The sequence below is a fragment of the Chelonia mydas genome, chromosome 5 (assembly GCF_015237465.2).
Source record: "Chelonia mydas isolate rCheMyd1 chromosome 5, rCheMyd1.pri.v2, whole genome shotgun sequence".
NCBI classification, from domain to species: domain Eukaryota; kingdom Metazoa; phylum Chordata; order Testudines; family Cheloniidae; genus Chelonia; species Chelonia mydas.
Genome location: NC_051245.2, coordinates 98,338,341 through 98,410,429, shown reverse-complemented (window position 1 = coordinate 98,410,429; position 72,089 = coordinate 98,338,341). Strand labels below are relative to the sequence as shown.

Here is a 72,089-nt window from a genome sequence, read left to right as displayed (position 1 = left end):
AAAGACCTTTTCCACTGAAAAATGTTTTGATGGACATTTTTCAAACAGCTCTTTTCAGGAGTATTGGGTTGCTGGAATTGATTGGTTGTTTTCATTTATTTATTCAGAAAAAGAGCACTGACCTTTTTTTTAAAGAATACACGTGGATTTTTCAGTTATAAACAAGGAAAACTAGATGACATTTGAGCCTACCAAATGTTTCTTTAACTCTAGAACTGCAGTTATTATACCATCATGTGATCCAAAAATGTACTGGAAGAGAAGTCTCAGACTGAGAAATAGTATGAGTCAATTTGAAACTCAAAACTTTAAGTAAAAAAAATAGGTCAGAGGACAAAATTACCTCTTAATATGTCTTCACTATTTCAACACCATAGATTTTGCACTCTAAGAACTAGTTCTGTTACACTTCCAAGCACTCCTCTGAGCAACTGGGGAGTGACCACAGTGAGACAAATTAAGCAGTATAGCCCAAATCCACTGCCACACAAGGGCTCTCTAGTTTCTTGGTTCCCATAAACTGTGGAGGAGAGTATGAAAAATATTGATTCTCTTAAAAAATAAAATTCTTTCCATGGAGTAGTTCTGTGATTTATTCTTTTCAAATACAACCGAGAGTAGAATTATGCTGAGCTGAGATTTTAGTGGTGTTTGCTTTTTCAGTACAGGTGAAATTGGTCATACTTATCCTCAGATGTTGCTCCATGTGGTTTTTCACCCAAGGCAGTAAATTTCAATTATTGCTAAGCAAGCCTAAGTCAATACCCTAAATGTTAGTTACAGTATCAGTAACTTTTTGCACATGAAAAACTATGGTAGCTTTTTGTAACCAAAAAAATGGGTCATGACAAGCAGAGGAATATGATGTGGTTTCAGAATAACTAAGTGCAATACATCTTTCAAATGAGACAAAACACATCCTTGCATTACATTATACTTTAATAATTCTGCAGGGTTTTCGTTTTTGGAATTTTTTAAAAAAGAATCACCGGCCTCCAGCATCTTTACTATTTTAGACTAATAGACAAAATATTAGCTTACCCAATCCAAACATGGCTTAGGAAAACCCTTGATCATATAAATGTCTGGGAAAATAAGGGAGAGGGTTTGTTTAATTTCTACCATCCAAAATATTTATCCTTGGAAAATGAAGATCATATTCTCCCATTTGACTAGTTTACAATGAACAAAGTGTACACAACACATTGAACTGTTTCCAGTGAAGGCCTTTGACTATGAAAATGAATAGAAAAGCTCCCTGAACTTGTGACATCTCCGTTTGTTTGATTGGATCAGAAATGACATTAAGGACTTCATGGACAGGGTAACTCCACTGTGCAATGATGTGATGCTCCTTGTTGTTCCTCAGAACCATACAGGCACTCAGTGGCTTGAGTATCAAGGAGCCACAACACTGGCAATAAGCCACCTTTGCAAGCTTCTGCTTCTCTAGAACTGTACTGCATGCCAAACAGCCAGTTCTAGAGATCTGGCCCATTGTTTCTGTTTGCTTCCCTTGCTGGATGAGGGATCAAGCTCCTCCACCCCCAGGGCTGGATTACCCAATAGGCAGACTAATCACATGCTTAGGGCACCAGCAAAGCAAGGGGCACCAAAAAAAATGAGATTTTTTTTTAGCAGGCCATATCTCAAAATATGGGAATGCTGGCAAAGGTAACCCATCATACTTATCCAAGACAATATGTGATTCACTTATTGGTCTAATGAGTGACAAAGTTCGTTCAGCTATTGTGGATGAAATAAGTACTGCTGGGTACTTCAGTTTATCTGTCGACTCTACACCTGATCTTTCACATCTTGATCAATTGAGTATTTTCTTGGAGAGCTTGACTTGTGTGGTAAAAGTGTTGTAAAATTTCATTCCACATGGTCAACATGAATACAAACTCTAGTTCTCGCATCTTGTTTGCAATGTTTTCTGCTTCTCGTATAGTTTCTCCCTTTTGTGATTGGTCTTCAGCTATACTTTCTAATGCATCCACAATCTTTGAGTAGGACTCCAGAATTGCACTTGTTGCCACTGCATGTGTCTCCCACAGCTGGAAAACCAGTTGAACGATTTATAATATTCCTCAATTTGAAAAGCCACACTGGTGAAGAAATGGCAAATCAAGTACTGCATTATCTGTGCCAAGTTTGCAAAATAGGTTTCTCAAAGTGCAGAGGTCAATCTTATGACAACGCTGCCAACATGTCAGGGCGTTATCAAGGAATGAAGAAGAAGCTTTTAGAACAGAACAAATATGCCATGTTCTTACCATGTGCTGTACACTCTCTCAATCTTGTTGGCCGCAGTGCTGTTGATTGTTGTCCAGTAGCAGTAAGTTTTTTCTCAATAGTCCAGTTACTTTATATATTTTTCTCTGCCTCAACACACCGATGGGCAGTTCTTAAAACATATTTGGGCAATGATCGTGTGTTGAAATCTCTTTCTAATACTCGCTGGGAGGCACATGCAGTGGCAACAAATGCAATTCTGGAGTCCTACTCAAAGATTGTGGATGCATTAGAAAGTATAGCTGAAGACCAATCACAAAAGGGAGAAACTATATGAGAGGCAGAAAACATTGCAAACAAGATGCAAGAACTAGAGTTTGTATTCATGTTGACCATGTGGAATGAAATTTTACAACACTTTTACCACACAAGTCAAGCTCTCCATGAAAAAGAATTGGATTTGAAAACACATGCAGACCTCTGTCAATCATTAGCAGACAACTTACACACTTTGAGGAATGATTTCAAAAGATTTGAAGACATATCAAAAGATATCTTGCCTGATACTACAAAGAAGCCCAGTCCCACAAGCGAATCAGGAAAAAACAAGCAAATGTTAGCAGTGCAACAGAAACAGCATTGAATCCTAGAGACAAATTTTGCGTATCTACTAACTACACTATAATTGATACACTTGAAGCTCATATGAAGAGGAGAGGTGAACTGTACAAAGAAGTATCAAGTAGATTTTCTTTTCTAAAGGATATGGACTTCTCTGACGAACAATATTCACAAGGTTCCCAAAAGCTAGTTGACTCATACCCTGTTGACTTGAACATGAATCTCTGTGGAGAAGTACGGCAGTTCCACTGTTATATGCGTGCAAAGTTTAATGAAACAGGAAAAATGAGATTCAGTCACATTGATCTTCATGACACAATACTGAAAGACGGAATGCAATGTGTATTTCCAAATGTAGAGATCGCGCTACGTATTTTTCTAACATTGATGATTACTAACTGCTCCGCAGAATGCTCTGTATCTCAGCTGAAAAGAATAAAAAACCCTCAGACAACAACATGGCAGACAGACTTGATACACTTTCCCTATGGTATATGGAAGCAGACATGCTTCGTCGAGTCAGCTTCAATGAACTTATCCAGAATTTTGCAACCAGAAAATCTAGAAAGAAGCTATTTTAATTTCAGCATACATGTAAGTTTTGTGTCATTTCGAAAAATAAAATTTTATTTTACAGTATAGTATTGTTTTTATTTTGAATTACATATGGGGGGGCACCATAATCTTTTCAGTGCTTAGGGCCTCTAAAGGTCTTAATCCGACCCTGTCCACCCCAAATATACCTGTACAGTGAAACTTCAGTTTCTCCAAATACTCATATATGCAGCTTGCTTTACACAAACGTTGGCGCCAGTAGTTCTACACTGCGGCTGGGAGACAGGTGTGCACTCTGCTAGCTCTGTTTTAGCTAGGGTGCTCAAACTAGCAACATAGCCATCGCAGCCTAGGCAGCAGCTCAGGCTAGCCACCTGCATTTGAACTCAATGGACCCTCTGGGTACATATCAGGTGGCTAGCCCAAGCTGCTGCCCATGCAGCAACAGTACTAGCTCAAGCAGAGTTTATCTGTCTACCAGTGCTGTGAAGCATCCTTCCAGCTGCTGTGTAGACACACCCTAAAAAATTCAATAACAGGAATGTTCCTGGGAAACACAAAGGGACAAGCATGGTGAAAGCCAATTCATTTTAACTTTAGCACATCATTGTGGAAGGGTTATTTATTTACTCACCTACCTATTTTTATTAATTGCCCAGCTACAATGAAAAGAAACACAGAATTCCAAAATGTAACACCTAATTGCACATAGTTACCAATCTGCATGTGCAATACTTGCTTATGCTTGCACAATACCTGTTTAACAGGTTCATCTTAGTAGCTGATGTTTGAAAATTTAGCCATTTGTCCCTAATGGGGAAAAGAAACAAAACAAAGAGAATTGTCAGTGCTAACCATCTTGCTTGCAGCTTGCCCAGAAAATACTGGTTGTGTTGTTCCGCTATCCCAGACCAGGTTATCAGCTCAAAGGATCTAGGCTGGATGATGTTCAGGCATGTCAACATGCCATGGACTAGTAAGTACAGACAGAGCAAAAACAAGGGCACTGCTTAAGGATCGGCTGCTGGCATGACTGAGTACTAATATTCATGGCTGAGAAGAACCAAGGCTTCTGGATCATATCCTCCGCGGGTAGAAATTGACATCTCTTCAACTGAGCGAAGTGGATTTGCACAAGCTGAGGACCCAGCCTTTTGAGTGGGACTGAATGTCAGAGTGAAGAATACGGAGCCCCCAAACTGTCTTGTTATGAAAGTAAGATTACTTTGTACTCAAGGATATAGTACTAATAGTGGAAAGGTCATTCATTGCCTTTTACCAAAATTGCTTATTTGTTTTTCCCACAAATGTCCTCAAAGGCAAGTTGGACAAGTGCAAATCTCATACTGTCAAGTAGCAGCTGCATCCATATACACTGCACCATCACGTTCTGAGTACATTTTGACCTGAATGGAAAAATGTTAGACACAATCGCCAACCAGCCGATTGTGTATGAAAATAAACACGTAGTTTCTGCAGTGAAGAATTTGCCAACTCTCTTTTTGTTTGCATTCCTATTTCAACAAAGCGTGTAACTCACCGACCCCCTTCCCAATATAACAGTCCTTTCTTGTGTTTCTGGAAACTGAACACCAGTGCTAATGATGTAAACTCATTTGCTGACAAGGTTCTGCTTCAGTGCAAATCTGAAGGAAAAAATCTCAATATAAGGTGAATAGCTTTTTATGGTATCATATCCAAAGCAAAGACCACGAAATCTTATTGATGTTGATGGAATGTTTTAATCACTCATCAGCAGAAAAGTTTTGCTTTACATGGGCTTTAATCATCATCTTCTTTTCTTCCACAGAGACTGTATGGTGCAACACATTTGTTTATTAACCTGCAAATAATTTAGGAAAACTGTTTAAATAGCATCGCTATCTCCTTCTGGCCATTTCTTTAGGGGACAAGACAAAGTATTAATGAACTTTGACCTATGGATTTTTTTAATACCATAATCTCAGCCATTAGGATATATAGCCTGAAAGGGACAATTGTTTGAGAAAAAAACACGCACACAAAGTATATATATGAAATCTTTCCCCACTCCCACAATGCATCACCTTAGGTCATCAAGCCATCACATGGAACCAGGGATAGGTTTTTCTTCCAAATCAGAAATATTTTGTTCTAAAGCACATCAAGTATGGTCACTACACATCAAAAGTTTAAAATATTGGGAAAAGTTCAGAAGAGTGTGGATGGTTTGTGTTTTATTGTCATAACAGCAAAGATCTGAGAATGTTTTGATTCTGCGCCTTATTGCTCTGTTTTGCTAAGATGTCCAGTACACACACATCAGAAGCACATTAGCAATACAAATCTTTCAACAACAACAAAAAACAAGTTCCACTGTCATTTATTACTAAACAAATTCTTCATATAATTATCTGTTCAAAAAGGCGTCAGTTTCACCACACCAGGCTTCCTTAAACAGGGAGGCTGCTCCCAGGGATCACTGTTGCTCTGTGCACATTGCCCACAATGGCAGCTCCTCTGTTAGAGGTGTAAGTGGTGACCAGGCTCTCTGTTAGCCTGGAAAGAGCCCAAGAGAGCTGAGCCAGCCCTAGGGGAGGCTGGCTCAACTGAGTTCTCTATTGAGGAAAAAGATCTTTGGGCAGAAAAAAATGTAGCCAAGTACTAAGTACAGCAATTCAGGAGGCTTCAAGTAAAGATGAGCTATAAGAAAATAGCTTAAAGGTGACTGAAGTATTATCTATCTGTCTAGGGTTTTATACTGCTGCCCAACTCCAGAGTCTCTGAGCACCTTCCACATGCAATCAATAACAATAGCACAATCCTTACTGAACTTCTGGAATCACTGGCAATTCTCCATTTTTGGGATAAAAACTCTTTCTGGGGTCAGGTTTTTGGGTTTCAGTTTTTAGATTTTCTTAAATTTACACTCCCCCCCCCTTTGTTTTTATTGTTGGTTGAGGGTTGTTTGGGGGTGGGGGTTGGATAGAAGGGGTCTCAAGTTGTGAGTGCCTTTCTGACACAGCTACTGCAACCTGCAAACACCTCTGGCAAATGGTCCAGGGAGAGCTGTGTCTCCTGATCGGAGCTACTCTACATCTCAGGCTTTCATTTAATTTCTTGAGGGCAGATTCTGCCTCAGTTCTATTTTTGGAGAGGATGGGAGAATTCAAAATTGAGTCGGGTGGAGGGAGTCACATTTTATGTATTACAGTATTACACACTCACCATTTCTCCTCCCCTCCCTCCCATGCTAGGTCCCATCTCTTCCCAATCAGTTTCACCTCAGCATCTTCTTCTCCTCAGTCCAGTTCAGCCCTATCATCCTCTCCCACTTTTTCTTCCCCAGGTCTCCCTCTCTACAAACTTTCACTCTTCTCACCTTCTGTTTCCCATATATCCAAGCTTCTTTTCTCTTTTCCCAATCTCCAGGCTCCCTTCTCTGGTACTTTCAGGAACCAAGCTCTCTTTCCCACCCTTCAATGCCTCATGCTGTCTTTTTGTGCGCTAATACATTATTATCTGTTTATACATATTGGGCAGGGAGATCAGGATAGCCCTTAAAAAGAAGAAATGTAAAAGGCTGCAAGAAGTCATCAGGATTGCTGTAGAGCTGAAGTTAGCCAGAGAGGTTACAGAAAATGCGGGCCCAGCCTCATGGGCATAGGTGCATGAGACCAGGCTGGGGGTAAGGAAGAACATTGAATTTAGACCTCTGAGAACTGATAGAGGTAATAAAAGTGATGAATTGTGGTATTAACCACCTTACAGCAGAGGAGAACCAAAGTAGTAAGCCCTGCAACCTGCCAAGGACAGATGGAGGTAAAAGGAGATATGCACACCTACCCCAACTGTTAGCCTCCAGAACTTCTACCAGAAGAATTTCTATTCCAGCAGCTGGCCTCTTTACATGCATATGGGACAAACGATAGTGCATGGGGCTATAGGTTGCATATTCTGAGAGAAAGCTATACATCCTGTGAACACCAATCCAGCAAAGCGTGTTAAAACTAAGAACCCCAGAAGACACGCAGGTGGAGCTCATTACTTAAGGGAGGCCTAAAAAGCGCTGATCACATTTAATACAAGCCTTCTTCATTATGCCCGTGAAGCTTATGACTTCTGTGATGCCTCAGATATGCTTCCGTTCATGCCAGATACAGATTGGTAGTTCAGGCAACCACTTCTGTCTGTTTTTTAATACTTCATGGGAATGTCTGCATCCAATTGCATGAGAAGATCCTGCAGTACTTGACAAGCAAGTGTATCCAGAATTCTTTGGATCTGATGGTTTTCTAGTATTATGAACAAAAGGAGAAATAATTCCATTGTGCTGGAGATTAGCTGCCCACAAAGAACACCATTTTCATTCTCAGTTGTCAATGCTATAGCAGAAGCATTAGCTGATGTAGAATGATAATAATGTAGTCATAGTAGCTGCCTTGAATACTATGTTTAGTTTACCTTTTTGCTTCAGTTTGCGATTCTGGTTCCTTGTTCTTTCCCAAGTAACATTAAGGACATTTAGAATAATTAAATGATTAATTGCATACATCGTTGAAACTGTGAGGGTTTTTTCTGCAATACAAATGGAATTGCTGTAGTTTGCATTAGCAAACTTCAAATAAAAATTATATCAATTGACTTGATCATCCTGACATCTAATACAGGGAATGTGGAGTAAGTGACTTCACACAGGTTCTCATTTCCCCTTGTCTAGCTGGTGCATTAGAACACTGAAACATTAGGAGATCCACATGGAAGTTATACACTCAACAGGCACACAGTATACAGAGATTGCAATTCTCATGAACACCACTGACCTGTATGTGGTGGGTGGGTGGTTCACCTGTCAGTATAAAGCACGTGGGTGAGCTAAGTAGCGGTCTGCAAAACATACTGGAAATGTAGATGCAGCAAGGTGGGCAGGAGGACAAGGCCAACCTCTGGCTAATAGATGTGGAGTGGGCTGGGGATACAAGAGCAAATAAAGCTGGTATTAGAACATTAACTGCAAATTGCCTGAGTTCATAGATTCATAGATTCATAGATATTTAGGTCAGAAGGGACCATTATGATCATCTAGTCTGACCTCCTGCACAACGCAGGCCACAGAATTTCACCCACCACTCCCACAAAAAAACCTCACACCTATATCTGTGCTATTGAAGTCCTCAAATTGTAGTTTAAAGACCTCAAGGAGCAGAGAATCCTCCAGCAAGTGATCCGTGCCCCATGCTACAGAGGAAGGCGAAAAACCTCCAGGGCCTTCCAATCTGCCCTGGAGGAAAATTCCTTCCCGACCCCAAATATGGCGATCAGCTAAACCCTGAGCATATGGGCAAGATTCATCAGCCAGATACTACAGAAAATTCTTTCCCGGGTAACTTGGATCTTACCCCATCTAAAACCCATCACAGGCCATTGGGCCTATTTACCATGAATATTTAATTACCAAAGCCATGTTATCCCATCATACCATCTCCTCCATAAACTTATCGAGTTTAATCTTAAAGCAAGATAGATCTTTTGCCCCCACTACTTCCCTCGGAAGGCTATTCCAAAACTTCACTCCTCTGATGGTTAGAAACCTTCGTCTAATTTCTAATCTAAATTTCCTAGTGGCCAGTTTATATCCATTTGTTCTTGTGTCCACATTGGTACTGAGTTTAAATAATTCCTCTCCCTCTCTGGTATTTATCCCTCTGATATATTTATAGAGAGCAATCATATCTCCCCTCAACCTTCTTTTAGTTAGGCTAAACAAGCCAAGCTCCCTGAGTCTCCTTTCATAAGACAAGTTTTCCATTCCTCGGATCATCCTAGTAGCCCTTCTCTGTACCTGTTCCAGTTTGAATTCATCCTTCTTAAACATGGGAGACCTTGCACTAGAAGTCAGCCAGGCCACCAGGTTGAGAGGTGGGCTGAGACCAGGTGCCTGGTAGTTGTGGAGCAACCAAGTCTTGCTGAGAGATGGGTGAGAGGTTGTTGTCTGAAGGGCAAAGCAGGTTGTATGGTCTAGGGTGTAGCCCAGTGTCAGTCTGGGGGGAAGGCAGTAGATGAATAGGCAAGGCGCAGGGACAGGGATAGTCTAGGTTTATTTAGTCCTGCCTTGAGCACAGGGGACTGGACTAGATGACCTATTGAGGCCCCTTCCAGCCCTACACTTCTATAACAGGCTGGTCAATGTATGAAGCAGGCAGACACAGGGACAAGCCTGGGAGGACAGGGTCTGGGCAGGTTAGAAGACTGGCTTGAGTGAGCAGGAATTTGGTCATGGGGCAAGAAGTCTGGATGGCAACAGGCCTGAGAGACTAGTTGCTCAAACGAGTGGTGTGGCAGGAAGTATTATACTAAGAATTGACCAATTATCAGTATGCTGCTAGTCAGCTGATCCTGCTGAGTCAACAGGTATAGCCCCTGTTTGCAGTGGCAGTTAGTTTAACTGACTTTGCAACGTAGTGTTGCAGCAGGTAAGGCTTTTGCTCAGCAACCCTGCAGGCCTGGGTTCAAGGTCCACAGCACTTGATGTGTAGGGAGTTTAAAAAACCTATCACCGTCTATTAACATTGTTTAAAGGGCAATATATTTTCCACCTTAACTGTCTTAAGAGATTTTGGTCTTGGGTATCACCAAATGTTGTCTTAGCTCAGAAAAAGCACTAGAGAAGCCTGAAACACATGCAGCTAAGGCATTGGTGGAGCAGATGCAAAATTTCCTGTACCATCTGAGAATAGCGAGAACAAGCAATGAAGTCTTTCATGTGCAAGACATTGGAACAGTTTGTATTTCACGGTGTCCCGCTGATCTGGCGAATTTGTTTCTAGTTTTCATCTTGAACAAACCCGCCACCAGCGGGCTCTTTTGCAATATCCACTGGAGTCGTGTAATCGCCTTCACTCAAAACAATCTTTTCATCCCTTTTGAAACAAGGAATGAGAAACATTTCATAACAAGTCAAAGCTCCCATTGAAATGGCAGCCATGCTGCTGGAAACAGTTCAAGATTCCCTGCTGCACAGGGTTTTAGCTGGGTGGCCTCTTCAGTTGCTGTTAATTTGAAGGCCAGTGCAGCACAAACAGTTGTAAAAAGGGAATGGAAAGTCTAGAATGGCTACCAAGGCTAGTTACCTAAAAGACCCTTGCCCCAGCTAAGTGTGCTTTCACTGCCATTGTTTGCACTATCCACAGAAACTAAACAGTCATTCAAATGCTGTTGACTATACGCATTATTTTGTAAGCGTTCAGTATGCTGGCAACATTTAGCTATTGTGAAGGTGAACTTATACTTACTCAGCAGAGATCAAAAGAATAAAGTGTGCTTGAATAAACACGTTTAACAAGCCATGGCAGTGAGAGTTTACTGCTGGAAGAGAAGAATAAGAATGATACATTTTTCATCTCAAGCTAATCCGCTGCTGTAATGAATGGCCTGTTAATCACCTTCAAGGCCTGAAGAGCAAGGAAAGCCGAGGCTGTTCAAGCCAGCCTTGCATCAATGAGCATCGCTAAGGTCAATAGGAGTTGACCACAGAGGTTTTTAAATACAGCTGCAGAGAGCCGTTCACCAGCTAATTAAACTTATGCTGAGCCAAATGAATGTCTGATATGTCCTCTATTACAGCACTGAATTTGCAAGGGAATGGTCTCAGTGTTCAAAGAGGTCTTTTTGATCACTAAGGATGATTCTGGCATGTCACTGCTTGCCCTGTTCTATTCCATAGGATTTAGATGCTTGATCCACATTAATTAATCTCTGCTCTCTTTGTACTTCCCCTTTGTGCCTTTTTCTTCTGTTTGATTACACACAACACTTCCTGCTTTCTTTTGATACATTTTCTGTGATAATTCAACATCCTTTTTTTTTTCCACCCTACCTGGGCTTTATTTCTTTCTGAAATACCAACCCAGTTATTATAGTTCATGTTCACTTGTGTAACTGACCCTGCTTGGGTCATCAGCAGCCTTTGAATCGAGGAGCCTCTTGAACTAAAAGCAAGTGTCGCTATGCCTTGAGTGGAAGGTGTAAGTCCTCTAGCAGGACCCAACTCAACCTCTGATGTGGACCAACTACTAGAGGGGGACAAAGACCCACACTCACCCAGTGTGGGTTATAGTTAGATATTACTTCATGTCTATGGCCCTGTCCACAGCAATGGTGTATAGCTACTCTTCACAACCGTTTTCCAATATGATTGTGCCTAACATGGTTTTGACTCCTAGCATGAACAGGGATTGGTTGGTTTGTTTTGGTACTAGCCCCCATAGCACAGACTATCCCATTTGCAGCTGGTAGCATCTGAAAGTGGATAGGCAAAAATGACATGTAAAATTATTCTCAGAGAAGATTTACATCAGTGAGTAAAGGTCATATTGTATTTGACTCAGAACCTGATGAAACTCCTCTGACTACACCTGTAGGTAGTCTATAATACAGAAACCTACCTGAATAGATATGTTTTAGCTATATATCTCTTTTTTAGCCCCCTTTCCTTATATTTTTCCCCTGAACATTTTCCCTTGTTTGCCTCTGGAGCTAGCCATATGTTAGCTATATCACTGACTCCATCCAACTCGGTATGTATATTAGAGACTTTTTCCTTCCTAACCATGTGACTCTGAATGTGCCATTTCTGGAAAAACAGCTTTTGCAATCATGATCTTTAGCTGACTTTCTGATTCTTCAAATCTAGGGCCATCCTGTAGCCAGCTGCTATTTGTTTGCACAGTGCGGGGAAGGCACAAAGAGCCTTCCCTCTCCTTGCATGTTTCATGTAAATTGCAGTCCCTGTGCTATAGGGAGTGTGGGCACTGCTTACTCCCTACGCCACAGGAGTTCATGACAGGGTAAAGTCAGGGGGTCTCCTTCTGCACTGGCCTGCAGCGTGGGACTGGCCCAGCAGGGGAGTAAGCTGCACCCAATAAAGTGGTGTACTAGCATGTATATTCCTTCTGCACACCCAGCAGCTCTGGGAGACATTCAGACAAGTCAGTGATGAAGCAAATAGAAGGGAGCTGAGGCAGGTTATCATCTAACAAATTAGGAACCAATGACAGCTATGTGAAAATTCAAAGGTTGCTTTTACAGAATTTCAAATGAAATTTTCCATTTTTTGCACCATTGTACCTCCCCCCAAACAATGTTTTTGTTCTATCTGAATTGCAATTACCACACTGGAGCACTCTGAAAGATGCAAATTTCCACACAGTTTGTTTTAAAATAGCATTTTCTAAAAAATGAGCCCATTTTTTGAGTTTGTAACAAAATTAGATTTTTTTTATTTTCAAGAGGCCCGATTCTGCCACTGTTACTTACATTGAGTAAACCACTGATTTCTTTGGGGCTACTCACAGACTAAGAAAATATTCACTGTGCAGAAGAGTAATAAATCAGGCCCAAAGAGTTCTGCATTTCATGGGGAATAGTTTTCCCATGTCTAGAAATCAACTATTTCTGTACACATTTACAGAGAATAGTTACAAGCTGTTACACCCAGTACCTAAGAACACTCAGTTTGAAACAGAGCCTCAAATTTCATCTTCTGTAAACTAAAAGTAAAATATGTATCATAATGCCAGGTGATGGATTAACATATTCCAACACGGTTTTAAATTGTCATGCCATGCCAATACACCATCAGTCAAAACAGATTAGTCTGGCAGTGTAAAGATTCTTGTCCAACAAAAGTAGTTAGAAGTTAAAAGTATGCTGTCTAGTTTTATATCAACACACTGTAGGGTAATATTAAGCAAATATGGAGAAAATTGTATAAAGAGTATAACTGTTGACAAGCAAGTTTAGCTACAACAAAGAGAGCCTTTTAAGATGTCAGTTCATTCAGATAAGACAACATGTCTTTTATCACTTAAGCAGAAAGAAAAAACTCAAATTATAGCTTCCAATAAAAATATGACTAACTCATGAGGAAGAGAAATTTCACCTTTTCACCAGCTTAATCCACACACGTTTTAAGGATATTTGATACTTTTATTCATGTGTTTCATATCCTATTCCTTCCCAGACTTTGTTACCTTTATGGGCACAGCTGCTTAGTTATCAGAGTTGGCATGATGAAGCTCGCAATTCTAGCTAGCTTAAAAACAAATAGCTGGTGTATGTTGCAAACGCCACAAAGGAAAATGTTAAAAGAATTCCTCAGCGAGCTTGCAACTTGGAATGTTCCTGTTTATTCAGCTGACAACCTTGGATCGCAGTGTTTGCCTCACCTCGCCTCCCACTCGCACAAGAGAGGAAATCAGATTGTTAATCAGCCAAATCCACCCATTACACTGGTGGAGCTTGACTTGCAGGTACCCAGTCGTGGAAGGTCCACCTGGAAGACATACAATGATGCAAGCAACTGTAACCCCCCTTCACCAGGGGGCAGAAGCCAGACAATACAGCCCCAATGCTGTACTGGCTCAGGAGGGTGCCAGGGCAAGCTGGCTAGGAGCAGCATTATTTTCTGAGAGCCCCGGCTGGAACCCAAAGCTGCTTCCCTTGGTGAAACCTCTTGGCATAGTCCCACCATGCCCTCCCTTAGGTATGAATGTCTCCTCCAGTGCAACTGACCCCACAAATGCAGGGTGTTGCTGTTTGCACCCTCTGCACCCCCTGTTGTGAATCTGGGCCTTAGCTTGTGCACAATGTAAATTAGCTTTCTTTTAAAAAATATTAGAAGTGACTTGAATGAATCAAAGCAAGGAAAATAGACAGAGAGTGAAGGTTGCGTGGTGGCGTTCAGAGCACAGGACGGAGAGCATTCTACATTCTAATCCTGACTCTGATTACCTCTGTGGCTTTGGGCAAAACACCTGACCTCCTGGTCTCAGTTTGCCCATCTGTACAATGGGGATAATAGTTCATTAGAGATGTGTAACAATTTGTAATAAATATTAAATCCAAGGCAAAGCAGCAGCTGGTGACTCAGTGCATGGTTGATCGCTGCTGGCATGGGCTGGGCTACTGCACTTGGGAGGAAGATCAAGGATTCAGGAACAAAAAAATACATGTCTATAAAGAGGGCAGAAAGGAAACGCATATATCTCCGGAGCCCATCCAAGTTTTGGTGGATCTGAGCCAGTTGAGCCTTAATCCACACATGGCAATGATTGATGTTTCATTATAACTGCTCAGCTCTTGGGGAAAAAACCCTTGTGTTAAGTCTGAGGAGGGATTGCAGACAAAAGCATGTGTTGTTGAATGTGCTGTTATCAGGGCTGATCCTGCCCAGTGCAGGAGTGGAGCTGGGCACACAAAGCTCATGTTAAAAAGTGATGAGCAGGAGAGTGAACACAGGGGAAGCCAATTCTGTATTAATGAACGTGCTACTGCACACCAAGCTCCCCCTACCCAATAGCAGGATTAAGGCCTAAATGGGGAGCATGTAGCTAAGTGCTGCATTTCCACAGTGCACATCCCATTCAACCCATGTCTCCTGGGACATGTCCGTTCTCTAATCACAACCCTGTCTAGCCTGTGCTGTTATGAGTAAAGCAGTAGGCCAACAAAGCCTTGAGACTGACTTCTGCTCTGTGCTGAGGACTGCTGAGGAATCTTACTTGTGCCTACATGTAACCTCTGATCACGCTTGAGCTGGGGTGCAGCTACCAAGTGCTCCCATCTGTGTACTGAACAAAGATTGGTGGAATCAAGGCCACAGTGCATAACCTTGCTTGTAGCCTCCACTCACACTACAGCCAGGGTGCAATGACTTAGTTCTCCCTACTGTGTCCAGGGTCAGGATTTGCAGGATCCAGGATGTGATTAATCCATAATTTGACAGTTCTTCTTTTGTCACCTATGGCTGCTCTACTTAGACATACACTGCAAAGGGGTTCCAGAAAGAGGCAGCCTCTCCCACAAGTATTAGTTCCTAACAGGAGGTGGGAACCCTTCTTATCTAAGTCACTGATCTGAATTCCTCCAGAATATTATTACTGTCCAACAGCTGTTTAGCCCACCTCATAACCAGCAGTCTCAGCCTCTTGGTCAAGAAAAGTGAAGTAACCTGTCACCCTCCAGGTCAGAACTAAAGCGTGTTGACTGGAGCCGGAGTGGGGAGGTTTGAACTGCCACTGTCTGTAGTGTACCTGCTCTACGTGCGGAGGCTTTCAGTCTCCCAGGCCGTCATTCCAGCATTATATTTACCTTTCACTAATGCTCCATTCAATTCCCTACATTAAAAAATGTGCATACTGAATAGTTCAGCCCTGAAAACAGGGTTGCTGCCTTAGTCTCATGTCTGTATTTTGCACAGCTGTCTACATTCTTCTCACTCCCCTCCCCACCTAACCCACCTGTGTAAACACCACGGAACATCTTTCTTTGTGAAACACAGGTAGATTCTTGCAGTTTGCTTTGTGCATAAGGAGGAAGAAACACTGTACTACAACCCTGGAAGTGGAAGAGATCTGTCAAGTCCTGGCAGGGCAGCAGTTACTGTACAAAATAGGATGTGCCAATATCATTTTCTTAACCTCCTTCTCAGGAATAGTATCAGTTTTGAACATCGTTGAGCTATCCTAATAAGGTACAGCTCCGGTTTCCAGGAAAATTAACTTTTAGAAAACATCTTTAAGTAATTTGTGGCTGAAAGTTGGAGATTTTGTACATCAAAATGGAGATGATATGCAACCAATGTCATCCTTCGTGTTATTTACCAAGGGCCAGATTCCATAATCCTAACACATGTTGAATAGCACATACCCATACAATTACTCCCACTGATTTCAATAGGATGACTCATGTAAGAAAGTACTACTCAGCATGAGCAAGGCTGGCAAATCTGGTTCTTAATTTTCTTTTTCAGTTTGGTGATAAGCTAGAAAGTTATTGTCCTGAAATTGGAAACAGAATGCAACATCAAAGTTCTTGCGGATGAGATTTTATGGGCATTATCTAAAAGAGGGGATGTAAAATGTCCATAATAATGGGCACAGAATCAGTGTTTCCAATATAGCCTCTCAAGCACACCAAGTGGTGAAATGAATTTGGGATTTAGAAGGCTTATGAGTTATGAACAGGTCGAGCTAAGAGGAAGAGCATGTTTTTTATGGAAGCCAAGCTCTCAAGAGCAACAGCAAAAAATGTGGAAAAAATCTCAGAGCTGGAATGAGATAAGGAAGAGGTAACTTCCATGCCATGGTCACAGGACATTTTCTCCCTAACCGTTCATCACACAGGAGAATTCATCACCATTTCATCTGGGTCCTGATTCTCAGCTCACACTGGATTCACACCATGGAAGTCCATTGACTTCAGTGGTGTTACTCCTGATTCATGCCAAAGCCCAATAAAACCTTGACTATTATTTACACACCAGCTCTGGCCAGTACACGTTTTATTTCCTGTGCATGCTCGATGAACTGAGTTTGTGACCCACACATGCTCTTACTTTTCAATGGGAAAGACAAGCTAACAACTCAATAGAGGGCTCATATTCAGCTGTTGCTTCCCTGCTATAGTCCCCACGCCACAAACCCTTCAAGTTCATCGTAGCACTGCAGCAGGAAGATGGTGTCTACATGTTGTCACTTGCTCCCTATAGGCCATACACTTGCTTCCTGTATAGGCCATATACAGGAAGCACAAGCACAGCAAGAAAATCCATCTTGTTTCCTGTGTTGCTGTGGCTCTGAACTTGGCTTTTAAAACAAGCATGTTCTTAATTGGACTGAATTTTAGTGCCAGCTTTAGAGCCCTAGAAACTGAAGCTCTATTTATCCATAGAACAGGTACAGCACAGGACAGAGGGGGAAATATATCATTACCTGCACAATGTATATTAATACAATTTTGAGATAGAGAAGTAGTAGTAAACTTGCTTAGAGGCCTTGTCTAGCATGGGGAAATGCACCATGTTAAAAAGTGCTTGCTAATACATTTTCTAATGTTAACCATTAGTTTGCCTTTGGCATTCACAAGGGCAGTCTGTGCGGAGAGGGGTCAGGAGTCTGCATGGCCCATTGCCATTCCTATCTCAGATCCTACAGAAAATCCTCTGCAGAGTCAGGGATTCAGGTCTGGGCCTGCTCCTGCATGATCCTTCCTGCCCCATCACAGATCCCTGATCCCACAGAGGACTGTCAGGGTCTGAGACAAGGACAGAAATGTGCCAAGGGCATTGCTGGTTGCACTTTAAACAGAACAGAGGAGGCTTGTATGTAGGATCTTCTCCAGAGTACTAATAGTGGGGTCATGACTAATTTAAGGTTCTCATAATACATGGAGAGATGTGGTGACCTGAGCACCTTGGATACATTACTTAAAGGTGAACTGGAACAGTGAAACATTGGCATTGTACCGATCTTTGCTTTTTGCTGACACACAAAGAAGGCCTGAGTACTTTTGTCTTTTAAAGAGGTCAGGAAATCCAGGTTTTGCATGCTTTAGAAGATTCTATGAACAACTGGAGAACTAGTTGGATCATGGTATCACAGATAATAAAGAAGGTGAAAACCTGATTAATTGAGACTAGTTAAAAGTCTTTGGATTTTGTGTGGTTTACATACTACTGGGAGAAAAGATGTTTTTTAAAGAATGAATATACCCAGCCCTTCAATAAACAGTTGGGAAAGCTCTCTATCCGCATCTTTAAATTATCCAAGAAAGATCTCCAGTAAAACCAAAGAAGGCCAAACTTGACAATCCAAATATTTCCAGTGTAAAAATGCAAGCAGAAATTTAATTTAAAAAACCCTTTCAGGCCTTCTTAATCAACCAGAAAGGGCAAAAAAGAGGGTTTCATTTTCTTAATTGTACAGATGATCTTTAAAAAGATATCATCTAGATGATTGGCCAAACTTTCCAGCTGTTTAGGATCATGGATTCCAGCCAAAATCCTTAATGCTTTCTAAATCTAAACCCCACCTTGTGTACCTATCTGCTCCTCCCTTATGAGTATACTGCAATTGACCATTTTACTACAGGACTCCAGGCCAAGGGTCATTGTACATTTCAATACATTATTTGAAATAATAGAACGGAGAGGATAAGCCCAGCACTGAGCTGAGCTCTGTGTGTGTTCACAGTAGTAAATGGTGCCTGATTTGCTATTGCAGCAATGCATTGCAACCAGCACACATTTTGTTTTTCAACTGAATGGGGTTTGCAGCTTCAGTTTTTGATTAATTAAAACTAATAATAATTTGTCATCGGGATATGCATCATATTTAACTTTCACCCGACCAACATTGGAAGTGTGGCTTTAAATATTTAAGCAACCAAATAAAGCAGGAACACCTGCTGTATACAGAGGAAATTTACTTGCCTTTTACAAAACAATGACGATAATTTAAATAAATGAACTTTATGTATCTTGGCACAAATGGCTATGTAACTGAGATTTATGGTCTTTATTTACCATTAGTCTTGCCTAGTACTGTGTACTTCTAAAATAAAAACATGCCCTGATTTTATAGACCCAAATATGCCATCTAAATAAAAGTGGATAAGAGAAATGAAGTGTCTGTTGTTATTCTATACCTGAGACATCTTCTAAGCTCTGGTTTGTATGTACCATAGAGCAGATCATCAGCTAGAAGGTTCTACTGAAAGAAAACTTCACTTGTCCAATTATTGAGGGGTGCATATGCAAGACATGTAACCATTAAAACTTGGGCTATTAGTAATGTAGCTGCTTTTCAATAATATTTACTCTGTTTAATGCTCCTCATCCTACCTAACTTCCTCCTGAGGTCATGGTACTGATCTTAGAATTATGTGTGTCAACAATCACATCCAAATGCATTTGTATTTGTTGTGTCAAAATGTTTTCTTATGCAGAAGAAACAGAGATAATTATTTATACAGCTCAACAAACTGGCATTCATATAGTTATATGAACTATGCAAGTACAGGAGATTTTGCTTTATTCTTATCAACATTATAGATACAGTTGGTTATAGCAATATTTCAGTCACTCTTTCAACTACACATTTATCCATATGTGTACACATACATATAAACTTAGAAATTAAGAATGAACCTCTGAAATCTTCAAGTTTAATGAGAATAAGATCCTGTTGAAATCACAGGCGTCACCTAGTGGGCACTGGGTGAAATATGGAACAACATCCACATTGCTGAAAGTCTGACAAGAGCTAAGCAAGAGCTCTTGACACAGATGCAAACAATTCCACTTTGCAACAAACTGAGGAGAGCAGAGAGTACAAGCCAGTCTCACAGCTGCATTGCAGCTCAAGCACATTCCACAAAGACATGCTGGAAGTTTTAGCCAAACTGGTGTTACATTTTTTCTAATTTAATCCGCACGGATCAGACCAAGGCAGTTTTATCCAGTGCTTGCTCTAAAACCGAGAATATTTTAGCTTTGGTAAAAAAAAATGCCATGTTTAAAAACATACAGTATAGCTTTATTTTGTTAATTTTGGTCTTAAAGCCCAACCCTTGAATTAGCCCCATTGTATGGATATTATTATGGCCCAGATCCTACAAGCCCTTTGTGTGCAGAACTCCCATTGCCCTGCAAGTGAGATCTGTGTAGGGAGTAGGGATGTAAAATGTTAAATGGTTAACTGGTAAGTATTAGTCTTACTGGTTAATCCGCCTTAACTGTTAACTCCTGGGCTGGCCAGCCGGCCGACCTGCTGACCCCAGCGGCCCCACGCTCGCCAGTTGGCCAGCCCACTGATCCCACCGGTGGCCAGAGCCTACCGGCCGGAGCAGCCCCAGCTGAATTGACCACAGTCCCGCCAGCCCTTTAATCAGTTAACCGTTTAAACAAAATATTTTTTATCATTTAAATGGTTAACTTTTTAAACGGTATTTACATCCCTAGTAGGGAGGGCTTGCTGGATCAGATACTACCTAAAGAAGGGTAGTATGCCCTGAAATAAGTTCACAGAGAACCAAAGCAACAGAAATATCCCATACAGTACTTGTGCTCGCCTACTTTCCACACAAACAGACCACACTTTGCTCTCAGCTACTCCAGTGCACTGCTGGTGAAGTCCATGGAGTTGCACAGACCTAACTCAAAGTAGAATTTTACTTCAGCTGTTGTGTCCAGTGCATCACCTTTTCCATTTTCTTCTTCAGGTTTTACTTCATTTTTACTGTTGTCTCTTGTCCTATTCTTGGAGTGGAAGCTCCACTTTTTGTTCTGGGTTTGTACAACACCTAGCACAAGGGGATCCTGGTCTATGACTGTGGCTTGTAGGCACTACTGTAATAGAATAATGATAATAATTTTATTTCTGATGGTACTTTATTATTGACTGCCTAAAAAGTAAAGAATACAGTAGCAAGTGGGCAAAATATCTCCCAGACCCGGGAATTAGTTTTTGAGGGCTGTTGCTTGTGTTTTCTGTTTACCTCAAATTTTCAGTCACAGTTGGGTGAAAGCCAGACTTGTAGCATTTCTGATTTTTTAACTATGGGTTAGTCTCATTCAACAAGCTCCAGCTCAACTCCATTCAACTCTCTGCTTCTTCCTCTAATTTGTTTCTCATCTCCATGTCTCCTGTGGTTAATCTTCCTCCATGAGCTGTCTTCAGGCTATCAAAGTGAGCATAGGAACTCATTACCCAAATCTCAGTCTCTTGCAGACTGCCAGCAGGGATTTGTTTTCTGCTTCTTGTCAGGCAAACATTTGTGGGGACCTATTGTGCGAGGCACAGTACACTCACATTGTGAGAGATGCTCCCTGCCATAAAGAGCTTACAGCTTAAGGCTGCAATTGAGCTAAGCAGTTAAGCACATGCTTATGTCCCATTAAAGTAAACTGAACTTTAGTAGGAGCTTCAAGTTAAGTACATGTTTACATGCTTTGCTGAACCAGGGCCTAAATCAACAAATCAGATAAAGGGTTGGGGAAAGGAAGTATTATTATCCCCACTTTACAGGTGAAAAAGAGGCTCAGAATGATTAAGGGCCTGACCCAAAACCCACTAAAGTCAATGGAAAGCCCAGGATATCACAGGAATGGGATGCTGATCTCCTGAGTGCTGGTCTAGATCTTTACCTACAAGAACATCCTTCCTCTCAGAGGAACCGGCTTCTTATAAGAAATTTATGTACTGCTATTTTAGACAGCATTCCCTTTGGATTACATCAAACTCATGGGAATGGCTAAGCCAGTCATTCATAAGTACTAAACATGTACTGTGTTGCTTACAATTGGCCCAGTCCAGTTCTCCTGGAAGTAAATGGCTAAGATCCCATTGACTTCAACGGGAGCAGGATTTGGCTCAATAAACCTAGCAAATTAAGTTTCTTAACGTATAGATTCTTGAAAAATGGTCTTAAATACACTTCCAATAGTAAATTTTCCTGTTTCTAAGACTAAGAAGAACTTCAGCATATCTCTTAACTCATTGGGTTGTGCTTGTCCCGGGCTGCAGAGCTCACTGACATGTGCTATTGACAGTGTAAATATTCCCCAGCTTCCATTGTCTCTAAACCTATGGTACGATTTTAAAATATGCTTTTACCTCAAAAGCCCAATCCTGCTTCCACAGAAATCATTGGCAAAATTAGCATTGACTTGAATGGATGCATAAACAGGCCCAAATTACCAATACTCAGTTGTCTATTCTGACTAGGATGATACTATTCTATCTCCAATTATAACAGATTCACTATTCAGTATCAGTTATTATTAGCCTATAAATAGCAAATGAATACACAGAAGACAATGCTGTGAATAAAATCATTGGGAAAACTACATATAATGAAGCTATGTCTCCTTTTGAAAAATAGTTTTTCAGTGTTCATTTTTATGCAAAAAAGGATAAATTAGTTTGCAATTCACAAATTATTAATCGTTTAGATCACTGAATATTGTACTTCCAATGTTGCTTAATTAGGGCACATTCACCATTTTGGTAGTGCTTTTCAAAGCAGTGACATGGTTTTATAGGATGGATGAGAATAGCAGCATAACTCTTTACGTAAATGGTAACCTTAATCATAAGGCCCCAGGAGCTACACCTTCAAATCTCATTGTTAATTCAACATTACTGTATTGTGAATTATTGTTAATTGGAGTTCTACCTATAGGCCCAGCAAATCCCACCGAAAGCAGCAATACATGACACAGATTACATTTCTGCTGTGTGATTAAGGCTAGATTCTAATCTCAGGTGCATAGTAATTATCCCTGAATATGACTGCATCATATAGATACTGAGATCAACTATGTTGAGTGCAGCATTGCAAAATTTAGATTGTAAATGCATTGGTGCAGGGAGCATCTTTTTGTTCTGTGTTTGTACAGTGCCTGGCACAACGGGGCCACAGTGACTTGGACTCCTAGGTGCTATGCAAACCATCTTAATAATCTAACAACCTTTGGCTCAAAAAACCCATCTCTCCACTCTGTGAATTTAAGATAGCTGTACTGGCTTTGCCTACAAAGGGAACCTGCTGTCTTTACAGATACACAGATCTGATATTCACTCTAGCACTGACAAAGGGGACCATAGCATTAATACAAACATTTGCAGTGCTTGAAAGAAGAGGGTTGTGTTGTTTGTGATGCATATTGATGCCAACCACACGACTGGGATTAGGACCTCCTATTCTGATTATGAAGAAAAGTTATATGATCTCATATAATCATTTTAGCACTATTACATGAGAGAGACTTGTGTGATTAAACCTGAGCCATATTACCAAATTGTAGCATGTGTGGCCCTCCCTTGCTGTCTATCACTGAGGAAGACCACGCCTCTTTGCTATCATGCCCCTGGAACAACAGTCTAAGACAAGGGGGAAGTTAGCAGTCTCAGGGCTCGATATCTCCAGCAGGGTAGAGCAGTGCGTGGTTCAAGGGCCCAAGCCCTCAGGCAGGGCAGGGTACCAAATGGTCTAAAGCTTAGGGGCTCAGGCAGTGTGGGACACCAAACAGTCTAGGGGGCTCGCTCAGCAGACTGTAGACTCCCACAGGCCTCTTGGCAAATGGTGGGAAGGCTGCCACACCAGGAGTGGGGCAGGGTTTAGGGTTGCCAACTTTCTACTCACACACCCTAGCCCCGCCCCCTTCCATGAGGCCATGCTCTCGCTCACTACATTCCCCCACCCTCACTCACTTTCACTAGGCTGGGACAGGGACTTGGGGTGCAGGAGGGGGTGAGGGCTCTAACTGGGGGTGTAGGCTCCAGGCTGGGGCCAGAAATGTGGGGTTCAGGGTGCAGGAGAGGGCTCTGGGCTGGGACAGGGGATTGGGGTGCAGGAATGGGTGTGGGCTCCAACTGGGGGTGCAGGCTCTGGGGTGGGGCCAGGGATGAGGGGGTTCAGGGTGCAGGATGGGGCTCCATGCTTGAGGTGGGGCCTAGGGATTCTGCATGCAGGAGGGGACAGTGGGTTAAGGCAGGTGGCTGGGGTGTGGGAGGGTGTATGGGCTCTGGACTGGGGGTGCAGGCTCTGCGTTGAGAATGGAGATGAGGAGTTTGGGGTGCAGGAGGGGGCTCAGGACTGGGGCGGGGGTTGGGCACAGGCTTACCTCAGGCAGCTCCTGGTCAGCAGCTCAACAGGGCTAAAGAAGGCTCGTCCCTGCCTATCCTGGCTCTGCGCTGTGCCCCAGAAGTAGCCAGTAGGTCTGGCTCCTAGGTGTGGGGAGGGGCAGGAGGTTCTGCTTACTGCTCTTGCCAGCAGACACCGCCCCCCACAGCTCCCATTAGCCGTGATTCCCGGCCAATGGGAGTGCAGAGCCAGTGCTCAGGGCGGGGACAGTGCATCGAGACCCCTGGTTCCCCCGCCTAGGAGCCAGACCTGCTGGCTGCTTCCAGGGCACAGTGCGGAGCCAGGACAGGTAGGGACTAGCCTGCCTTAGGTCCGCAGCACCACCAACCGGCCTTGGAACGGTCCAGTCGGCAGTGCTGACCGGAGCCACCAGGGTCCCTTTTCAACTGGGCATTCTGGTCAAAAACCAGACACCTGGCAACCCTGGGGGTGGGGAGTAACACCTAACTCCACCGCATCCTAGCCTAGGGCCCTAACAGTGGCAGAGTGGTCTGTCACTGGGGATCCAGCCGCAACACACTGACTGAACCAGACTCAGGCAGCAACCCAGCCGGACCATGGTCAGCTGACTCTGGGCCACTTCCTACCCTCTCCTCAGGGTGTACCTGGATCTCAGGGCTGTCCTTTATCTCCCCTGTGTACACTGCAAGCTGTAATCCCAGCTGCTCCTCTGCATCGGGTGTGTCTGGTAGCTCCGGCAGTTCAGACAAGTCCTCAGGACAGCAGACAGCCTCAGCAAGGTGGAAACATCTGCCTCCCTCAGTGGCTTCAGCCTAGGGTGACCAGATAGCAAGTGTGAATAATCAGGACAGGGATTGGGGAGTAATAGACGCCTATATAAGACAAAACCCCAAATATCCAGACTGTCCCTATAAAATCGGGACATCTGGTCACCTACTTCAGCCCAACTGAGCTTCAGGGTCTGCCTTTTATACTTACTGTTCCTGTCCCGCTCCTCTGCTTCCAGCGGGTGTGGTGGGCGTGGCTTTCCTGGTTCACCCACCAGGGGGTGTCTGGCCCTACCTCACTGTCAATCTCTGAAGGAAACCACATTTCTTTGCTACACAAATGGAAAAAAATGCACAATAATGTAGAGTGGGTGTCACATGGCAAATTGGCCTTTTAATGAGGTTTAAGGCTCAGCCATACCTCTGATAAGCATAGCTTGCCTCCCCAGGTGAAGGGAATTAAGGTTAGTCATGTGACTAAACCAGGCCTGCTGGGAGATAAGAGCAGGCTCAACAAAGGGGGGCAGAGATGAGCGTTTGAGTGCTTTCAAGAGTTGATGGTATTCATTGATACTAGATCTAGGAGTAAGTGCACCATTAAGAATGGGAGGCCTAGTGAGGAGACTAGGCTGGAAAGGTATAGGACGAGTCTTGGGAAGGAGTAGGTGGGGCAATACTGGATTATGAATAGACAACCCAGTTGTTTAGGGTTTCCAGGGCGGGTGCGGTTTCTCCAGTACTCCCACCCTGTGTGAGTGTGCAGCAATTCCTTCAGGCAAGGGGTTGGAGGCACAGATTAGAGCCCAGGAGGTGGGCTAAAGACAAGGTGAAAGAGATCAGACCTTCAGAGGGAGGGCTGCCCCCACTGGAAGAATCTGGGGCAGAAGATGTGGCATTAGGTTTATGCTGGACTTTGAGTTATATCCCCAGAAGAAATGGACCTGTGGACTCAACTGGAGTACTAAGTCACTGCACTGATCTGACTGTGCTGGGAACTGGTGAAGGACTGATATTAAGTGGAAACAGAGGCAGGGGCAGGGACTAGTGCTGGGTTTGGAGAGATGTTGCTACAGAGAGATTGTGGCCTGTGGGGGCATGGGAAAGTACAGAAAGAGATGCCACCTGGTCAGCCATGCTCACCAGGCAGGTACATTTACAGTCCTTGAACTCCCTTCATGTATTCCCTGATATTCAAGACACCCCAAAGTGGGCAGCAAGGAGACAGCTGTGGTCCTGCTTCTCCCTGCCAATCACTGACCAGCCCAGTTGGCTGGGTGCACAGGAGAAGCCTAGCATACCCTTGAAAGGGTGTACAGCAAGCTCACTCCCCTGCATGCAGGACTGGACCCTAAATTTCTAGCCCACGTGGTTGTAAAGACATCCTTCTAAATGTGAAGTTAGGAGAGAGATGAATGAAGGGCCAAATCTGGAGAGGTGCTGAGTACCTACAAAGTACAGTGAGAGTCACGGGTGCTCTGAGAATGTGAACACCAAGTGAGTTATGAACTGCCTGGTTCATGTTGACTGCTGTTAACTTTAGAACCAAATGATTATGGGTTATATGTCAGCACTATTACCTGTTTCACTGCTGATCACCTTAGGAGAAAGACTCACCAGACACTACACTTAGCCACAATGGATGGATTTATTAGAAAAGTTGAAAGATTTTAAGAAGAAATAATTGAATAGGGGACTCTGTGAGGGCGGGAAAGAGAAGAAAAGGATCTGAAGGCTCCTACTTCAGCCTCTCTAAATAACATAGAGGGAGACATTCTTTGTTACTCCCTCAGAGGCAGTCAGTTCACATTCAAAAGCATGAGAGATGATGCTCTGCAAAACTTTTCAGTCCAACTGGTGTATTTTTACATGTGATTAACATTCATGTGAAGATTAAATTACTAACTTCCATCATTTCCTGCAGCAGTGAACTCCACAGGTTGACTACAATAAATGAGAAGAAGTGTGTCTAGTGCTTACTAGATGTACTAGTAAAATTCTTGATTCTAGTCCCAAGTTGGCCACTAACTTGCTGTGTGACGTTAGACAAATTATTTATCCACTCTGTGTTTCAGTTCACCCCTTTCTGAGTTGGATTCTGTATAGTGTTAAAGTGTCAGGATGCAGAGTTCCCACCTGAACTCCAACCGGCAGGGAGTTAACTCCCTGTTAGATCTACCACAGGTGTAAACAATGAAGTAACAAAGCAAGACTGGACACTGAAGGCCCAGCCAGATATTCAGGACAGCTAGGAAACTATAGAGGAGCAACTTTCTGGGAATCAGAAGGAAAAAGAGATTGGTTATGAGGAGGGATTGGGGTTTATTTTTGTAAGGAGGGTGAGGGAAGTTAGTTATTTTGTAGCCTGAGTTGTGCCTTTTGTTTGTGCAAAATCCTTTCATTGTAACCTGTGTGCTGTTCCAAATCTCAAGAATAAACTGTAGAGTACAAAATGTGCTTGGTGTGAGACTTTGTCTCTGCCTGGGCCAGATGGCCCACTCCACCAGCTTACAAGTAGTTCCTCTGCCTAACTCACAGGGGTACTGGGAGACTTAATATTTGTAAAGAATGGAGGATGCTATCTAAATGCTAAGCAATCATGTAGGCTGCATGCAAAGCAACACTGCTTTAACGGTAACCTATATTATACTTACTGTTGTTGTTGTAGGCATTTATTTTATGCCCATCAGCATGCTCTCTGGGCATCTTATAAGGCTTTTGTTGAGACATTCAAGGTCTCAGAAAAAGAAACCAAACGCCATGCTCCCCTGCTGCTTGCAGATTTTCCATTTGGCTAGGAAACCCAGGGATCATAAAAGTACTTGGGCCATAAAAGTCATTCAAGGTTAGCTCATTCCTCAGGTCCTTCCAAATGACAGCTGACAATACGGTGCTACTTAGGTGTGGATGTTTGGTATGTATAATGTGAATAATTTTTGAGTGGGGATTTACATAGGACCTCCCATCCCCTGGCCCCCATCTCATATCATTTAAAACCTCAGGTCAGACAGGGATGACACAACCAAAAGTGAAATGACCATGGTTTTCACTACAAAGAGAGACAGTTTCCCATAAACCTGTTCTTACATCAGTTTAATGATGCAGCATCAACTTTTAAAAAAAATTGTAATCACTTTTTATGAAAAGTGTATTTTTAATCACTTTTAATGAAAATATTTGTAAACAACTTTTTTCCCAACCCCATCTTCACCACCTTTCAAGATTAACTCGTTTCTTAATGAAATAACCTAGTAAACAAAAGGTAAAATAAGCTGGATGTAAAGTATTGTGTGGGACGTATGGAGGAAGACATCTGAATGTACTTAGTGCAAAGGAAACTTTTTTTGAAACTTTCATTTCTTGCTTCTTTTATCCTTAAGCTCAGCAATAAACTAGCACTCCATGGTTAAAAAGTCAGGGGAACAGATGTATGTACTAGTACTTCAGAATCTATATTTCAAATGAAGCATGTAAATTATAAAGAATCCCTTCCCAACAACTCTTGAGAGTATCTATCAAGCTTTTGTTGCAATGATCCTGTGACAGATATTTTTATTCCAGTCACTTGATTACACTGAAGTAAACACTCGTAAAAGTTCAATCAGGGTTCACAGGTCAACACAATTTTTTAATGCAGAACACTGAAGATCTTGATGTGAACTATTCAAGTTTTGCACCATGTTTCAATTGGCTTGGGCTGGCTATCATACCAGCTTCATGCAGGGGGCCTGCTTTGTCCTCTTTTTGCCTCTGCAAACAACTTGATGTCCAAACTCCATGACCAAACATTGTGCAGTTAATGATTCTGGTGGTAGTGTCCACATGCTAAAATGACTTTGTCTGGCTCCTTTCTTATCCTGGACTTGTCCTTCACTCTCTTGTATATACCTCTCATTTGCAATGAGAGTATGTCTAGTGATTAGAGTATTTGGAGATTGGTTTTTACTACATTTGATTAAAGCTATATTACCACAGATAAAGAAAATATGGGTTGGTGGTTGGAGATGATAGTCAAAGTTTCTGTGTTCGATTTCTGCTTTTGCTTCTAGTTTACTGCGTGACCTTGGGCAAATCTCTTCTCCTGCAGGTGAATAGTTACCTGCATGAGTAGTCCTATTAAAGTCAATTATAATCATCACGTAACATTGAGATCCATGATAACGCCCAACAAAACTGGTGAGCTCTCCCTCCACTTGTGATCTATTCTAGTCCACCTGATTTCAAGAAATTATTCACACAAGTAACTGCTCACAAGTGTTAACAGGCTTACTCTGTGATCCTTAACTTCACCATGCCTCACTTTACCCACCTGTGAAACTGGTATAATAATAGTTACCAGCACTATATGAGGATATTGTGATGATCAGTACATCGTTGAAAAGTGCTTTGAGATCCACAAATGAAATTTGCTAAGTGCAAAATATCACTATTATTAAATCCTCGTGGCTGTAAAATGGAGTGAGCCTGGAACAGGGGCTGAATTTATAAATTTATAAATGAGAACTCCACTTCCTTCCTGCCTTCTCACAATATTTATTAAAGTGATGACTAGTTTAACAGGAAATAATGTTTACCTTGCTTCCCTCCCAGTCTGAGCCCTGAATGGCAGTTTTCATGCCAGTGTAAACTGAAACATACACCAGTTAAATTCTGATGATCAGCTGACCTGTACTGTGCAATAATTACACCTGGGTAATAATTACATTCTCTTTTTATCAAGTATTGGCCAATAAATTATTCAGCTTTTATTTTCAAAGCAATATATAAGACCAAAATATTGTGATGATAATTGTTCCACCACTAGTCTATGTGTTATTTTGGGGAAGTTCTATGGCCTGTGTTATACAGGAGGTCAGGCTAGATGATCACAATGGTCCTTTCTGTCCTTGGAATTTACGCATCTAGGAAACTTGCTTTTAGGACTAAACCTTGTTTTCAGTGCACTGTTCTTATTATTTAATATTGTTTGAATCATTGTAGCACAGCGGTGGGCAACCTGCAGCCTGTGGGCCTCATGCAGCCCATCAGGGTAAGCTGATTGCGGGCCGTGAGACATTTTGCGGACGTTGACCATCCACAGGCATGGCCCGCCGCACTCCCAGTGGCTGCGGTTTGCCGTTCCCAGCCAATGGGTGCTGCGGGAAGCGGCAGGCTGCAGGGACATGCTGGCCGCCACTTCCCGCAGCTCCTATTGTCTGGGAACAGTGAACCGCGGCCACGGGGGGCGTGCCTGCACACAGTCAATGTCCACAAAATGTCTCATGACCCGCAATCAGCTTACCCTGATGGGCCGCATGCAGCCCATGGGCCACAGGTTGCCTACCACTGATGTGTAGGGATGAAAACCCTCAGTACTGGGTCTTCACATGTTGCCTTCCACTCTGTTTTGAAACTGTACTGAACCACATATGTAGGCTTGAAGGATTAGCTTTTCATCAGCAAATGTCAGTAAATGCTGATTTCACTGTACACAGACAAACCAACGAAAAAATATTTCCATGGATGATCATGGAAAGTTACAAGAGGCACAGTAAGAAAAATGCTGCTTGAGAACTTAGTGTTTGATTTAAGGATATTTACTCTGTATATTTTAACATGATGTGCATTTTAACAGTTATAAAGCTTGAACTTTTTGAATCTCAACATCTATTGTCATTAAATAATTGTTGTCTGACTCCTCCCCCATAATTTCCCACAACTGTGAACGTTTCAAATGATTAAAAAAAAAATTGAATTCTGCCAAGACAACTCATAAACCATCTCTTTGCTGGCCCCGCATTAGATTTACAATCTAGCCTAGATTTAGAAAGAGCAGCAAGAGCTTACCAAATACTGCTGGAACTGCATTGCTTTCCAAGATTCAGTCCCCCCTCTTGGGGTACCCAGCTCTTCAAAAAGAAAAGAGAACTCTCCACGGTGTCCCATTGTCTTATCTGGGATTAGCTGGATTGCCATACTGGATGTTTTGCATCACTCATCTCCACCACTCTGGATTCCTTTAGATTGGCTGAGGGGAAGAGAGACCACCACCAATATCTATTTACCTGTTCTTGAGATCAGGCAGCCCATATTCAGTTCTATAGCTATTCAGTCCTTAGCATGTGTGCTGAGAAAGCAGACTGCCAAGCAGTGCTGGAAGTGGTGGTAGTATTTAGACCATCAACACATTTCACATAGGCTTCCAAAAAGTAGAATAGCAAATTAACCAGATAAAGGATTTGTAGTGTCAATCTGTTCTAAAGATGGTTTATGAGAATCCTTGCAGCTGTGGCTCAAGTCATTTGATTTTCATTTGCTTACACAGTAAGACCATCACCTGGGATATACTAATAATCATTTCCAGCATTCCTTTTGGTCCAAGCTTCACTACAACTATTTAGTTCATATTCGCTCACTAAATACTTAATAATCTTTAAAGGTGCTACTGATGGAAAACCGAAGTTTTCCAATGTCCCTGTTGCTAGAGTCCAATGCTCCATGTACACCTCACTTTTGTGCCTGACCAGTGCAGTTTTCTGACCCTTCAATATATTTGCTTAACAAAAGTATCAATTTCCTGAATTTAAATAATGATAAATATTAGAGAACAACTGAAAGGGAAATTTAATTATGTCATATGCATAATAAAGTATCAACCCATGATAACCAGGAATAAATTTAAAATTATCTTTATGTTTAAAGATATAAGCTAATTTGTAAATCCCTGAGCAAAAGTCACATACAGCAATTTGGCAGGCAAATCCCTCCATTTGTGCATGTGAAATGGCTGATACCACTGAACATAAGAATGGCCATACTGGGTCAGACCAAAGGTCCATCTAGCCCAGTATCCTGGCTTCTGACAGTAACCAATGCCAGGTGCTTCAGCGGGAATGAACAGAACAGGTAATCAGCAAGCGATCCATCCCCTGTCGCCCATTCCCAGCTTCTGGTAAACGGTGCAGGAGTTAGATGCATGTTTAGTGGCCTAGCTTTTGCACACAAGTGCAGGAGCTGCAACATCTGCATTTTGTATGACTCACCTATTATGCCCAGCTTTTGAATATCTGGCCTTTAGGACTGAACTCTTATCTCAGATCCAGTATCTAAAAGTGGAAGCATTAGAAAGGCTTGCATCACCTTTTGCACAAAACTGTGGTTCCCTCATGGTACAGCTCTCTTCCAACAAGTGGGCTAGTTAAGACTTGCATCTTTGCTTGATAACAATGAAAATGGAGCTTATTTTGATCACAAGTAGAAGGTTAAAGCCTACACCCCATGTTGTTCATATGCTTCTTTCTGAAATTAGCATGGCAAAAGCCTATTGGTGATTGTAATATATTCCATACGCTTGCTGGTATAATCAGCACACAAGAGAATCTTTGGATGGATAGTCACCAGGGAGAAGTCAGATATAGTATGATCTTTACCCTTTGCTGTAAATTGGCTCTGAGCATGTCTCTATGTGTCAGTTTTGCCTACCCACTTTCAGATGTTACCAGCTTCCACTGCTATGGTGCTGTTTCTGAATACATGTGATTTTCATTTTACACAACTTTCAGCTAATTCACAAATCCAAATGCAAAGTCCAGCACTCAGGAACATCACATGGATTTATGATACTCTCTAGTGGGACTTTGTGTTCATAAACTAATGAATGGATTATGCTCATCCATATGTGGCTGTTCCCCATCTGTGAGAGATATATTATTATTATTTATTTAGTAGCCTCCTCCTGCCCACCACCACCACATAAACTTGCTAGTTTGGGTGCTTTACAGAAAACCTGTAAAAGACAGATGCAGATTGAGGATGTTTGCAGTCACAGATGCTGATATACATGCTTAACTTTCAGCACATGACTAGTTCCAGTGAAGTCAATTTTACCACTCCCATGGGAAAGGATAAGCATAACTGTAAGTGGTTGCAGGATAGGGGCCTAAATGATGGACTTGACAGGCAGGTAAGGATAACATACACCAGAAAAGTGAGGGGCTTGGAAGAATATACAATATCCAATGCATGGTTGCTTAGTTGAGGCGTACATACAGTGGGGGTGGAGGGGACTGGTTTTGGTTTTTTTTTTGCAGTGATATGGAGCATGAGCTGCTGCACAATGAACTGGGACCATGTGGTGAGGCAGCAATATGTCACCCCGTTTGTCACAACACAGGCTGCAGCAAATCAGAAGTTCTCCTTTCCTCTCTGTGTTGTCCCTTCCCCCTCCCCCCAATCCTGCCACAAACATGCAGACCACTTCTCAACACATACCCTGCAGCCGGGGGTGGGGGGGCCGCAATGTCCTCAAACCATGCATATGCTGAATAGGGAAATAGCAACAGGGAACCTGCTTATTAACACATATTAATTCTTTCCTGCTCCTGTTTCCTTTCTTTCTTCTTAGCATATGCACAACATGCCTCAGGTGGCACATGACCAGGATTCAACACCGAATTTGGTCCCCTGGTTGGCTCATTAGTTTCCCCGGGCCGCGTACTTACAGGGAGCGCGACATGAATGTTGATCCATGCCCCCCTTTCCTTTATGTAAACCCTAACGTTACTCAATATATATCATACACTACAGATGACCATGAGCTAGAGGTAACCTCCTAATCATATAGTCTTTTCTTTTGGATGTAGACCTTACCACAATTACACACACCTTAGTTACCATGAGGTGAAATATTTGGCAATATACTCTACATGGGGTTACTGTCATGTGACAAGGATAAGAAATTACCAAAAGTGAGTCACTTTCTTCTAACACTTAACAAGGAACTTTACTAGAGTAAAGAAAAGAACAGCATCCCTAAAACCACTTTGTCTCTCGGCTTCACCAAGAACCTTCCCAGACAACTCACGTGTCCTTGCAGCTACCCCCACTCTTTATTCTTAGAATGCAGCAGCCTGATTGCTAAGTAATTTTGTACACAGGGAGCACCAACACGCGATAGGCTGTGCTGGCTGCCAGTTGATTCCTGGGTGTAGTTTAAGATGTTGGTTTGGACCTAAAAGCTCTAAGCTGTTTTGATCCTGGCTCTCTCCTGATGTGACACTGGGACAGTTGAGCTTACCAAGATGTTCAAGCTAAGAGCCCCCTCCTGGGATAAACTGATTTGCCTCCCAGATGACTGCTACCTGCCAGTGTAGGTAAGTAGTGACTGTTTCCACCATTTCTGGTCCAGGTTTGGCCAAGTACAATGGGGGATAGAGAGTGCCTTTCAGATAGCAGCTCTCAGCTAGATGGTTAGGAGGAGTCACTGTAGAACTAACCCCTCTATCCCTGAGACTCTTGTACCCCTTTGAAGAAGATAAGTGATTTGGCGACCCCTGGATGCCCCTGCCTTGTCTCTAGGAGGTCCATACTTCACCAGGTTCTAGCACTAACTGACCAGCTTGTGGGTGTACATTTCTGTGCCTGCCTTAATGAGGGCTCTGTGTAAGAACTTACTTCTGTGTGAGTTTCAGCCTTAATGAGCTTTTAAAATTATTAGAGAAGACTTAGTGTTTTAAACTAACAATATAGAGAATTAATTCCTGTTTTCTGTTGGTTACTGTATAAGCCTTTAATTGGTAGGAAGATGCTAGTACGGTTAGCACAAAACTGTATTCGTGGCAACAAGTTAACTTGTAACTTTTCATTACATAGATCTGAATCCTCTCACCTGGAGGCAAAGCCCAAGCAAACAGCCTTTGTACAGGGAATTCAGTAGGGGTCAAGGAACAGAATCACGCCCACGGACTGAGATCACACCGGAGCTCCACAGCCACGACTGCAGCCAGTTGGTTGTAATAATACCTGCAGCTGCTGTGCCCTCTCTCCGCAGTACGCAGGGGGGTTGAGTCGGCAGATCCAAGTAGTTACAGACCTGTTGGACAGTCCCTTACCACTCCCACAGCACACACCTACTCAAAACCTCGCACATGGGGATGTGGATTGAACCCCATGCACCATATTTCTGTATCCTGTCTGACACCCCCATACAGTAGAACCATACCAGCTTTGCTCCCGAAGAGTGTGGGGGGGGGTAAAATTTCCATAAGAGGGACACATTTTTCTCCATTTATAATAGCAATTACTATCTCCAGGAGGGACATTTCCTACCAGTGAATGACTAGCTGAGTTTTGGGCCCCCCAGTTACACTATTCTGTCCATTGATTACTACTCATCAAAACAGGCTCTCCCTATTGGCCATTCTTGCTTAAGTCGTGTTTGTCCTAGTATCAGTACAATCAAATGGAAAGTGGCCAACAGGTACCTGATTTGAAAGGAGATATTTATGTTCACTGTATGCTGTTCAGCTGACAAAAATTCAGTGGGAAAAGAAGCTGATGATACAGCCAGCAGAAAGCAAGGATTCCCAGTAGTTATTTATCACATCAAGGTCAGATGAATGGAAAGCATTCGTGTAAGAACTGATTTGTTAAAACAAGCTGACAAATCCAAATGGGAAGATGGGAAGGTAAGCTGCACTGTGCTTAGAATAAAGAAATGGAATGATAGTTGCTGTTAGCTCTGAGTTAATTAGCGAGTTCGACAAAGTACTAATGAGCGTGAGCTCTGGTGAGACAGTAACTTCACAGGCACCTGTGCTTTCACAGCAGTCCAAGTTAGGGCTCCCTGAGCCACTAAACTCACCCAGGTCAGAGTCTTAGGGGCCAGCTACATTACAGATTAAGTCGATATAACGTATGTCGCTCAGCGCTGTGAATAAGCCACCCCCACGCGACGTAAGTTACACCGACCTAAGCACTGGTGTGGACAGCACTGTGTTGTTGGGAGAGCTGCATAGCTATGGTCACTCGTTGGCTGTGTTTTAATTACGTTGACCAGAGAGCTCTCGCCCATCAGTGCTACAGCAGCGCAGCTGTAAGCTCTCTAGTGTAGCCATAGCCTTAGTATCATCATCCCAGAAAGCCAGAGGGCCTGAACCAGAGACCTCAAAGAGGTCTGTGCCTTAGCATAAGCCCTGCAGCAAAGAAGTAGTGAGTCACTAGCCTCACTGAGGCCTGTGCCTGGACATCAGCCCAGCCTGCTAACGCTGTTGAGCTACTGACTTCACAGGGGCCTGAGTCTCAATATCAGATGAGTAAGTTACAGCTGATTAGCCAGGCACCATACAAATGTCTGGGCCAGCCCAGGAAGCTTGATGTGCTGAGCCAGAGACCATGTAGAAATCTGGGCATTCACAAAACCTTGTACTTTATGGTAAGCTAGAAATACTGATCCAGCAAACTCAAGAGGTCTGCACCTTGACATAAGTGCAGTAACGCAGAGGTGCTGAGCCAGTATCACAGATGCCTATGCCTTGACACCAGACCAGCAAGCTAGAAGTGTTGAGCAAGGAATACATGCACAGAGCTCTTTTGGGGGTACTATAGCTTCGTAGTCTCTCTAGATCCTCCACCTCTTATTACAATGAGTCCACTCTTCTTGCGAGCTATGAGTGCAGAGTTCCACACTAGTAGCAGGTGTTTTTGTGCTTTCTGGCAACAGGATCTGCAAGGATCTTCTTGCTACTTTTGCAGGGGCCGTGCATGACTGTACTTTGTTCTTTTCCACAACAACATTTTTATGTTTAAAAACAAACACAAATGTAGGTTATTAACCCCGGCCTCAGTTCTTAAACTGAGCTCCCCTGCAACCATGTTCCACAGCTGCACGAAAAGAATTCAGGTTAGAGGGGAGTAAACCAGAGGCCCGCTCAGAAGAAGCTGAGTAAAGTACAAATAATGTATGGTTGAAACTGCAGAAAAAGCAGTGGATTCCTACTGAAGGACTGGATCTGGGTTCAGGTGTTCACATACATAGGATTGTGACTGCTGACACCTAAGAAAATAATACAGAAATTATATCCAAGATAGCAGTGTGTATTATTTTAACAGCTGACATATCACAAGGTTGAATAGAAAAATGGATGCAGGATGAGAGCCAGTAATGCCATTAGTCAATGCAATAGACATTTTCATCTGGGGGCCAGGGTTCAAATTCCAGTTTTGGTCACAACTGAAAGCAACAGTGATGGTCCTGACCTGCTCTCCATCAGTTCACATCACCAGACCATCACACAAGTGGACACCATTGGCAGCCTCTGCTCAAGAGAGGTCCAGGGCTCAAAGAGCAGGAATGCTGTTGGTCAAGCAGAGCTGTGTGTGGAAGGTTACATGGCACCGTATGCATTACACACACACCTCACGCTATTAAGCCTTTCTTTCCATGAGCAATAAATAGACTCGCAAAGGTTTTAAAGAAAGGAAAACAGAGCTGGGAGTGATGAACTTTTAAGCTGCATGAAAGATTTTCATCGTTTCATGAAAACCTAGGGATTACAAAAGAAAAAGAAAAGAAAATGTGAGTACCAGACAAGCTAATTAATAAAGCCTAAAGAACTAAATGAAAAGGACAATGATCAGACAGAGGGCCAAATCTTGACTCTAGTGGGACTACTTCTGCAGCCGAGCAAACATGATTTAGCCCAGTTTTGTCTCAAGGGTCACATTTCTGGTTAGAAGTAATAAAAATGCCATTCCCCTCCCAATTATTGTGCTCTGAAAAAAATTATCTGGAATATAGATTTTAGAATTTGAAATTGTCCCAGAATTTGGACATGGAATTATTCAACTCAATTGGCTCTTTAAAGGGGTCACGAGGTCTTATATTTTTTTCCAAAGATAAATTAAGGTGCTTAATTTCCTGGAAAAAAATTACCAATATTAAGCTGAACAAAGTTAGATACATGCATTGTTAAGCAACAAGACATTTATTCAGGACAAATTCCCAGAGTCCAGAACTGGTCTACTAGTCGGACTTCTGGTTTTCCCACATCTATCATCACAGTTCATGCCAGCAGCTTGAGAAATAAATCAAACAGAATTTTAGTAACAAAGGAAATATATTAAATGTATAGTAAATTTAAAGACTTCATTAGCATTTTATGCTCCGTAACCTCCACCACCAAAGAATGAAGCCATGGTAATAAAACCATGAAACATGAAAAACGAGGAGCCTTATACATAGGCAAAACTGTCAGATTGGTATGATTCAGAGTGGATGTGGATTCACAGATAGCTAGGGACTAGATCTGGGTAAATAAGGCCTGATCCAATTCCCATTTAAGATAGTGGTAGTCTTTCCATTGACCTAAATGGGAGCTGGATCAGGGACAGAGTCAGAAAAAACAGTTATGAATATTTCAAGCACCTTCAAATACAATTTTGCTTTCACTGTGTTCACACCCGTTTTTATTTAACATTCACACAAGCAAAGTATTATTTCTATGAATGTTCATGGAAAGTGAATTTTGAACCAGTGGCCAAGATTTGTTAAATCACAAAACATTTGGTTTTATTACTCAATGAAATTAGTGTCAGGCAAAGGCAGACTTTGCTGTTACTATTGATTTTACATAGAAAGAGCTCAGATATTCCCGTGATGGGCAACAGTATAAAACCTGAAGATAGCCACACAGAAGTAATTTATGAAGGTTAAGTCACATCAGATTCTTTCTGTTCCCTGGTTGGATGATCGAAGTGACACTACTCACACAAATATCAAATACCTGAAGAAATATTCACAGTAGTCAGTTCATTTACAATCTATGGGCTGAGATTTGTTCAGGAAAAAATAATCACCAAACACTTCTGAATAGTGAACAAAATTCACAAAAATCGCTCGTTACTCAGAATTTGTGACCTAATCTGTCCACTTCCATTTGTTCACCCAGCTACTAGACCTTTAGATGATAAAACAAACTAGTATCACCTAGGACTATGTAAACACATTGATAGGATTAAAATTAGTGTGTATAGAAAGCAGGAAAACAAAAGCTAATTCTGGTTAGCTGATGGTAAAATAGGGAAAAAAATAGCAAAATAAGGAAAAAAAATTAAAAAGTCTGTTAAGTTAAATCAAAGTTAATAGGTAAAGTTTTCCACAACCTGAAGGAGGCGTCAGGCTGAGGTGAACTCTATCTACCAGCCTAACTTTCTTTTCATTGCCTACAAAAGGACTGAAAGATATAATATCTCCTCTTAATTTTATACCTTAATTTTCATTTTGTAGCTATTATTGTATGAAACTTATTTTTTTTACCCCAAAGTTCATTTCATTGAAGGTGGCACAAATATCTAGTCTAGCTTGTGATTGTCAGAAGTGAAAAGTTTTAGGAAATTAGATATTCCAAGTCAGTGAAGAGCCTGAGGGAAATTTTAATGCCCATTTGACACAAGAGCAGACCTTTATCTGAGAACGCTTAAAAGAGTCACTGAATGTTCCTATTCTTCCATCTTCCTTCCCATTGTCCCTATCGCCACACTTCAAAACTTGCTAGAATGATGCCAGTCTCAATAGAGAGGCCCAGAATAAACGACTCTCTCATCCCAGGAGGTTTATCCTATCAGGACTGCACTGACAGTTGGAGCCTGATCCAAAGCCCATTGAAATCAGTGGAAAGATGCCTTCGATGCATCTTAGCAGGTAAACTTGCACTGCTGTTGCCTGTTCTGCGAGCTAGTATGGATACAAATCAGAGATGAGTTACTGCAGCATAGCAAATAATTACCCCTTCTATAATAGCGAACAATAGCATACGTATGTTCTGCAAGTGGTTGGATACCCATTCTGTGGAGGGAGAGAGGCATAAGGCAGAAGTGATAATGTCCTCTTGGCATGACAAAGAACAGGGATGTTCATAAGTCATCTCATTTTATTGTAACGTTTGAAGTGCTGTATAAAGCCTACACTTTACAGTCTGCACATGCACCGTTTTCATTTTTAAAATTTAAATATTTATTTTCATGAGAGAAAACATGCATATTTATGTACACAGGTTTTTTTTTAAATCACCATTTACATAACAAATTCCTTTGTACAAATCTTTGGAGAGAAAAGGCAGGCGGCAGCAACTTTGCAGATGGCAAACATTTAAACTTGACATTGAAGATGCAGTTACTGCGAGACATTAGTGACTGCAGAAGAGGGTCGTTTAAGGATTGATTCAACAGAGAATGATAGAGGCTCATTTGCTGAGAGTTTTGTTGCAGCTTGTTTGGCCCCAAAAAAGTCTTTTGAGTATCTGTCTATTGTAAATTTGTACTTTTGGTTCTCTTTGATGGAGCACTCTCTGTACTTCTTAGATGTCTCTTCAAAGCTCTCTTTTACAAACGAAGTTTTTAACTCAGGCCCCGATTTGTCATGAAATGTTTGCTGTAAAAATGAGTGGAACGGATTATACTTGAGTGTGTGAGGATGCTTGGTATTTTCTTTGCTGATCTTGCTTAAGATGTGTTCTTGAGAAGCCAGAGAATCCTTCTCAGAAATCTGTGGAAAAGTCCTTTTAGGAGGAGAGAAAGCAGACCTCTCACGGGCCTCCTGAGGGACATGCTGAATTTCTCGAGCATGAGAAAGCACAAGTGAATTTTCAGTTTTTGGTGACATCATCTCCTGCTCTGAATTTACACAATCCTGGCTTTGTGAAGTCTTGGAGTCCCAGGCTGCCCCAGGTTTGAGAGCTTGGACTGCAGTAGCATTCAGTAGGCATTGCTGGTAGAGAAAAGCATCACTAATGGGGCCACGCTTTGGCCATACCAATAATCTGGAGGACAAGGGATATTGCCTGTAGGTAGTGGCTACACTGACATTTGAAGAAATCAGTTCCATATTCCCAGATCCTGAATACTGCATGGTTAGGTCAAGGCAGGTTGGTAAGAAGTTGCAAAACTCCTTGCTAGGAGCTTCAACTTGGGTAGGGTTAAAGGCAGTTTTGTAGGAATTGTATTCAGTTCCATGCACCATATGGTTAGGCAGGAAAAGGGCAGCAGCTTGAGTGGCTTCCATCATCTCCCTTTCTTTATACTCTCTCTCTAACATAATGTTCTCCAGCTCTTTATCAGCAAAGGCCCGTCTTTTCCTCATCCTGTCACTTACAGGGGGTGGTAAAGGTGAATTCCCTCCCAGGTAAGGATCTGCTGGCATGGGGCGATAACCTAAAACAACAAGGTATGGATATGAATAAATTAAAGTAACTAAAATAGGATCACCTACCTGCAGTGTTTGTAAAAGGACAGGAATGCTAATGTGGCGCTCAATCCTGCAAGGACCTAAGCACTTCCTGGAAAATCCTGAATGCCCTCAACTCCCAAGGAAGTCACCTTGCTGGAAGTGCTCAGCACGTTGCACAGCCGAGCCCGTGTATTATATAGATGCTTCCAGCATATATAGGGCCAAATCCAGCTCATCTTACTCAGGTAAGTAGTTCTGGTGAAGACAACAGGATTACTTACACAAAGGGCCCAATCCAACTCCTACTGAAGTCAACAGCAGTCAGATTGGGCTCAAAGTGAGCGGTGATTTACTCCTCTATGTTACTTGTTCTGCTGGAATTTCATTCATCCGTTTAAAATTGCTTTTTAAAAAGTGAAAATTTAAATTATTTAGATTATTTTACTTTCTCGAAATTAAGAAAAAAAATACAAATTACTTAAAATTGCAGTATTTTCAATTAGGAGACCACACGAATTAGAGTCACTTAATATACTATACCGGGCCCAATCCTGTTTGCTGTACCCAGACAAGTAATCCCATTGAAGTTAATGGAACTACTTACATGAGTAAGGAGAACAAGATTTAGCCCACTTTCACTCCCATTCATCTCACACTGGTTTCCCCATTGCCAAAGAAGATATCTATACCTATAGCTGATGCCATTTCTATTTTCTAAAGATGAATCATTATCTGTAACACATTGTTACAGATGGTAGAAAAATCCAAGGAGAGCTAGGAGAAAAGAAAAAGAAAGTTAAGATAGCTTAGGGAAAAGAATGTGGAAGAGATTCTTTTTTAAAGAATGAATTGCAGAAGAAAGTAACCTGGAAAGGGTTTCTTATCTGGCCAAAATCACTTAAGTATCTGGCCAAACTTTCTTTCTAACTTATGCAGGTAAAGAGAAGATATCGCTTAAAAGAACTGGACTTCATCATTTTCATGTCTTTTTTCTAATTTCTAATCACTTGAAAAGTAACCAAAATGGCCATATAAACAATTTTGGGTATAAGTTATAGGATACTGAAAAAAGCAAGAATTAGCCCTTTAAAACATTTATTTATTTAATAAATATTTACCTTAAAATGGTATTGTACTATAAATAATATTTTTCTGGCAGCACAAAATAATGTATATCAAATTTGTTTGAAAAGTCCATTATGTTTTATATTTACAAAAGGTCAAGTTCATTGCATTCATTTACAAATAAAATGAAACAATAAAATCTTCTGCACTGTCAGTCATTGCCAGGTAGTTATTTACGTACATTCATTTTTACACTAAAAATGATCCTAAATTTCAATTTGTTGTTTCTAGAATACTTTGGTGCAATTTTGTTTCATAACAAGCAGCCTGATCATATTTCCTGCATCTCCATCCTAACCAAAAATACAAATAAACAAACATACAAGAAAATGTACTGGGAGATCTCATTTGAAAGGGAGGGGAACTATTTTATGTTTTAAAACAATTATTTGCTAGAGTCTAAAATTTTAAAATATATTCTTGATGTGCAGAGATTTGAGGCAACAGTACATCATGCTTATTGGTGTATATGCACTCCACATGTATTGCAGAGTAAGAAAAATGTCTTCAATACAATCATGTTCCCTTTAAATAATATTAGTAAATAATTAGTAGAATTAGTGTTTATTTTTCTAATCTGTTGCATATTTAGCCTTTTTTCTTAATTCTGTAATGAGAAACTTTTCTAAAACAGAGAGAATTCCTTAAGCTTTTAATTTGCACAGACAGTGTAAATCCTGAGATCTTCTGTAGTAGGAAGCCATTAAATACTTTTGTTTTACTTTAGATTTTTTAGCATTATGCAAGACACTTTGTTTTCTGGTTTGTTTTTTTTTCCAAAATAGCACATGGAAATCTGAGTAGGTGTTTCAGCAGCTCCTACAGTTCAGATGTCTGTTGCTCATAAAGGTCAGAATGCATGAGAGTTTTTACCTTCCAAAATGCTTTTGGCCAGCAAGCTGGGCGTCCTGACAGGCCTCTGGTAGACTGTTTTGCGCTCAAAATTAGCCTGTTTCCCTGTTAGTCCCTTCTTATCCTAGCAAGAGAAAAGAGAAGAAAACTGTCAATAAACAGGACAATGGGCGTTTCCTTCCTTAAGGAAATTTTATTTTCCGCTCTGCTCGTTTTAAAAGAACGGATTCAAAAGAATCAAAATGTCACTCTCCGGCTTGCAAAAGGAGGGATCGGATTTTATTGTTATACAGAATCTGCCTTAAGTGCGGATAAACAAAACAGAAAGTGACGCAAAACGGCCGGGGTGAGCGAATGTCAATAGGAAAGAGAAGCAAGGGTGATATTTTTTAAGCAGCATCTAAACCTATTTCTGTGGTCGGAGCCCGGGAGTTTGACTAGACATAACAGAGCACCGGCACCGGCACTCAAAAGAGAAGGTTAGAGCCGAGTGAAAATCGGAACGGCTGACAGGTCTGCATCACTGTCAGACGAGCCGATCGCTTAATACCAAGAAACAAAACGCCTCGTTTTAAATGAAAAATGATTACTGAAAACCAACCGTTCCAAAACCCCGAGGAAATACTCTGGAGGGAAAGGAAGGTGTAGATCAGAGAGCGTGGTAAAGATGGGGAATGGCAATTCTGGAATATTTGCGCACATTGATTTTCTTATAGGAGGTCTTGATTAGCAACGAGCCCATAAATGTAACGAATTTATTGAGAGAGCACATTTACTTCCAGCTTCTCCTCGGCAACGCGGTGAAGATGCTGAATTACACTGCCCCTTAAAACTACGCCATATATTACAAAACGAGTCCCTGGAATTTGCATCTTGAAACATGGTAGTGACAATGTGCTAGATCAAATTTTAATAATTGCTCACCTGCACCACCCCTTAAAATAACTATTAATAATAACATACAAATCATTCCTTCAGTGACGTTGCGAACTACCGAACAGGGTTGGTTTTTTTCTTGACAGTTTTGCTAGTTTCCCCCAGCCACGTCTAAGCACTCAGACTCTAGCAAAGAATCTTACAAGCTAGTTTCTGAAAATCTCGATGCGCGGTGGTTCGTCACATCCAAAGGTTAGTCACATCTTCATGAATGATTCAAATCCCAGAGTTACTCTCCGTGCTTCGTTACAGAAGTACAGGGCTGGGGCAAATAACACGCTGTCTCCTTCCAAAATTAGGGAGCCCTTTGCTATAGTTTGTGGATAGCTGCCACTTCCCAGGAGAGGAGACTCTGCTAGGATCTCTGCCACCCTGCGTGCATATCTATTGGAGTACCGCCTCGAATCTAGGGGTTTTTTTCTGCTACAAGTGATTAATTTCTTCCTTTTGAAAGGAGTGAGCCCCTCTCCCGCGGCGGACAGCCTCCACCGCCTGGGATCTCTCATCCCATTCACTTCTTTACCCAAGTTCACTGAGTACCACATCTGTAAATCTCACTGCACTTAACTGCCTGGGGAAATGACCAACTACCTCCCCATATAGGCTCTGGGGGAAAAAATCTCCCTGCTCCTTTTCAGCGGAGTCAAGAGGATGCCTGCGTCCCAGTCAGGATAAAATAGATGCCACCATCTACCTTCTGGTGTTGACTAGTCAATTGCACAGATGGCAGAGCAAATCTGTATTAATCATTGGAAACGGCTGCGATTTTTTGGCGGCCTCTCCGCATGGCCTGCTCCCCCGGAGCGCTGCTAGGAAGGGGATGGCGGCCCCCACACCGCGGCGCCCCTGCAGGCGGGGTCGCCTGTTCGCGCAGGGGTGGTGGGCGCTGCCCCCTCGCCCCCCTCCTCACCTCAGTGGCCTGCTGCCTCCGGAGCGCCACCTGGGCGGCCATGACCCGCTGCCTCTCCACCACCAGCAGGCAGTTCGCGCACTGACAGTCCCGCCAGCGGCAGAAGCGCTTGTGGCCCTTCAGGCAGGACACCACGCCGTGGTTGCGGCAGCGGGCGCACTTGGGGGTCCGGCTCAGCTTCCTCTGCTCCCCTCCGCTGCCCCGCTCCACCTGCTGCTGCTTGGGCTGGCTAGGGGCCGGCGGGGCCGCCCCCTCCTCTTCCCCGTCCTCCTCCTCCTCGTCCTCCTCCTCCTCCTCGTCCTCCTGCTCCCCCGGGCCGCCGCCCTGCAGCAGGCAGGCCCCGAGCCGCTCCTCGCCCTCGTCCAGCTCCAGGCTCTCCACGTCGATCTCCCAGTCGGCCCCGGAGGCGGCCTGCCCCTCGGCCATGGCACCGCCCGGATCTGCCGCTCCGCGCTGCAAAACACAAACCCCGCCACGCGCTGCCCTTAGCAGGCTCCGGGTCCGCCGCAAGCAGGGCCGGGCGGGCACGGCCCGCTGATTACATCCCCCGCACGGGGGTCCCGCCCTGCACCCCGTCCCAGGGCTAGCCCCGCACACCCACCTGACACGCGCATCGTGTGTGGGGCTGGCCCTGGGACTGGGTCGTGCAAGGGTCTGTGCCGACATCAGGCCTTCCTGCACGCAGGTCACATCGCTGCCCGAGAGCCACACGCACGGCCTTTCTGCACGCGTGTCTAATCGATCACACATCGCTACACACCAGGTCCTTATCGACACACTGATGTCAGATTTCTCCCGGGTTACACACACCGCCCAGCGCTGCCTTGCCGGGGTTACCCACACACGCCACCGCCGGGGGTCATAGGGATGTCACTTCAGTCACGCTGCAAACACGCCCGCCTCACGGCATTATTGTCTATTGCGAGCTGCAGGTTTGGAAGTCTCAGCGCGACGTGCATGGCTTCCCGGCTTTCCCCTTTCGCTATCTATTGATTTGGGCCTGTACCCTTCTGTTTGGCGAAGCTGTAGATTCAGAGCCCGAACCTGCATTCCTTGAACATCCGAAACTCCCGATAACCTCCCTGGGAATTTTGCTCGCCCAACGAACGCAGGATCGGCGTGGAAGGGCAGAAGAAAGGGGTCTAGGGGCTCGTTTCCAAGACTCCTCATTCCGGTGGGCCAAGCGCAGCACGGGCGGTCGGGCTGGCAGCACCCAGCGGGTTGCAAGGTCGGAAGAGTTTTCCTGGTTTCCTCCCTCTGGTGTATGAGGGTTAGAACAAATCTATGGGGAAACCTGGCGGTTAAATGACTTCTTAATGTGGAAAGCACACGCTCCGCCAGGGAATGCAGGCGCCCCAGCCCCTTCACAGAGTGCTAGGGGCCATCCCTGGGCGGGGGAGGGTTAGTCTCATCGCGGCAGAGATTGCACTGTAGGCAGGTTCCTTCGCCTCTGCCCAGCCCAGCCCGCACAGCTCCAACCCCCGGGTTTTGCACTTACCGAAGTTCAGAGCCCGAGGCCGGCCGCAGACGCAGCCCGCATCCAGCTCCGCGGGAGTGGCTGGGCGCAGACCGAACCCGGGACAGCACAGAGCCCGGGGGTGGGGGGGACCGCAGCTCCTCAGCAGCCCCGACACATCGCGGCTCGGTGCGGGGCAGTCACCTCTGCAGGCTGGGACGGGCCAGGGAGGGACACGGCAGCGCCTGCCAGCGATGGGCAAGCTGCGGGGGCCGAAGCCAGGGGCTGGCGGGGCTGAGATGCTGTGGTGGTTTATCAGGCTTGAGGGAGAGAGCTATGCAAGGGAGGGTTGGGGTGCATTTGTCTTCAGCACCCCAGGCCTTAACAGCACAGCGCCAGCACCCGCCTCTATGCTCCCCTCCGTGCGGTGCCCAGCCCGACTCGCCCCACTGTATTATCCGCTCCAGCTCTGGGGCGCCCGGACAGCTGATTGGTGGGTTGTAGGGCGGAGAGAGTTCTGATTGGCACTACGGGCCGTCGATTCCCTCCCTCTTCTCTCCAGTCTCCGCCCTTGGCTGTGTCTGCCCTCCTGTGTGATAATAGTGTGTCCAGCATCTGCAAGCCGGGCGGTGTGTGAAAGCCGCTGTTTATCCTTCAGCCCTGCAAACACTAGGCGTACCCCCTGTATTGTAAACACATGGGTAAAGGGGAATTTTTCATGAGGTCAAAAGAGAGGAAAATCATAGCCAGCATTATGATTACAAATAATAAATAAAAGGCGCCGGGAAGTGAGATTGTCTCGTTATAGGCAGTGCGGTCATCAAGATCAAACCCAATTTAAAATATCCAAAATAATATCACATTTTCCTTATGGGGTTAGGGTTTTTTAGCTGCATTCAGTACGATTGGTAATGGCCTTTAAAATCAGAAAATAAAACAGAATCCTGTTTTATTATGCTGTGCAATTTAGAAATAAGGATAGTTATACTGTGCATTTATTTTGAACGTTTTCTTCACTTAATTGTCACAACAATAATATTCCCCAACAAATATCATCGTCCTGAGTAATTTTCTATTGTTGCTTCGTTTCTGATGCTACTTTTCAGGAGGAGAGGGCAGACAGCTTTGTTTCGTTCAAAACTTAATAATTAAATGATTATTTGAAAGTTTCGGTTGTGCCAGAAATATTTTAAAGTGTCGTTGCTTCTCAAGATAAAAGTTGGAGCCAAGGGAAGGTAAAAACATAGAAGTATTGATTATCTTGGATGTCAGGCTATCCTCAGAACTAGCAATTTTATCCAGAAGTTAACTTTATCCACCATGTGACCAGGAAAACAATTGTATGGAATCAAACTCTCCAACAATGCGCTGATCGAAAAGAATGATATAGATGAAAATATTCGCAGAGAAACTGCTTGTGACATAAATACTCTGATAAATATTCCCTTTGCATGGTGTGTGTAGGTAATATGTTTTCTTATATAATATAAACATACAGGCGTATCCTATCATCAGTATATGTACCAACGGCGCGTATATAGTCAACATCTGCATTAGATAGATCAGAAACTTGGCCTTACTAAATCGGGCTTTCAAACCTTAGTGAGTCATGTCGATCCGGTTTTTTCTTAGATTTTTGCATCTCTTCTTATGATGTATGGATGATTGTTTAGATTGTGAAATGTGTTTGGAGATTCTGTGTCTGGAACGTTCACACTCAGCTGGGTAGCGGTTCCTCTGTCCGCCGGGCTCTAGCCTAGTGGAGGGACAGAGAACATCTTCATCACCTTTAGCCCTCTTTAGGGGAGCAACTGTCCATCTGCGCCTGAAGAAAGGCCATTGTTTCTCCATACGCTCATGTCTTCCCATCTTGGAAAGGATGGACACAAATACTGAAGGGGGAAGTATCATCAACAGATGAGGCGCGAATTACAAGTGAAGCATTGCTTTAACTAAGCTTTTATTTTAACAAGTGGGGGGCCCTTTAAATATCGCGGGGTGATCTCATTAGGGCTTTTGTTTGGGTTTGAACACTTACATTTTCTATACGTTGCCTTTTTTTAAAAAAAAAATACCTGTTTGTATTTTCTTGTTACAGTTGTGTTCAGGTTAGAGGCACATGTACCTGATGATTATAAAGGGTGATCGTTGGTCATTTCAAATATTTAGAAGCAGTCCCACCGTCAGTTTTGTATACGTTTCAGCGAGCAAAGCATAGAAATCTGTCAGCAGAAGCCAGCGGACTTGAGAGGGGAGGGAGGGGGGAAGGAGGTTATTCTATAAACGCAAAATAAACAAATTAAAAGTGAGTGTTCCCTGAATGGGATTGACTTTAAATAATTGTTATCTACAGTGAAAACAGTTCTCGGCGGTAGGACTCTGTGTACTGTAAACTCCTCACCCGGAGGAATCTGCCTCAGCTGCCGAAATCAGCATGGCCGTGTCAATCCCTTTTCCAGTTACACCTGAGCCGCAAATTGAGCGGGGCCATCTCTGGCTACTGCTGCCTCGTTAAACCATTGGGCAGGAAGCCTGTTCTCCCGCAAGGGACCCGATCCTGCCCGGTGACAAAAAGTCCCTTTGGCTACCAGGCCCACGTTTTCTTTTTAGATCAAAGGCAAAGACCCTCTTCCTCACGTTCCCGCTGCCAGCACGGGCTCTAGGCGCCGGCAAAGCAAGCAGGTGCTTGGGGTGGCACAATTCCAGGGGCGGCCTTCCGGCCACCTTCCCCCCCCCCCCCCGTTTGTTTTTTTTGTTTGTTTGTTTGTTTGTTTTTTGCTCCGGCAGTTGCGCAATTTTTTGCTTGGGACCACAAAAAACCTAGAGTCGGCCCTGCCCGCTGCTCCCTTTTCTCATCCGGGGTTAAAACAAACCCGGACAGAATGGATCGGTCTCCAGAACAAGCCCCATCAGTATCTATGGGGGAGTCGTTTCTAAAGCTTATTCCTCAGGGCGTAGCTCTGGTTTCCCGGGATGTAGCTGCGGTGTCTGGTTATTGGACCGCGAAACAGAACGTCGTGAGAGGGGGCAAGCTGTTACTGGCCTGAATGCTGCAGTTTTCTCCTGTGTCTTATATTGAAAGAACCATTTCCTTTGCTCGTCTGATTGCGGCTCGAAGGAAATAAATGCCATTGACTTTTATCAGCCAGCCCCTGAGGTTTCTACCTCCATTTAGGGAAAATCCAAGAGTGAAAGCCTGGCCCCATTGAAGTCAATAACAAAAATCCCATTGATTTCGATGGGGCCAGGGTTCCCCTTTCCCCCGTGAGGTCTAAGTTCTTTCAGATTTGCTATTTCTCTCTATATACAAACCAAATCCTTCTCCCACCCAGCACCCTAACTCAGCATTTCTCCGCACCAAGATCTTTGTTCCATGTAGACCTTTCCTAAATAGAACGTATGAATCCCCTGGGCAGTTAGCTTCTGACACTATGGATGGATGGGGGAGAGGGCGATTTGTTTGTGTAATTAGTTTAAGTGATTCATCTGAAATGAGCCTCTCTCACTTTTCACAGCCCACAAGTTATTTATAACACACACACACACACACATTTTCTTCCCTGCATGTATTTAGGTTTGGAGAAATTATTTGGCTATCGACTGGAGTTTGGGAATGGGGTATGTCAATTCATTTATATTGATAGTCACTTCTGAGAGCTTTGCAAACATGCAGGGGCAGGATTCCCCTAGTGAGGCCCAATCAAACATATGTCAAAGCTGGTGTCAGTGGTGATTTTTGTTCAGTAAGGACTGCAAGGTTTGGAAGGATTGATCGCCCGGCTTTTAAATTGGACTTGCTCTAATCAGGGCTGGCCTTACCATGAGGCGAACTGAGGCGGCCACCTCAGGTGCCAGACAGTGGGGGCGGGGGGGCACCACTAGGGCCCAGAGTGTAGAAAATTGTGTCTGTTGCTGGTGCATGTGTATTCTCTCTGCTCTAGATGCACAGAGATGGTGAAGTGCTGTGCTGGAGGAAGGAGGGCACAAGAGACATAACAGGCAGGCAGGAGAAAAGGTGAGAGGGAACAACAGAAAGCAGCAGGAGCTGCAGGGAGAGAGAGGAGGAGGATCCTCTTATGTACCTCTCTAGCATCTCCAGGAGAGTTTAGTTCCTTAAGTCTAGATGATCCAGAACTGTGGACCCACTTGAGCAGTAGCCCAAGGAACTTCCTTGCACTGCGTGGGCCACAGCAAGTGAAAAACTTCATGTTCCCCAAAGACAATGAAAACAGAAGTTTCCATCCAACACATTACTGATGTGAAATTCCCAATGGTGAGAGGCCATGGCTTATGTACTCAAAAACCCAGAATGCTGCATACTGTTTTTGTTGAAAACTCTTCCAGTCTAATGTTCCAGCCACATTGGGTTCTACAGGAACAAAGGACTGGAAAAATCTGGCTAGAAATCTGGCATGCCATGAGAAGGCAGCAAATCACCAGAGAGCATTCCATAGGTGGAAAGAGCTTGAGATGAGACTAAGGTTAAAGGCCACCATAGATGATCAGCATCAAGAGAAGATTGCATCAGAGTCTCTTTACTGGCAAAATGTTCTGAAAAGGCTCATTGCCATTGTGAGAATGCTTGCTACCCAAAACCTAGCAGTGCGTGGCACTTCAGATCAGCTGTATGTGCCAAACAATGGAAACGTCCTTAAAATTGTGGAGCTGATGGCTGAGTTTGATGCTGTGCTCCAGGGGCATCAAAGAAGAGTCATCACCCAAGAAATGTACATGCACCACTACCTTGGAAAAACAATTCAAAATGAGATCATACGGTTACTGGCAACAAAAGTCAAACAGAAGATTGTGGCAGATCTGAAGTCAGCAAGATATTACTCTGTTATTCTGGACAGCACACCTGACATCAGCCATACGGAACAAATTACTTTAATGGTGAGTTTTGTAACAACAACAGAACCTAGTGAAAATGTCCCTGCAATGGTGACTGTCAGAGAGCATTTTCTAAAATTTATTGACATTGATGATACTACAGGAGCTGGTATGACAAATGTGCTTCTTAAAAAGCTGGAAGATAAGGGAATTGCGATAGCTGACATGAGAGGTCAGGGCTTCGATAATGGTGCCAACATGAGAGGAAAGAACAGAGGAGTGCAGACACGGATCCGAGAATTAAACCCTCTAACTTTTTTTGTCCCATGCAGTTCTCATTCACTGAACTTGGTGGTCAGTGATGCAGCATCTGCTTCTAGTGAGGCTGCTGGATTTTTTAATGTAATTCAAAGCATCTATGTATTTTTCTCTGCATCAATTGACTGATGGCGAATTTTGAAGCAACATCTGGGAATATCCTCTCTGACACTGAAACAAACCACTGAGTGCCACACGATGGGAAAGTCGAGTGGAGGTGATAAAGCCTGTCAAACATCAAATTGGGAAGATAGATGATGCCATAGTTGCCATTATGGAGGCTAATGCTATGACAGGAACTATTCATGGGAGAACAGTGGCAGAGGGAAATGGAATCACCAGAAACATACATAACTTCAAATTTCCGTGTGGCTTAGTGTTGTGGCATGACATACTGTTTGAAATAAATGTTGTAAGCAAGAGACTCCAAGGTGTTGACCTTGATATATCTGGAGCAATGGAACAACTGGACAAAGCAAAGTCATACCTACAGTCTTACCGGTCAGATGAGGGATTTCAAAACGTTCTGAAGAGTGCACAGAAGTTGGCAGAGGAACTTCACACTGAAGCTATTTTCCCGCCCATTCAAGAATACAAGAGTCACCAAAGAAGAAGACATTTTGATTACGAGATATGGGATAATCCCATAAGAGACCCCAAACAACAATTCAAAATTGAATTCTTTAACCAGGTGCTAGATTCTGCGGCACAGTCAGTTGAAGAACATTTCATACAGCAGTATATTTGGGATGTTGTGTGATATTCCAAAACTCCTCACTATACCTGAAGAAGACCTACACCAGCAATGCAAGGCACTAGAGACAGTGCTGACACATGCGCGATATTGAGCGATATTGAGTGATGTGAGTGATTTAGGTGATGAACTGAAAGCCCTTTCAAGATACATTTCAGCAGGATCAACTCCAAAGGCTGTTCTGGAATATATGTGCACAAATAAGATGACCACCCTCTTTCCGAATGCTTTTGTTGCTCTTCACATACTTCTAACACTTCCTGTAACAGTTGCCAGTGGAGAACACAGCTTCTCCAAGCTGAAGTTAATAAAAACACATCTATGCTCCACAATGACACAGGAGAGGCTGGTCGGCCTTGCAACCATCTCAATAGAGCATGAGCTGGCCCAGACTGTGGACCTTCAGGAAGCAGTTCAAAACTTTGCAACCAAGAAGGCACGGAAAGCACCACTTTGATTATTCAAACAGAATAATCAAATGCCAGTGTTTACTATGCGGACAAGAAAAGTTACATTTGCTGTTCAGGCATTTGAAGTTAAGTGTTACTTAAAATTTTTGAACAAGGCATTTTAAGTTGTTAGTTCTCCTTTATTGGGGTAGGTAGCAGAGCAGTATCAGGAGTGGAGTAGAACAGGAAGAAGGCAGAACTGAGACCTTTCAAAGTTTTGGCCCAAGCGAGGGGGCATGGGGACGCCATTTGAGCTCCCCACCTCTGGTGCCAAAATGTTGTGGGCTGGCCCTGAGCCTGATTCCCAAAACCTAGGCCCGGATTGTGTCGCCAGAACCCCTGCTCCCTCCCGTGCAATTCAATGAACTCTCCTGGGCGGTTCTGTCAATATTAGCTTTGCGGAACATTCCGAGCTCACCCAACCTCTTTGGCTAGTGCAGGAGGTGTCAGGAGCTCTTCCACCGCCCCAGAACATCAAACGCGCCGCGCTTCAAGAACATTTGTCCTCTTTGACCCGCAGCACCTTTGAGTGTTATGTAAAGAGGGAGACTGGGGGGAAAGTGCATCTCCTGATGGCTGATATTATTCATCCCAAAAGAGACGCGGGCTACTGTTTGACTTATAAGCATGACTAAAAGGCAAATACCCAAGGAATTTCACTTTCCCCCTTGGGGTCCCTCTTAAAAGGGACAGGCATGACAAAGGACCTGTTAGGTTAGGAAACAGAAGTCCCCTTTGCTTGTAAACCGATACCAAATTACGAAGTAAAATTCTTTGTCACAATAGTAAATTACAAAACAGTTCGCCTAGTGTTTACTTTATCCGCGGGGAACTGTGAAACCCAGCCATGATTTTAAAGCATGTTTGTATAACTTTCTTCTTCTTCACTCTTGTTTGTGTTCAGTTTTTGCAGGACATATACGGGCTTCCCTCCTTGCCCGCCCCCATACGTTACAAATGTAACCGTGATCCTTAGTTGTTGCTTTCTAATTTGATTTACCTATGGGAAACACGAAGTAGTGTAAATAATAGAGTCCCTTGTTTACACATTCACAGCCTGAGCCTAAATGACCTCAAGTTTTGCTGAATCTCTTCCTTTTTGTCTATATTATCTTTCTACCCGTTTAGGCTTCTCTGACGCTATTTGTGGATCAGAGCCATCATTCCAAATCTATTTTATGGACCTTATATGGTCCTCATCACCATAATAACTGGGTGTCTCTCTCTCATTATCCCGTCCTTTTAAAAAGAAGAATTTGAAACGCGTATCCTCCTCATCCCAAGTATATGATCCTACAAGATCTCCAGTAAGGAGCAACTTCCGATCTCTGATGGCTGACCCAGCAATAGCATAGCATAGATCACTCTGGTGAACAGAGGTACAACTATGCAGCCTTTCATTCAAGTGGCTTATTGTAAAGTAGATTGAAACATCCTCAGCTCCGCCAGAGAACTCTTGTGCTAGCTTGAATAGCAAAAACAGAATCATAGATCTTTCATCTCGTTTTTCATCTGGTGGGTTAAATGCATCCCCACCACAACGCCACAGAGCACAGATGCATTTGGTCCTATGTATAACACTTTCTCTATTTAACATTAGTGTCCACAGTGACAATGTATCCCAGACCCTATGTGCTTTACTCCAACTGATGTCCGTGAGAGTTTGCCTAATAAGGAATGCAAGGTCAGTCCCTTATTCTTTTCTACATGACGTTTAGCAAAGCAATAGAATCAAATGTTTTCTTAAAATATGATGATATTTAATTCACTGGAACATCCAATTGCCCAGTTAATCTGTCATGTAGCAGTATATTATGTTTTAGCTTAATGGTTTCCATAGATTCCCTGGGATTTGTAGTATGTTTAATCACATCTATTGCACACCCCGTACGTGTAACATATAGGCAACAGCAAGAATGTAATTTAAAAAAAAATCTATTAAGTCCTATTACAAAAATGTAGAAGAAAAATATTTTGTTTTTATTATTATTTTCCAGGCATATCTAGTTGTATAGGTTACCTGGTCTGCACTGACAAACGGAGTCAATTAATCAGTCGAATAATTTATGTTGCCACCTATTAGGATTTGTACAGCATATCTGATACCTATTTCGGGTAGACACGCAGACGACAGGCTGCTTATCAGATTGTTTTACACAGGAAGGTTGGTCACGCTCAGCAGTTTTCTAGGCAAAAAACAAGTTGCAAGAAAGCGATGAAGCAACAAAGGATGCTGAACGCGGAGTCATTCCTAGGCTCGTTCCCAAAGCCAGAAAGCTAGCCGAAGAAATCCCACTCTCTCAGTAAGCCTGGCTGCAATCATTGGGGATACAGAGGACAAGTCTTTAATGCAGCACCCCGACCCGCGACTCCTAAGCTGATTCTCAACACGAGCACTGTCACAGCCCCAGAGAAGTCATCAGTCCGGCTAGCTACACACACCTGCAGGCCAGGAGCCTATAAATCAGCCGTTTCCTGGAGTACTGGTCTGTCAGCTTTTGCCTCCTTCTCCACGTTTACACCCCCCTCCCCACCACACACACATTTTCTCTGGTGAAAGGGGGGAAATGGCAAGCCAGAGTCTCCTCTGCTTATCTGTTGCACGGGCCGGACGGCCATGATGCCCTCAGCTAAAGGCACGGATGAGGTTAAACCCCAAAACATCAGTAATCGATAATAGCCTATTGGGGAATAGATGGGGACTTCTTTTCTAGAACGAGAGCTCTTTGTAACAGCAAGTCGTGGCTTTGTACAATGCACAGTCCTCTTGTTCGAGGGAGGGTGGGATGGGTGGGCAGCGCAGGAAAGGTGACATCTGCTGGCGGTGGAGCTCCTGAGAGATAACACTGCTATTCACCGCTTCCCCCACCCTTTCATCTTCATGTGCTTCTTTGCTCCTGTCTATGGGAAAACTAGTTAAACATACCTGGCAAGTCCTTTCCTAACCCAGCTAGAGCCAGAGCCAACGTAGCTGGGACTGTGTATGTTTCTCAGAAACAAGGCTAGGTTGAAAACAAGATGCTTGGCACTTTTGGTGCAGTTTTCGCTATTCCGCGTGGAATTTTAGGCGAACAAAGGATGGTTACTTTTCATGAAATCATAGTTTTAATGCGACACGTTCTCAAGTTCCCACACCTTTCCTTCCTGCTCTGGCGAGAACCCTCCTTTTGAATGGGTTTAAAACAATGTGATCTAACGGATGCCCCTAAAATAAAAGAAATTCTCATGAGGCTTCCAATGTTTTATTTCATTTGTAAACGGTGGCGTTTTGCACCGATTCATGTTGCATCCCTAATGTGTCTGCAGGAGTTTGTAGAATGTGATCTGCGTGGCTGGGGGGGTGGGGGGGGTTCAAATAAAATGCAACCAACTCAGAGAATTGGGCGTTTTCAACTCTTCCTGCTGGAGTAGAATCACTGCAATGCAACCTTATTCGGAGAGAAGCAAATGGGAAGCAGGGCTGGTCCTAAATGCCCGCATAGTAGATGGGGAAAGGAAGCCAAGCTACAGCAGACTAGCTAGGGGGACAGTGGAAGGTGACTAGACTTTACATCGTTTCTATTGACAGCCGTGGTCCTTGTCTGTAAAAGGGCTGCGTTTAGAGCCCTCCAAAGGGGGGGGGGGAGCTACAAGAGTGTTAAGGACTCCAGGGGGGAAAACGCTTCTTTGAAATCTTTGCCTCTGGCGCGTTGTTGCCCAGGGTTGTAGCGAGCAGGGCAGAGTTTCTTTGCATTGATCTAACATGTGGGGGAGATGGCAGGGCTGCAGGTGCAGGTGCTGCTGTCCCCTTCATCTCCCCCGCCCCCTTCTTTCCCGGAAAATTTATTAGCAAGGTTAGGGCAGGCTAGCTAAACGGCAACCCCGGGTGCAATTTCCACTGGAAGAATGCTTTGATCCTGCCCTCTCTTCTCACTGCCTGAAGCAGATTACATTGCCAAACGCTGGAGATCCCGGCAGCTTGTTTTGTCAGAGATGTTACCAATTAATCTGAAACAAATTGTCCATATCTCGCGGCCCCATGATCTCTCTCTCTCTCTGTGAAGTCCTTTGGGGCTGGCACCCTGGCCCGGGCTTCCCGTTGCTGTCTGTGTGCATGCTGCCAAAGGGCGAGCGGGCCCGCGGTTGCTTTCCGACGGGCAGACTGCGCTAACCGCCCTCCACGCATCAGCGCAGCCCATCAGGAATGCAGAGCAGAACCGTGTCTCGCATCCGTTAGTTACTCTCGTTAGGAGCGGGTGGGCATTTTGCACAGGAGAGAGAGAGAAAAATGTCCTAAGTCCGGTGAAATCATTGTGGGATCAGAAACGTCACTTAGACATCTCCAGAGCCCTTTACCAGCGTTAAGGAATCGTAGCAGTAAAGGAATGGAAAGATCCGTGTGGATATAGTCCCTAAAAGGGGCATACAACATCGGATATTGAAACGCTACTAGAGACTTGCTTTCAGTTTTGTTTGCTATAAATAGGGTGATGATTTTCTACTTTTATGTTCTCCTGTATTCTCTCTTTATTCATTTATACCATTTCTCTACAATTAAAGAGCAGAACCCTAGGGGGTGGGGGCGCCAAAGGTAGCTGATATACTGATATACACTAGCTAAGGTTCTGGATTATATATATCAAAGGATTTCTCCCTGCTATATATATAGCAGTTCCAACAGTCGCTTATTAAAATCAATGAGTTTTGCGAGTGACTTCAGTAGCAGTAAGAATACATTTGATTGTCTTATGCGGTGGCCTTATCCAGCTAGTAAAATGTGTGCAACTTTTTGTCTTTGATTAAAAATAACAGTAAACAAACAGAAGTTTCCCCCAATGAGCGCCATTTAGAGGGCAATACGTCTTTGATTTCACGTCGGGGGACTTTTAAACCGGGCCCTGTATACATTCCTGAGAATTTGTGGCTTTTTCATTTTTTAAATAATTTAAAATTGAACTATGGATTTGTCTCATTTGTAAGCCACACGTTTGTAGGGGCGGAGTCAGAGTAGCAGTTCTCGACTGTTCCTTTGCAGGAGTACACACTAAACACAGACTAGTGACACAATACACCCCCAGGAAATGCAAACACGGATACTTTCATAGTTACTTGACACACCCACATTGCACATTATATGGCCAAATTCTGTTAGCTGCGTGAGTGGTCCCAGTGGACTGTTTGCATTAATAAAATGACCAGAATTGAGCCTCATACTCATTTGGACTCACATAGCGGGCTAGTTTCTGCTCTTCACCTGAACTAAAGTCACTGGCTGTAAAAGGGGAGCAGTGTACCTGCAAAGTGGAGTGCCTCCTTATTCCCCGTATATGTTGTAAGATGTGCTTTGATCAGAAGCCCACTGAAGTCAATGGAAAGCCTCATCCACATCAGTGAGCAGCTGATTGTGAGCTCTGGATCAGGGTGGCCCTGAATTAGGCAGGGTGCACCCCCTACCCTCTTCTATTTACAGGAATTACTTCCTGATAGTATCCCTGCGGAGAAAGCCTTTCCAAAAGGAGCCTGGAGGAGGACGGACCACGGATCCCAACAGAGCTGACCCACCATGGCATAGAGGGCTGGCTTCCCTTCCGTAAGGGTGCTCCTAGGATCCGTTGTTTGACTCCCCGCTCCCCCCCGAACTCCGAATCCGGTCTGTACTGGAAGGGTACATTCTAGCCCCGTCTTCACTGCTACTGCAGCAATATCAGCAACCACGATCATACAAAACCTGTTAATAATTAGAAATGTCAATGAAACAAATTGATTCCATTGAAATGGTGCTTGCTCTTCTGAAGCCTTGAAACTCATGGCCACGGTACACAGGGAAGGAGTCAGATGAAAAAAGCTGGAACTTTGAATTTAAACAAAGATCACAATTAGAGGGGCGAATGCCACCATGGGCAGCTTTTCAGGGGCTCGTAGACAAGGCTGAGCTTTCATTTGCCAGCATTTAATAAGTCAGTGCACCGTTGGCAGGTCTTTTGTTAAAAGGTACTCGAAAGATCAGTTCTCAGCGTGAATATCAAGAATTCAATATACAAGCGGTGAGCGTAGCAAATTGTCAAGTCAGCAACTAATGTAGTTCACTACAATCTTCCCAACTGTCTTAAGTAGCTTGGCAAGTATCCACTCCAATAAATTTTAGTGACTTTTTAATATATGGCGTTAGAAAATACCTCAGCCAAAAATATTTTTAGTGTCGCTGCAGAGTTTGCTCGAGAAGTTGCCTCCAAACTTGTTTGCAGTCTGGCAGCTTTATTCAAATGTCAAACAGATGCAGAAAGAGCTGGGGATGGGGTGGTTACAATTCTGGAAACGAAATCTGGTTCCCTAGGTCAGAAAATAAACTGAAAGGCAATTTATTTTCCTTACTAAAGAGCAAAGTTTACAGAATCGTTTTCCTACCACCACCCCCAGGATACATTTTAATCAAATCAAAATACTAAAGAGGGCACTAGAGCTGTTGCTAAATCAAGTAAGTACTGGTATAGCTGTGCGCCGCACTAAGTCCATTCATGTAGACATAGCTAGCCAGATTCTGCTACTCTGATATGTTAAGTGAAATCAACAGGACTATTAGAGAATATGGTACTAGTCAGCATGAAAAATGGCATCCCAGTCTGGCACATGGTTAAAATAAGGTAGGCAGACTCAGGCCACATCTATCCACAGTAATTCAGCCCTCCCTAAAAGACACATTGTTATACCCTTACTCTTCAAATAGTCCTACTGACGTCAATGAGACCACTGATGGACAAGGTGCTACTCAGCATGAATAGGGTTATCAGAATCTGGACCTAATGGTTCTTGCCAGTACTGCCCACGTGACCTTCCATGTGACTCCTCCCCAGCCCGGGGCCCCCCATGCTCTCCCTGTCCCCTCCGACACCCCCCCTTACCTGTCTAAAATTTTACAACTGCATCTGTTAGAATGGCCTCACCCTCATTTTGCTTCTGTTAAGCAGACGCAGTTGTAAAATGATGCTTTGGGCCCCTGGTGCCACCTGTACTTCCAGGTGTCATTGAGAATCCAGCAATGCCCCAAATTGAAAACTGCTTAAATGAAAGAAGGATAGGAAGGACATTCACCCCACTTTCCCTTAACACCCTATCAGTGCCTCCCTTATATCCAAACTAAGCTTCTGCCAGCTTGCCTTTATCTAAGGGTACATCTTCACTACTGCTCTCCCAGTGCTGTAAAAAACCCACCCCCACGAGGGGAGTAGCATCTACACTGCCACTTTACAGCGCTGAAACTTGCATAGCTTGGGGGAGGGGGATTCACACCCCTGAGCAAGAAAGTTTCAGCACTGTAAAGTGGCAGTGTAGACAAGGCCTAAGTATTGCTCTCTGCTAGGCACTAAGAAAGCAAAGATGCTGCGCCATCTGGGTTTGATGGAAAAGAGGCATAGAACGGTGTGTGCCATGTGCAGTGTGATAGAACTACAGCCCAGATTGTTTTATTATTTTCCTCAGCATGACATACAGGAGGGGCAATCAAAATCGGCCTGGCACAACATGCATGAGAACTGTCTCTGGACAGATAAGCACTTGATCAAAATCACATTCTCTGATCTCTCGGGGCCAAATCCTGTTCCCACTGAAATCAAAAGGAGTTTTGCTATTGAGTTCAATGGGAACAGGCTTTGACATTTGGAGGAGAAAGAACAAAACCACTCAAGCACGGGCTATGTTGCTTATACCACAGGTATCAAAGGCTGCTGACTCATGTGAAAAGTCAGCAGCCATCTGATCTTTGTCCATTGCAAGGGAGAAATCAGCAATCAGTGAGGCTAGAACAGTCTTTGCAGATGGATTTATGAGTTGGATATGGTACAAAGGATCAAGGAAATATGAAGGCTCCAGATTACCTTAAAGTCCTCAGTCCCTTGGTTAGAATGCTCCCATCAGTATATGTTCATAGGCCAGAGACTGGAGCAGGAATCAAAAACATTGTTTATCTCCCCCCCCCCCCCCCCCCCCCCCCCCCCCCGCTCCTCGGACTCATCCCCTCTTGAGGACTCCTGACCAACTTAACAGCACAATACATATGATAACAAACTTAAACAAAGCCTTTGTATAAGTTTGTTAGCATATGTATTGTGCTGTTAAACCCATATAAAGAATGAATGCCCTCCCTAACCACATTCTGCTCCTTTAAGGATCAGAGTGCAGCTCCACCCCTCTCGGGGGGGGGGGGAGGGGGGCTAGCCTCCCCAAGTCTTTCTGGTACCCCATACCCACTAAAAATCTGTTGCCGGTACTTCATACTGGAGTGTAACACCCTACCTGCACTTCTGATTAGTAGTTTAGAAATTGTTGTAATGTGCCATAAAAACATTGATCTGAACAGGGAAACTGGTTTTAAGTGACCAGCAAAGTTATGAATTTAAGCTCCCAGACTCTTCTTTTGAAGGTGTTGTGCAGGTTTCCTTTGAAGATGAGGACTGAGAGGTCAGATATGAAGCGATCACTCTGAAAAGAGTTTGCCCACAGATGATAGGGTATTTGTGTCTTTTATCATTTTACTCTGTGGGTTCATCTGAGAGACAGTGATTGTCTTGTTTCACCCACACAGTTGTTGTTGGGACATATGCACTGAATGAGGTACATCACATGTTGTGATAGGCATGTGTGGGACCCCTGGATCTTGAAGGTTTTGTTGAGTGATTGGTATTGACCATTGTAGCATTGGAGATATGTCTGCAGGTTTTGCAGCTGTTGTTCTATCAAGGCCTGGTGCTGCTTTGAGTTGGAGTGTCTTGGGCTGTGGGGAACTTGCTTCTGATGATGAGCTTGGTGAGGCTGGAGGCTTGTTTGAAGGCCAGAAGATGGGGAGGCAGGGGTGAGGGGGAGGACACAGAGTCCTGTTGAAGTCAGTGAGATGCCTCCCATGCTTAAAGTTGGCACTGAAGTACCTTGCTGTATGGGTCCTCTTGCCTGAAGATTTTACCTAGTGTTTGTGGGGGAATTTCTACTGCTGCATCTTTTGCAGACCACATTTGGTCATGTTTTAACCCATAATTAGCTCTCCTGTGGGCCTTTCACACTGTGAATCTTCCAGTGTGCCTTGTTTACAAACACAGGGCTAGCATCTGCTGAAAGAGCTATCAGAGGCATCAAAGAAAGCATGGAGCAGAGGTGCAGAAGCTGTAATGGGAATTCTGGCTGACTCAGTCAGGATTTCTCTTGGGGACTTCGGGGTAGTGCACACTGGCCTCTTCACTGCACCACTCACCGGGCATGCACAGCACACTACCCACCTCATGCACCAGTGGAGGTAGGCAGAGCAATGGCCTCACCCTCATTTTGCTTCAGCCCCTTTCATGCTTAAGAGGGAGTAGGGGCTGTGCTCCCCATTGTGATTCTTGCCGGTCTCTGTGCAGGGGAGAAAGCAGGAGGAAAGCTCTTTGTATCTTCTCCCTCCCTTCCACCCATGCACCTGCTTAGTGACTAGCCAAAATTTGACTCATATAATGGGTGTCCTGGTCATTTCTAAACCTATGGCCCCATCTTGCAAGATGCTCAGTCTGATCCCAATGCAGCAAAGCACTTAAGCACATGCCACATTTGTTTTCCTTTGTCCTGTTTTGGTGGTGAGGATATTTTTTAAAAACTGCAAAATATACGTGAAACCAAAAATACATTCATCTACTAGATATGCTTTACTTAAACTACAGCAGTATGTAATCATTTGTAAATACACAAATCTAGGGCAAACGGCCTGCATGAAATGTACAGCCACTGAATACACTGGGATCAAACTCTGCCCTTGGTTACACCTGTACAGCCTCATTGAAGTTATTGAGATTATAGGTGTAACTCTATACACATCTGCAATATGTTGAGCACACATATTAAGAACATTGGAGGCACTGTACTCCAAAACATTATTGACTTGCAGTGTTTTTCAGCACTTAGGTTTACTTGTAATAATACAAAAAGAATAGTCCATAAACTGTTCTAAGATCATATGGTATACTGGGCACACTGTCAGTGATTTAACATCTGACACTTCAGCAAATTGCAGTCTTTGGCCATCAACTATGCAACGTGTCCAGTCACTGAGACAGTGCATAAAGTTTACCCGTTCTGTGGTTACAGGGCTTAATCCAGCTCCGCTGACATCAATGGAAAGACTCCCATTGATTTCAGCTGGAATTGGATAAGGCCTATATTTAATGCTTTTTCCTTTTTAAAGGACAAAGCCCTGTAGAGAGTTTCACCATGTCCAGGACGCCCAATTTGCCAACAGGATTGTTCACAGGAGACTTTGAGGAGTCACCTAAAAGAGTTTCAGCTGCTGTTGGCACAGATATTCAAAGGTATTTAGGCACCTAACGCCCACTGAAATACCTAAGCCAGTGCTCACTTCACTGGAAAGGTTTAGAGTGGTGTTTCTTCCAAGGGGCTGTCTGAGGTACTGTGCAGTTTAGAACATTTACAAGATCAGTCAAATCTTAGTAGGATAAATGTCTCTTCAGTCTGATTCATAGCTGTTTAATAAATGAGCTCTCTTCCTAAAGGTTCTGTATTAGGGCAGCTGCTCCAGTGCCCAGATGGTGCAGTAAACATTTCACCATTAGGGCATGCCAAAGCAGATGCAGCTGCAGTACTTCAGGCAAAATGCCCAGGTGATACCAAATAATTTAGATGGCCATACCTGAAACCTGTATACTAGCTGGGTATTTATATTGGTAAGTATCCATATAAGTTACCTGCCAATATTCCTGTGAAATATAAGTACCTATGTTTTTAAACAATGGTAAGAAAAATTTTTTGAAACAGGTTTAAGAACACTCTACCATATCCTGAGATTCTCTCTCAGGCAAACCTCCCCTTACTTCAGCAGAAGTTCTGACTGACTGAGTAAAGACCCAAGGATCTGGTCCACTGGGTGATTCTTATGACAACTTCTAGGATACATCACCATTTGCCCAGATGAAAACCTTGTTTAATAATGGCTGGAGTAGGTAGCATCTTGTGCAACACACAAAACGATAAGCAATAACTGGGGAATAAATTGTACTTAGATATTTGTCTATGAATTCCACTGACTTCAGCAGGAGCTACTGTAGAATTTCAAAGGTAAATTCCTAGCCTCATTGAAATCAATGGCAACATTTATATTGACTTCTATGGGGCCACAATTTCACCAAATATATTTATGTATTGGCATAATACAAATGTCCAAATGTGTAGAATGGGCTTGATTCACCACCACTTTACTTCAGTGTAACTCTTGAAATCAAGAGTTCCACTGGCATAAAACAGGAGTGACACAGTAGTGAGTCAGGCCCAATAACAGAATATTTTATAGTACCTAATAATGACCATTCATCTTAGACATGCTAAATCTAGCATAAACTCGACCATTCACTAAATAGTGTTGTTTGTTTGTCCACCTACCTGAAATTTTAAAACTGATTATAAAGAGAACTTAGAGTAGCCAGAGGCAATGATATTAGTAATAATACATGAATAATGTAATGGGCCCAGTCTTGCATTCTTAGGACCTAATCGTGCTTCATTGAAGTCAACAGCTAAAGTCTCACTGACTTCAGTGAGATCAGAATCAGAGTCTTAAAACAGGCAAACCTACTGGAAGTGAAGTCAATGGGAGTTGTGTGTGCATTAGGTCTGGCTCAAGCCCAGCAAGGAATGGTATACATGAATGCTATTGGGGAATACATATGATGTCTGTAAAAACATAACTGCCTGCACAGGACTTGAAAATTCCATTATATGATATACAATAATAACGAATAATAATAAATGATATTCAGCATCTCTTTTCCTTTTGCTGAATGGTACAAGAGACCATGTCTCATTTTCCCAATATGTGCTTTTGTTAGGTCAATAGAGAGTTTGTTATAAAATGGAAATATGAGCTGGGTAATGTGTGCAAGTTCTGGGGCTTTATTGTGTCCCTGCTATGTTAATTAGTATTAGGAACATGATGGATTGGCAACACGTGTACTTTCTGAGTCTTAAACCAGTCCTGAGAGTTTAGCACTCCATTAGTTACACATCACAGGAACCCAGGGGATGTTTACTCAAAAAGTATCACTTACAAGAATGAAACATTCTGATTCATTCCTGATACAGGCTACAGAGAAGGACACACCAGTCACTGGTGCTGAGCAGCACTCAGACAGAGAGCAACTGGATTCAGGATTGAATGGAGTACGTTCAGCCCTGCCTGGCACAGAACTGGAAGCTTACATCCTAAGTCACTCATTGGTGGATCCCTAGTGAGGGATTAGGCCAAGAAGCACTAGTGCAGACAAGCGGGCCCTTTCAGATCACTTCTGTGCTCACTTTCATAGGAGGATAGAAGCAGGGAGTTCAGACTAGAGCATTTGTGTGGGCACGTCTCCAACTGAAATTCTTCAGAATCTCAGTCTGGGAGGAAGTGAAGGGTCTAGAACTGAATTATTCGCTTTCTGTTACAACCCACAGGTACCCTCTCCCCACGACCCCAGAACATTCCTATCATGCCAGCCACCAGGCCAAGGAACTATCCCCTATTTTGAAAGGTAATGCTGCCAAGGGTGGCACGGGAACTTCAGCCAATCAGCATAATTGGCTGAAGCATGAGATTCTGGAACCAAACTTCTGAAACACCGTGAAAAAAGTGGAGAAGCCACAGAGATCAAATAGTAGCAAGAGAGGTTAAATACACTTTTTCCTCCTCCGGCCATGGGCCCAGGCATTCTCCTATGTTCAAAATCCCTTGAAAAGGTCAGCTCCACCTCGTAGAAATGTGAATCCTTATAAAAATCTTCTCAGGTTTTGTCCTTCTTCCCTTCCTCTCTTCCACTTATCCCACTAACTGTAATTACTGAAGCCACCCTTCCCCCAGGCCCAACGGACAATACACACACCATTGAGACCCTTCCTCAAAACATCAGACCTCTGCCAGGCAATCCCAGATCCCTTTCCCTTCTTCAGTTTACCTGTCCTCATTCTGTCCTGTCCTGTTCTCATTCTATATCTGTGAGCCTTGCCCTCCCCCCCCCATACAACTGTCTCCCTCCCCTACTCCTTTCCCTTCCCCTTGCCCAAACCCCCTTTCTTTGCCTTCCATTCCTTATACAGTATTCCCCCTGTATTTAATAACTATGCTTTTACAGGTACTAGTGGCTACTGTAGTCTTTATGGCAGACTGGAAAAACTAGCATGAAAAGATGCCAGCCCAGGCACAAAATCTATCCTTTGCAATGATAATGAAGATAAAGGGCAGAGGGGTGGGGGAATAGCATTCTGCTTTCCCATCAAATTACATTACTCACCATGAATGAGTAAAATTTTGCAAGACATCATTATAGTATGAGGGTAAACAGCCAACATATTCAGAAAGTGGCCCCTGTAATAGGCATTGGGCCTAGTTTTCAGAAGAGTTTAATATGTACTGAGAATTCTGGAGCCATTAGTGATAATTCAAAAAGCCTCATGTATGCTACTGATTCTGTGCATTGACAAGATACTGCCTGCATGTATTAGCATTGTTCAAATCCAAGGTAACATTTTTAAACAACTAATGGAGTAGGCCTGCAAGAGCCAGGAATTGGCTATATTGTCACCTGGCTGTTGATTCTTTCGTTTGCTTTCAGATCAAGCTATGGCACCTAGATATATGTTTGAATTCATGTGGCCAAATTCATCACTGGGAAAATAAATAATTATTATTATTAATAATTAATACCTGGCTTCTCTATAAACCAACACAACTACATTAACTTGAGTTCAGCTTCTGCTACAGTAGGTTACAAAATTTAGAATTATGACTTAAAATTAGTGGTTATGATAAAAAATACCTGTCAAAACAACTCCAGATTGTTACCACATTCTTTGCACTCTGTGGGCCAAATTTTATCCTAAATTACACTTGTATCATCTGATTGAAGCAATTTTGGGTTAAACAGGTGTAATTGTGGGCAGAATTTGGCCACATGTATCTTCTGAGTCATATCAGCATCATTTGTAGAGAAAACCAAGTTTTTACTGCTGTCAGCTTGGCAGAGCCAACATAGCTGCAGGGGAAGAAGCTGTATTCTATTCTACTCAATGCATCAATCAAGTCAAGCAGAATCTACATTGCTGGTGATGCTGAATGAAGCAGAAATGCCATATTGATTTTTCACCCCAAACTGTGCTTACAGGGTTGGCAGTTAGAAAATTCTTGCTTTTACCTTTGATCTGAATAAGGCTCAGATGTGCAGGTTGTTGGGGACAAAGAAGTCCCAATATGGTACATTCAGACAACAGCCAGACTTTATAGAGAGTGTCAGCCTTTACTTTGAAATTTCTTTCTTTCTTTTTGTTTCTTTTGTGCCAGCTGGGTGAGGCCCTCAGATGTTAAAGAATGAAACCAGGTTGTTAGCAAAACTGACTCTAACAACCATGATTCAAAGAGACAGGCTATCGGTGATCATTACAAAAAACAAGCCACTTTTAAAGTCATATCCACTGACAGAACCTACAATATACAACATGTCATCATTGCACATCTACCTCTCTCAGCTGTCGTACCATGTCAACATCTGGACTGTCATAAATAACACACACAGGACACACCAGATGTGCTCACATATGCATTTCATGAATGACAAATCTGTTATTGTTATAAAGAAGCTGGATCAGCATGTGGCTAGGCACTTTAATGCTACAGATCACATGACAGCCCCAACAGACATTTCAGTAGAAAATGATCAAAATTAGAGGCACAATGACTACCCAAAATGTCTACTTCTAAGTTTCCACCCTGAGGAATAACCCTTTTTTCACAGTCAGATAAAGTACCCTTCAGATCTATTTTTGTGGAGCAAGAGTGACACCAAGTGTTTGAGTTTCCGTTACTTTCAAGGACAGTCTGATTTACTCATTTGTACAGTACCTAGCACAATGCAACCCTGACACCTGATTGGCAACTCTAAGCCCTACACAAACAAAAATCATAGTCTCCAGCAAGCTATTGTTCTCTATATATCCACTGCCTGCTTCTCTTGTGTAACGGTAACAGACAAATTTAAAGAGACTGAATCTACCTTTTATGGTTTGACGCATCTCTAATAAATGCCTTGATGTTATGAAGAAAGGGCAATTTTGAGATCTATACTGTATGAACTGCAAGCTCCTGTGATAAACAGAACATCTGTTTATCACATTTTCCTGTGTTTTACATTCAGTTACCCATGGTGAGGAATCAGTACCTTTTACCAGTGCAAACTACCCTGTCATAAATACAGCACTGTCCCTTTAAAATATATTGAACATTACAAACCAGTAACTTTCTTACAATAAGGTGCCAGATGGTCAGAAATCAGGGCACAGGAAAGACAGTTCTAACACAGGCACCTTTTAGAAGTAAGGTATTGTACTTACAATTAGAGGGATTTATTTTGTGTGAAAATAAATGCTTTGTGCCATGTGAAGGAATACTAAGAAAAGCTTTATGTGGTAAATTAACATTCACTGGCTCCCCACACAAGATCCCAACAATATTCACCTCAGTAATGTTGACTAGAACACATATAGAGGAGTGGTTTTGTTAAAATAAACTCTCAGTGTTGAGAGTTAGTGCGATATCACTACTGATTGTGAAAGAGGGGATGGGTTCCAAGTAACTTTATTGTTAATGGGAATATCAGAAAACACCACATTCAGCAGAGAAGCTCATAAGGAAATTCACTTGAGGCTATATCCAAGGTATTACTGCCCTGTCTGAGTCCTCATTTTATAAGCACTAGCAAATGTTACAGATTACATTCCCTTTACAGTAATGCAACCCTGTATTAATAAACATCCTCATGGTTTTCTAAATGTTCCTGTGCTTTTTGATAGTAAAAAGAAAGAACTGGGCATGTTTAGTCTAGAGAAGAGAAGTCTGAGGGGGAGACATGAGAAGTCTTCAAATATGTAAAAGACGTCTTCAAATATGTATATCCATTATAAAGTGGATGATGATCAATTATTCTCCATGTTCTATGAGGTTAGGACAAGAAGTAATCAGCTTAGTTTGCAGCAAGGGGAATATAGGTTGGCTATTAGAAGCACTTTCTAACTATAAGGATAGTTAAGTGCTGGAATAGGTACCCAGGGAGGCTATGCAATCCATGTCATTGAAGTTTTCTAAGAACAGGATAGACAGACACCTGTCACAGATGGTCTAGATATAGTTAATCCTGCCTCGGGACAGGGGGATAGACCAGAAGACCTCTGGAGGTCCCTTCCAGCCCTGCATTTCTATGATTCCTGGCAAAGTTTGTATACAGGTCTACCAAACATGCCCAACGTCAGGTTTTAAAACAGACTACTTTTTGTTCTTCTAGCCTCTAGAATTACAGCCCACATGTACAATCTGAAACAGCAGAGCCATGGTAATAATTGGAACTGCATGTATTTTTCCAATTGGAGAGGACTGCAACTAGAAGGATCATCGAAAAATTGAGGGCCATTTTGGAAAGGGTGTGGAGGTGAATCTTGTATGATACCAGTTCCTCCAGTCAAAGCTAGAAGAACTCATCCCACAGCAGCAGACCTTAGCAACCCTTGCTGTTAAGATGGCTCTAGTTTGGGTACAATGTATGACTGGGTTCCAGGGATCTTCTTTACACCTCAGTTTCACCAACTGCAAGCAGCTGTAGGGGAAAAAAAACACTCCAGGCTGCAAACCTACCTCTTAATTGCGATGCTCTGGTTTTAATGGCTGTTGATTTTCCCAGCAGCTACTGGTTTACTTCTGAATCCCTTGATCGCTTGCAGATGCCACAACCTATGGCACCCGTTGGGTATGTCAATGTTTACCTTTTTGGTCATCTTTTAACATATGTTTTGAACATAATTGTAAATTCTAGTGCAGACCAGACACCCATTTGTTGTTAGTCATATTTAAAACCTAAGTACAACCAGCAACAAATGGTTGTGCCCGGTGTGCACTAGAATTTACAATCATGTTAATTAGCATCTCTAGAAATTCAGCTATGGATATACCACCACAGGCACCCAGAGTCCATCAGGGGCAGGGCACACTCCTACTCCGCCATCTTGGGCGAGGCTGCTCTGTTTATTTAGTTTTATAACAATGATGCCCTAGACACCTTTGACGCAGTATTGAAAACCAGAGTAACATAATAAAATAGCAGTGGCCCCCAACCAGAAAATGACCCACCAGAGATATCAAAACAACAATACCTCTCCGTGGCCACAAATCTCAGTCATTAATGTCCCTCTCTGTCCTCAAAGCCTAGCTAGAAAGTAAGTCTTGCAGCTCATGTCCTCAAGACTGGACCAAGGGAGAGGATGAATTACAAGCTGAGCAGCCATCACTAAAGCTTGCTCTGCAAGCACAGTGTATTGCAGCAGTTGGGCACGGCACGAGAGGTAGCTTCTCAAACAGGCAGGTCCCAAGCCATTTAGAAGGCCTTAACCTCCACCCAGAAACAATAGGCAGTCAATGCAACTCCCAGATCACTTAAGTCGTGTGCTCCCAATGAGAAACTTCACTCACCAAGCAGGCTGATGTATTCTGCACCTATCTCATTCTTCAGGCATATCTGAGGTTTAGCTCCAGGCAGAGTGCACTGCAATAATCTAGTCTTGAGGTAACAAAGACACAGATCCTGGTTGCAAGCTCCCCAGCTGAAAAAAAAATATGGTTGGAGTCTCCAGGCCAGCTGTAAACAACAAAAGGTTGTCCTTATTACAACTGTTAAAATAATCCAGTAGCAGCTGTAAAAATGCAACAATACCGCTAGATTCTCACTTCAGGATCAAATGGCGGCTACAAACCGTCACTTAAAGGAGCAGAGATAGTCATCACCATCTCTTCCAGCTGATCTATCCAGCCTATTAACATCACCACAGCCTTCTGTGGGTGGAGCTTCAGCCAGCTACCTCTCAGCCATGCCCCAGTCTCTACCAAATATCTGTGAGGAATTTTAACACTGCAGCCTGGATTGGATGAGAGAGAGAGAAATAGAGCTGCGTATCATTAGCCCACTGCAATCAGTGTACCCCATGCTTCTCATTAACTATCCCAATGGCTCCATGTACAAGTTTGAACAAGGAAGGCAGACAAGATGCAGCCCAGCAGGGAGCGGTTAGGGTAGATGAGCAATTGTCCAAAACTACCCTCTGAGAGATAAGAATGAAGGTACTGAAGGACAGCTTTGTCTACTCCAGCGAGGGTTCAAAGGCCAGGACGACAGCAACTCCTCATCAATGGTATCAAAGGCAGCTGATAGACCTACTGTAGCAATATCATCATGGACACCTGATCTTTATCCTTCACCAGGAGGAGCTCATCTACCAATGCTATCTATGTAGTATCTGTGCCATACCCAGGCCTGTGTCGAGTCACGGAGATGTGAGACAGTCAAATACTTGGCGAGTTCCTTTGCCACAACCTTATCAATAGTCTTAACCTTGAATGTGAACGTTAATTACTAAAGATAGCTGGTGCACTTGTCAGCATCAACTGCTGGTTTTTGCAGTGAGGGTCATACAACGGCTCTCACAATTGAAGCCATCAATCTGCCCTCCCTAAAGGAATAATCTTCACTAAGAGTGGATCTAGTTCTTCCCCACTGGCCTTAGCCAGCCAGGAACAACATGGCTCCAAAGCACAGGTGGTGACATAAGGTTTTCACAACACCCCTAGCCCCTTTAAGCATTACGCTTCATGGACTGTATGCCTGATTTCACTTGGAGCAGCTATATATTAGCATAGGTATGAGGGTCAGACGATCTGGGGTCTTATATTCTTGATTCTGCCACTGACTCACTGTGTGATTTTGGGCATATCACTTACTCTCTCTGTGTCAGCTGCTCCATCTGTAAAATGGTGGAGAGTGAGTAATGTTTGCTCATGAGTAATGTTTGCTCATGTTTAAAAACCATTCTGAGATCTACATCGAGATATGCACTGTATACATTTATATAGCACTTTCCTTGTAAAGTGTTATTCGTGGTACTTTGGGTCATTAATATGTTGAACTGCATTGTCACAGGGCCAGTGCCCCCATCACCCTGGGGTGGGGCAAGGCATGATAGTCCTGTGGCATCGCCAATAGGGTTGCACTCTGCCTCAGGGTCGCACAGCCCAATGGCCAGAGTCAGTGGGACTCCCCTTGTCTGCGGGGAAGCGCATCCCAATGGCCAGAGACAGTAGAAGGACACAGGGGTTGTGGGCCGCCTCCCAGGAAAGTGGGGGAATGGCCGGGTAGGGGGACCCAGGCCCTCCCTGCTTCACCGGGTCCCAGCCCAGGGCCCTGGTAATGGCAATGGGGTTTGCCACGTAGTCGGAAGGCAATCCGCCCACAGCACACCAACTACTGAGGGAACTCTGGCTGGTCCCTCCCTGGGCTGCTTCCTACCTTAACTCCTGTAGCTGAGTCTGGGTGTCTTCAGGGTGTCGCAAGTACCTGTAATCTCCCTGGGGCCCCCGTGGGTGCCTGCCTGGACTGCAGCATCTCCTGCTCCCTTGGTCCAGGCTTCTGGCTGCTCCTCAGCTGGAGCCAGCAAGGTGCATCTTCCCTCCTCAGCGATCAGCCCCGACTGAGCTATGCAGCTCCCTTTTATACTGCAGCAGCAGTTGGAGCATACCCAGCAGGGTTGAAGGGGTGGGGCTTCCGCTGCTAAGAGTGTTGTCCTAACCCCTTCCTCTCCAGTGCAGGGCCAGTACACCGCATCACATGCATGAATGTGAAAATCTCTGTAATCTGAGATAATCTAATTGCTCGGCAGTCTACATAACTTCAGTTCTCAAATTAGTGCAGCTCAGTGCTAGAAGATTTTTATGACTTTGATGTGGTTGTGTTACCTCAAATCCCATGACTGAAATTCTGAGCAAGGAGTTCAATCTATAGATGCATGCACTCTCTTTTCTTT

At 43.4% G+C, this 72,089-nt stretch overlaps 1 protein-coding gene and 1 long non-coding RNA gene across 8 annotated transcripts; both read right to left on the bottom strand.

Moving 5' to 3' along the window:
* Positions 1 to 39,277: 39,277 nt before the first annotated feature.
* Positions 39,278 to 46,396, bottom strand: DMRT2 (doublesex and mab-3 related transcription factor 2). Of its 7 annotated transcripts, none has more exons than XM_043547236.1 (5): positions 45,909 to 46,396; positions 45,455 to 45,692; positions 44,411 to 44,863; positions 42,586 to 42,688; positions 39,278 to 40,571 (listed from the first exon to the last, which is right to left on the bottom strand). In XM_043547236.1, the coding sequence occupies exons 2-5, from the start codon at positions 45,578 to 45,580 to the stop codon at positions 39,535 to 39,537; spliced, it is 1,719 nt and encodes a 572-aa protein (XP_043403171.1). In that variant the 5' UTR covers positions 45,581 to 45,692; positions 45,909 to 46,396; the 3' UTR covers positions 39,278 to 39,534. The 7 variants fall into 7 exon arrangements, 6 of the variants coding, with proteins under 6 accessions (XP_043403171.1, XP_037757798.1, XP_043403173.1 ...); XR_006291091.1 differs by lacking the exon at positions 45,909 to 46,396 and adding an exon at positions 41,277 to 41,361 and having other exon boundaries at positions 40,394 to 40,571; positions 45,455 to 45,902; XM_037901870.2 differs by lacking the exon at positions 45,455 to 45,692 and having other exon boundaries at positions 45,909 to 46,394.
* Positions 46,397 to 58,482: 12,086 nt separating this feature from the next.
* Positions 58,483 to 71,731, bottom strand: LOC122465938. Its single transcript, XR_006291090.1, has 3 exons — positions 71,576 to 71,731; positions 69,709 to 69,839; positions 58,483 to 58,543 (listed from the first exon to the last, which is right to left on the bottom strand). It is a non-coding gene; the product is annotated as an uncharacterized LOC122465938 (long non-coding RNA).
* Positions 71,732 to 72,089: the final 358 nt, after the last annotated feature.

Excerpts from the sequence above, each read along its gene's own strand:
- DMRT2 (XM_043547236.1), bottom strand. The coding sequence starts at position 45,580 with ATGAGGAGTCTTGGAAACGAGCCCCTAGACCCCTTTCTTCTGCCCTTC. Across the intron at positions 44,864-45,454 it reads CGGATGTTCAAGGAATGCAG|CGCGGAGCGGCAGATCCGGG; the intron begins GTTCGGGCTCTG and ends TGTGTTTTGCAG. Across the intron at positions 40,572-42,585 it reads GGCCAAAAGCATTTTGGAAG|GTTATCGCCCCATGCCAGCA; the intron begins GTAAAAACTCTC and ends TTGTTGTTTTAG.